The sequence below is a fragment of the Pyrus communis genome, chromosome 1 (genome assembly GCF_041283825.1).
Source record: "Pyrus communis isolate YQ-2024b chromosome 1, ASM4128382v1, whole genome shotgun sequence".
Lineage (NCBI taxonomy): Eukaryota > Viridiplantae > Streptophyta > Magnoliopsida > Rosales > Rosaceae > Pyrus > Pyrus communis.
Window position 1 is genome coordinate 22862515 of NC_142565.1, and position 62506 is coordinate 22925020.

The 62506-nt window shown below is 39.7% G+C and overlaps 1 long non-coding RNA gene and 2 pseudogenes across 2 annotated transcripts; all 3 read right to left on the reverse strand.

Moving 5' to 3' along the window:
• Window positions 1-21338: 21338 nt before the first annotated feature.
• LOC148699376 (uncharacterized) lies at window positions 21339-24234 on the reverse strand. 2 transcript variants are annotated; one of them, XR_015966423.1, is made up of 3 exons: window positions 23869-24227; window positions 23288-23739; window positions 21339-21586 (listed from the first exon to the last, which is right to left on the reverse strand). It is a non-coding gene; the product is annotated as an uncharacterized LOC148699376 (long non-coding RNA). The 2 variants fall into 2 exon arrangements; XR_015966422.1 differs by lacking the exon at window positions 21339-21586 and having other exon boundaries at window positions 23147-23739; window positions 23869-24234.
• Window positions 24235-45983: 21749 nt separating this feature from the next.
• Window positions 45984-46784, reverse strand: LOC148699377 (uncharacterized; annotated as a pseudogene).
• Window positions 46785-50628: 3844 nt separating this feature from the next.
• LOC148699378 (uncharacterized) lies at window positions 50629-51293 on the reverse strand (annotated as a pseudogene).
• Between the last annotated feature and the right edge of the window lie 11213 nt (window positions 51294-62506).

Genomic DNA, 62506 nt, shown 5'->3' on the forward strand with positions numbered 1-62506 from the left:
AAGAAGTGAAAGTTAGGTGTGAGAGACAGAGAGAGTTTGAAAAGAAAGAGAGAGACGTCTGGGAAAATGGGAAGGAAAACACACTGGGGAATGGGGAGAGAGTAGGTTATGGGCCCCACTAGCTTACAAAGCAATGTAAAATATCTTTCAAAATGGAATTACTAATACGCCATTTACGATCATAGTTCCGTAAAATATTAATCATAGCTCCGATTTAGATTTCGCTTGCACCCACACATTCATATTGTCGAGTAGTACAAGGATACGCTGAAATAACATTTTATACATCTCACTATAAGTTGGTCAACGAAAGTCAATACCCTCACCTCTAGGGGCATTTTCATCAATTCACTCTTTTAAAATTAATAAAATTGTAAAAGTAGGGATGGGTTGTCACATTTATGGTGTTTTTTAGGCTTTGGGAAATTAGGCCTCTACCTCTAAAATTCCTAGACATGAGAGTTATGGAACTTCATTAAACACCATGGAATTAGAGCTCTTTTAAAATCTTTCAAAATCTGAATTTAAACACTCATAAATTAGTTTGGTTTGGTTTTATTTTAGGTTTGACTGGTTTAGATTCATTAACATATAATTTAGAATTTCTATGCAAAAAAAAAAAAAAAAAAAAAAAAAAAATCTAAATTTTGTAACCTAAAATTTTTAGGCTTAAATTTTATGTAAATAGTTGTTATTTCTAAATTCCATGAGTGAGAGTTTAAATTTAATGTAAATAGTGCCCATCACTACCACTCCCACTCCACTTAGGGTCTTTACCGCCACCACAACCCCCCACCATCACCTCTGCCACCAATATACTTAACACCATATATCTTATATATTAAAAAAAATGCTAAATAGACAAAATAGTCCTGCTCTCGTAAGGTTCTCATTTGGAGGACTTGTGAGGTCCAAATTCATATTAGCCACAGAATTATATTAATTTAGATCCCAAGGTTTCAAATATTTGATAACTTAATAAATCAAAACCAATTGCCACTTAGTAATACGATCTACTGGTATTCCTCTTCACTTGTAAGTGAAAGGTCTTAGGTTTGATTCTCGCCAAAGGTGAATTTGAACCACATTATTACTAGCCCATTGTGAGGCTAAGCCCACCCCCACCCCTTATTGTAGATAGTATCGTTTATTCAAAAAAAACAAAACAAAATCAAAACCAACTTAAAATCCATGAATTAAACTCATTTTCTTGTTTTACTTTATTTAGTTGTCAAATATTTTAAGCATTTGATCTAAATTAATATATGGCTAATATGAATTTAGACCTCACAAGTCTTCAAATAAGGAGCTTAGGAGAGCAAGACTTAGAGGCCAACTATGTAGTCTGCTTACATTTTGTGTTTATATAAATTGACATTTTTGAATTACGGCGTGTGACACTCTACTTACACGTTTTAAATGTATTTATATGCGTGAACTGCTTTCATAATTTTTTTTATGACAAAAAGAAAGTCAAATATTTGAAATAAATGAATAATATTAGACCATGCTAGAAGAAACCTCTCATAAACCAATCAAAGCAGCTGATTCCACATAATAAAACCAGTCTTTCAATTTCCATCTACATTCTATTGAATTTATATTAAGATTAGAGAAAATAATATTTAATACACAATTGATTGAATCAGATTATTGATAGCCTATTGTGAGGCTAAGCCCACCCCCTCTTGACATACCCTGACCGAAATCAAGGCGTGCTGGTCGTCATGTGAGGGTGACGTAGCCATGTGCACAGTGCGGAAGCAATAATAATATAAGAAATGCAAATAAATAAAAACCAAACTAACTAGAGTACTAAATAAAAATAAGTGTAAGACGAACTAAGTGTGAATTCACAACCAGAGCATAAGTAGTCTAAGTGCAGTCCAGTAGGCTGAATACTAATTATACAACACCCAAAGTTGACCATACAATGGTGATAATTTGTCAGAGCTGCTATGGATTCCTTGAACCCACCAAAAAGCACTCCTAACTAGAACTTGGAGGGGTACACAGCAGAAAGTGTGAGTGGGCAAAAACAAAGCTTTTCAAAACCATTTCAATTATCAAATATTGTAATCCCTCGCCGTAAAACCTGTATAATTTCCCAAAAAATATAATACATATCTATACCACAACCATGCTCAAAATAGCAAAATTCATAAATATGCCATGTCGAATATCTCGGCATAAAAATATGTAAGCCAGGTGATATAAATCAATGCAAATGATATGTCAATCGGAGTCACCTAACGTGACCTGTACGGCTAAATCTAGAGCTCATCCATCTAGTCGGAGTCACCTAACGTGACCTGTACGGCTCAAATCCACATCTCAACAAATATAACTATACATGAGTCGGAACCACCTAAAGTGGTATGTACGACAAGACTGGGTGTAAATAAATACGCTCAAGTGCTACGATCACGTGAAGATTGTGCGAATAATCGCGGGTCACCTATGAGTCAGAACCACCTATAGTGGTCTGTACGACAGGACTGTGCAGTTAACTTGGATCCAAGGTGAGCGTATGGTGAGGAGGTGAACATCACGTGAAGGACTGTTCCCTAACTCTAGGCGAGAGCACTAACACCGAGGTGCAGGTTTATGAGCTTTCAACACATTTCACATAATCATCAATTCACATAAACAGTCTACAATTTACCTGGTACTTACCTGAGTGTCCACCACATCAAATCACAATATGCACATATCATACAAATTCATAGTCTAAGCATAAATCAATAGACATGGCATTTCAAACATAATTTCATTTAAATCGATTTTCTGGGAAAAATCTCAAGTATATAGGTATATACGGAAAACCAAAAGCCTACTCACTGGTATGTGGAAGGGTTGTACCCCCCAAGCCTCGATTGACTGCGTTCGTCCTGAAGATAGGTCTCACCTATATGTGAAACAACTATATAAACATTAATTTAAAGCACACAAACATCCCCATATTTTTAGAAAAATTTTCCCATATTTTTTAAACAATTTGATCTACTTAACACCACAAACATCCCCATATTTTTTAGAAAAATTTTCCGACCACACACGCGCCGGCCAAGGCATAGCCAGACGCGACCCTACGCGCGGCCAACCCTAACAAAACAGTTAACGGTAGGTAGGAATATTCTGTTAAAACCTTAATAGAAGTTAAAGGCATTACCTGACGCCATTAGAATATTCCGTCAACTCTGACGGAATATTCCTCTCCTTCTCCGATGAGCCTCGCCGGTCGCCTCCGTCAGCACCGCTGTCTGAAACTCTAATTTTTGTCGGTTTCTGGAAAAACTTTAAAACTTCATATCTTTCTCATTTCTTAACCAAAATCCATGAAATTTGTCTCAAAATGAAGCTTAGAGTGAGTAGAACACAACTTACCACTTTTAGGATTGAAATCCAACGGGATCTCATCGGAAAAACCTTGAACACTCCGGCAGCCTATGTAACTAGATGAACTCGAGCTTCCCGACGTCCAAAACACTTCAAAATTACTCCCCGAGCTTCGTGAAGATGTCCTAAAGCTTCCTAGAACCTTAAAACTCACTGAAATTTCCACGATCACAATCACATGAACAGTGCTCAAAATTTGGTATTTCTGGTTCTTGAGTAAATGAAATCTTCACGTTGAACTAACTATATGGATGAGCTTTTGGGCTCACAAGGAACGCAAAAACAACCTCCTCGACGTCGATCCGTGCATGCAGTGGTTAGCTTGAGAGTTGTCCGTACAGTTGTAAGGAAATGGAAGAAAATCCGAGAGGGGAAGGAGAGAGAGTCAACAGGAAAGTGGTATGGATGTGTGTGTGTGTGGTCCAGATGGTAGCCAACCAAAACAAAAGAAAATAAAACCTAAGTCCTAATTGGTTCCAAAAACTAAGGAAAACATGAATTGGGCTACAACCAAAACATATCACCCACAACACCAACTAACGTCTAAGGGCAATTTAGTCATTTCACGCCATCGAGGATAAAATAATATACACATTCGGGACGGGCTGTCACACCTCTTCATTAGTGTAAAGAACATCGATTGTTCGAAAAAAAAAATGATCATCGAAGCGCTAGGTGCGACTTACACTTTTTAGATGTATTTATATGCGTGAATTCCTTCAATATGTTTTTTTATTTCATTATTTTCTTTTTTATCACCGACGCTACACACCACTTAATGTGACGACCCGTCCCAAATTATTATATATATCTTCTTCCCTAGTGTGTAAAGTGACGATATTGCCCTCATTGGCTTAATGATGTGGATGTACATATGTAGTTTTGTTGACCCTAAAAACTACCAAGCCTACGTGGCATGTAGGCCGAGTAATCAATAGGCTAACGACGTCCTTCGGTTGTGTGCGGGGCGTGCCAACTCGTCTGCCGAGCTCGGCTGGGGAGTAAAATATTTTGATGTCGCGTTGGGCATGCTGCTAACTTCTTGATCTTGCGACTATGGCTGAGGAAGGAACACGTCTCGGCCTTCGGGTTCTAGAGCCTGAAGACAAGGCTGCTAGTTTTGCGAAGTTCAATATCAAATTCAGCTTTCAATGTGCCGAATGTAGTAACCTATAACACCTCACTTCGTGGAGAAGGCTAATAAGATAACCTCTGCCAATAATGATTCAAAAATCGTTCTCGACTGAGACTTGGATAGATAACTAGTCAGCCTCAACGCAGTGCTATTTATCCAAACTGAAGGTGCTCCGCGGTCGGCTGATTCTACGACAACAATGTTGTCTATTAAAACTGAAGATGTGCTGGTGGAAAAAGAAAATAAAAATCTCAAGGATGTTGAGAGGTTTCGTGTAGAGCGAGAGTTTGCACAGGGAAATTTGTGTGTTGAATTGGAAAGGGCTAAAATATTGCAGTGTCTTATATTTATAAGGACGAGTATACAGTCAATAAGATCTGAAGTTCCACCATGCTACTAAAACTCTTCCACCATTCAAGCTTCGATCAAATCCTAATCTCTTTAGTGTAATCCACATACATCTTTATCATGTGCCCATGTGAAGGCAAACAATATTTCATGATGAGGCCACGTGCTTGATGAGATGTATTTCCATCTCAAATGGGACTCTAGGTTGATAACAAGGAGCCACGTGGGCTTGTCTCTGCCTCAGATGTCGCATAAGCACTCACTGTTTATTAGAATGTAGACCCTTGACCAAAATGTCTTTCATCCCAATCACTTCACTCCATGCATATCATTTAATTTCACATTTATCTCACTTGCTGACTATTATAAACCTTATTCAACACCTGAATGCATGGCATAATCTTCAAATTATAAGGAATCACGATCAGGATAATTCCAACCATTTAATTACGATAGTTTATCGTAACTATAATAATGTAGAGTAATTGAAAATCACCTTAATATTCTCATCCAACAGCTTAGAACCTTGTTCATATAACGGCCTCGATTGCTCGGACCGATGGTGCAAAATTGGGTCTAAACATTGCCCCCCTCCAGTCTCCTTATGCTTCAATTCGTAAGTCGAACGGTTAAGGAAATTGATTGTTCATCCTTGATATCCTCAAATTTCTTGGCCTGAGTGTGAAAGGCCGAAAAAATATCGCCAAACCAACCACCAAATTATTCTTTCTTGATAGTCCATCTAACAAAATCACTTCACATCACATGCGCAGAGACACTTTTCTTTTGAAATGAAAACAAACTCCAGCATGTGAACAGGGAGAATGATGAGTCCATATTATACTATATATTTTACCCTAATCAAACGGATGAATTTTGGAGTGATTCCAATTGAAGGATGTTTGTGTGCCTTTCAAGATGATTGTATCACAATTCTAGATTTTTCTACCAGACTGTTGACCGTGGTGATGGAATTAAGGCCCAGTGCGCAACTTTCCCGGATTGACATTTTTAGACGTTTTGGGTATTTTGGAGGTCAAGATGGTGTATTTTGAGGAAGATTCCTACCTTTTGGGACCAAATCGGAGTTGATTTGGTCGGTTAAAAGACTAATTTTCTGAGAATTCCGAATTCTAGTTCAAATAGGAAACCTTTTATTTTCTGTTTTATCATTTAATTATGTTTCGTAATTTTATTCTAAGACCTTTTACTAGGAGGATTTTAATTAGAGTAGTATAAATAAGGGGTTTTAACCATTAGGTTACAAGAGGAGGGAGAGGAGAACGCACGCACTACTCTAGAGGGTTTTTGAAGTTCATTTTCTAGGTGTTTTCTATCCTTTTTCTATTTCAATAAAATTCCTTGTGTTTTATGATTGTTTGTAACTAATTTTCGTTTGCTAGGGTGATGCCTTGAGACTTAGCATGAATATGTAGTTTTTATTTAATTGCTTATGAAATTATGCATGCATACTTTGAATTATTAATCACTGTGCTTTAAACTGTCTCTATATCTTAATGCTTAGCTACCATTAGGATGTTTAGATAAGTAATTGGATGCAATACGGTCAGAATGCCACCATGGAATTGGGTATTGCTTCTTATGATTGATAGTTGTAATTTCACCTAGGGCGAATGCCACATCTTAGGGGTTGCATGGTTTTTCAAAAGGTTTTCACAAAGCGTAATGAGTCATGCATCTTTATATTTGATCTAAACGCCACAGATGGATTGCATGTTTGATATACGTTCTAGCTTGAATGCCACAAGTAGAATATGCATAAGGAAAACCTAACCTTCAAAGTTGCATGTGTAATTCATAAGTAATTGGTAATTCGTTTTTATTATTTTAGATCGTTATATCAACCTTTTCTAAACTTTGTTTTCAAATAGTTAATTAAGAATTAGTTTAAATACAAATTATTCATTCAATCCTTGCGGAAAACGACCTTACTTGAGCTGTTTATACTACAACTACCTTATTTTCTTACAAGTATTTTAACTGTTTTTTGATGCGAAAATTAACTTAACACACAAATTAACCCTCTTGTGACAATTGTAGCATATAAGTAAGTAGGGATCGTTCTTACACCGGGGATTAGGAGGGCTTGCTAAACACTCTAAACTGACTCAAATAACTAAAATTAACCTTTCAAACACTTAAACTCACGTAAAAAGACTCAACTACGTTCACAAGACTCAAAATAGGCTAAAAACACTCAAAACTGCCTTAAAAACACAATCTGGGCAGTTTTGAACCTAAACACAAACTTGGACGAAAATTGGTTCTAACTTGACTCAAAACTCTAAAAAACACAATCTAAACATACTAGGACCAATTAGACACTCTAGAATAAACGGGGATTTGGTTTTGGACGAAAATAAACAAAACAAAACAAATATGTAAACTAGGCAGATTTTGACGAAATTGGTGGAATTAAATGGATGGTGAGATGGCTAGGAGGTTTTTCTCCACACATGGCATACTTGCATACAAAATAATCTCCAGTTGCTTATTCGATGAATTTATGAACCTTAACACCCCAAGTTAATTAGGTACGCTTAAATTAACTCTCAGGTTTCCCTTAGGTCATTGAATTGAATGGAATTAGCGCATTGCAATCAAATTATTCCTTAAAAGTTTTCTATATGAAAGCGCATGATAGAAAGACAATCAAAGATCATTATTAACTTAACACACAAATTAACCCTCTTGTGACAATTGTAGCATATAAGTAAGTAGGGATCGTTCTTACACCGGGGATTAGGAGGGCTTGCTAAACACTCTAAACTGACTCAAATAACTAAAATTAACCTTTCAAACACTTAAACTCACGTAAAAAGACTCAACTACGTTCACAAGACTCAAAATAGGCTAAAAACACTCAAAACTGCCTTAAAAACACAATCTGGGCAGTTTTGAACCTAAACACAAACTTGGACGAAAATTGGTTCTAACTTGACTCAAAACTCTAAAAAACACAATCTAAACATACTAGGACCAATTAGACACTCTAGAATAAACGGGGATTTGGTTTTGGACGAAAATAAACAAAACAAAACAAATATGTAAACTAGGCAGATTTTGACGAAATTGGTGGAATTAAATGGATGGTGAGATGGCTAGGAGGTTTTTCTCCACACATGGCATACTTGCATACAAAATAATCTCCAGTTGCTTATTCGATGAATTTATGAACCTCAACACCCCAAGTTAATTAGGTACGCTTAAATTAACTCTCAGGTTTCCCTTAGGTCATTGAATTGAATGGAATTAGCGCATTGCAATCAAATTATTCCTTAAAAGTTTTCTATATGAAAGCGCATGATAGAAAGACAATCAAAGATCATTAGGTTCTATGGAAATCATAGGTGTTGACAAGGCATTCGTAACTATGAAAGCGCATGATACTTATGCCAAGAATCCACTTATCATAATTGTGACCAACAATCTTAACTACTCATGAATATAAGTTCCCAACGATTAGGTGAAGTTCCCTCATACCCTAGCATCATGTTTATGCATGCAAATTAAGCGTGCACTCTCAATTCATATACATAAGCAAGTTTTAATTAAAACAGATAAGCAAATTGAATTCATCATTCATGAAATCACAACTAAAAGTAATCAAATCATCATGCAAATATAACCATGGTTTCGAAATTCCCCCCTAGCCAAAGGGGGGATTAGTTCCTCATGCTTGCACAACAAAAAGTATTGAATTTAAACATTGAAATCATAAGAAAGAATACACCTAAATGCTCAGCAATTCGAAGATGGATTCGATGCACAGATTGGCTCCTCTTCCTCCTCCTTGCTGCGGCACAAAGTGTGGGTGCTGGAATTGGTGGTTTTGGATGGTGTTTTCTTGTTTGGAGGGATGGAGGATGGTTGATTATGGTGGTGAAGGGTGCGGCAGAGATGTATGGATGTGTAGGGAGGTCTATGGAGGCTTAGAGTGGAGAATGGAGGTGTGGCACAAGGATTTTCTGTCTAGCATAAGGGGTGTACGAATTTTTGGCTGAAAGTATGCTTATATAGTCCTAGGGTTAGGCTTAACAGATTTGGTGGATTAGGGCCCTAGAATTCGGCCATGGGTTGTCAAATCCACTTAGGAAGAGGTTTTTGGCCCACATAGTTTTATAAACTGATTTGTATACCCAAATCCACAAGGATTAGGCCTTGGAATTCAGAATCCCAAAGGAATTGGGCCTAGGAACGTGCGGCTGATTTAGGGGAAGGGTTTCTTGGCTTGCAAGGCAAGGTAAAACCTTCTAGAAAGGTTTGGGCGCCACTTTTCTAGGGTTTCTAGAAAAAATAGGTTTCGTGGCAGATTTGGGCCTTCTAGACTAGGGTGCTTCTAGAACTAGGTTCTAGAATGATCCATTTAGGTCCCCATGCAATTAGGAGTAAGACATGATAAGGTTTGGATAGGATAATATGAGATAAGGTTTGAATAATGTTTTGGATAAATGGATAATGTTGGATAAGGTTGGATAATGTTTTGTATAATGTTTCCTCTTTTCTTGCACTTTCCTTATCCACTTTGTCCTTAGCTTAGTTCTTTCCTCTTCTTATCACATTTCCACCTTCTTGAAGTCCAAATTCGTCCATCCATGTTAGCCCACATGCAAGCTCACCACCTAGTGTCCAAAATAGCTCCAAAATGCACCAAAATGCACTTTCTTGATACTTTAACCCATAAGACCTACAAACACACGAAATTGAGTTGTAATACGACATTAACTAAGAAATAATAGCACAAATGCACAAGAATAAGCTAGTTAAGTCGCCTAAATATGCTCCTATCAAATTCCCCCACACTTATCTTTTGCTAGTCCTCGAGCAAAACAAATAAACAAAAGAAACAAAACATAACTCTAAACCTTCCAACATTGCCTCAGGGATTTTCAATGAAACATAACATGTTAAAGATCACTACTCACATAGATTTCAGCAATCCTTACCCTCGAGCATACTTAATCAGTCACCATTCACTAGCTCGCATTTAATCAATTAAAACAACATTTTGAATGTAGTAACATACCTTAGAGAATTCCCTCAATTCCTTACTAGGTGTACTCTCAATTTTCACACAGATTTTCTAACTACACTCCCTACACTAGGTATATGTGAGAAGATTGATGTAAACATGTAGACGAACACTCACATATGTTATAACAAGGAAAGCATTTTCTGGAATTATTAATATGTATATATATGATCTCATGAATGGAATGCCACTACTTAGACGTGAGAACCAGGGATACCATATGCTCAAACCCACTTTAAACTCCACATCTTGAAACACATAACAATCAAGATAGAAGTCAAAGGATTGTAACGGGGCTAGGGTATTGGCTAACAACGGAAAGTAAAGGATAAACAAACATTCTTAAAGCAATAGTGAGCAAAGTATTGAATTAGACACTTAGAATTCCCTTTAGAATGCAAAAATCAACTTTGAACACCCACGGGGAAGTCACACAAAACTTAGGGCCATATTCAAACTTTTTGGACCCTTTCTTCAACAATCACACTTATGAGTTCATTCTCACTTATTTTCACTCCTTTTCTTTCTTTTCTTCTTCTTTTTCACACTTGTTTTTTTTTTTTTTTTTTTTTTCTTTTTATCGTGCCTCTTTTAAGACTTTGGCACACACACACACTCACAAAATCCCTTCCCCCACACTCGTTTTCTGCACAATTGTCACCCAAAATGAATTCCTTCTAAGTTATGCTCCACTATACTTTAAGAACAAAGGTATGGAAAGTCCTATTCTAGGCTAGGTAAGGATGATATGGTTAACAAGAAAATAGGTTATATAAGGCTCAAAGGGGTTTAATCCTACAATACAAATGACAATGGTGGATTCAGCTATTTGGCTATGGTGGTGACTACTACACAACTTCATCTTGTTATTTGTTATGCTAATCAATTTCATGCTTTGAATGAAACGGGTATGAGTTCTAGTATTTGGAACTATAGTGATGAAACGCATTCTAAGTAGCAACCAAGCAAAGAATAATGAGATCATGTCACGACTTTAGAAAACAAGAATGCACAGATTAATAACTCTTCAAATAAACGTTTAGGCTCAAGTCTCTCAGGGATGTAGCGTTTGTTTGAGTTCCTTCCTTCAAGCATGTTACAAAAACTGATTTTATCCTTTGTGATTACATGTGAATTCGTAAACTATAACTACAACCAAGCATAAACCAAGGAGCAAATCAAACTTTCATCATTGTTTGTAACTCTCTTTAACAGTCATGCATTAAAAACCAAATCCTCATCATCGTGTTGGAAGGTACCCTAAGACACAAACAAACACACAAAAACAACTATTTTTGGCTTTTTCAAAACACTTTTTTTCGATTTTTTTTCAAATTTTCGGATTTTTACTTCAACACACACCAAAACAGCTAAAAACGCACTAAAAACACTTAAAAATAGTGAGAAACAACATTGGAAGTGATAGGTGATAGAATCCCACGAATTTTTGCATAAAAACACATGTTTACCCCTCCACACTTAAATCAAACATTGTCCTCAATGTTTCACACAAAGACTCACATAAAAGCAAACAAATAATAAGCAACTAAGCATGATAAAATAAACAGCAAGGAGAAGGGTTTAGAAACGCAAATCTGGGTTTGGAATGGAAGTTCCATCTTCTCCTTGTCGAATACATGGGTTGCCTCCCAAGAAGCGCTTGCTTTAACGTCTTCTAGCCGGACGAATACGCCATGCTAGGCTTCACTAGTAGTACCCACGGCATGGAGGGGTACATCATCCACCACATGTTCCTCGAAGTTCTCGTAGTAAGGCTTTAATCGATGGCCATTCACCTTGAACTCTTGTCCTGTTTTCAAGCTTTGAACTTGGACTGCACCATAAGGAAAGACATTAGTAATAACAAACGGGCCAACCCACTTAGAACGCAACTTACCAGGAAACAAGCGAAGGCGGGAATTAAAGAGTAGCACTTTCTGCCCAATGGAGAATGATTTGCCTCGAATCATCTTATCATGGAAAGCCTTGGTCTTCTCCTTGTAAATTCGAGTGTTTTCATACGCCTCGTTCCTAATCTCTTCTAATTCATTCAATTGGAGCTTCCTGTGAATTCCAGCGGCATCAATGTCCATGTTGAATGTCTTAATGGCCCAATGCGCCTTGTGCTCCAATTCCACGGGAAGATGGCATGGTTTGTCATAAATGAGCCGAAATGGGGACATGCCCAGGGGGGTCTTGTATGCCGTGCGATATGCCCACAACGCATCCTCCAATCGTACACTCCAATCCTTCCTTGTAGGGCCCACGGTTTTTTCTAGAATTTGCTTAATCTCCCTATTGGAAACCTCGGCTTGCCCATTGGTCTGAGGATGATAAGGTGTTGAAACCTTATGCGTGACGTTGTACTTCTTGAGCAAAGCCTCAATGGTTCGATTGCAAAAGTGAGATCCTCCATCACTTATGATCACCCGTGGCATTCCAAACCTTGCAAATAGGTTAGTTCTAATGAAATCTGCAACCACTCGAGAATCATTAGTTCGGGTGGCCTTTGCTTCCACCCATTTCGACACATAATCCACAGCAAGTAAGATATACAAGAAACCATGTGAGGAAGGAAAAGGACCCATAAAATCAATACCCCAAACATCAAAAATTTCAACAGGGAGTATAACATTTTGCGGCATTTGATCCTTTGCACTAATGTTGCCCATTCTTTGGCAAATATCACAAGACATACAAAAGGTTCTAGCATCCTTAAATAAAGTTGGCCAATAGAATCCACATTCTAAAACCTTAAGAGCTGTGCGTTGTGTCCCAAAGTGTCCCCCACATGCATAAGTGTGACAAAATGTTAAAATAGAAGTGAATTCCATGTCGTGCACACACTTACGTATAATCTGATCCGAGCAATATTTCCACAAATATGGATCATCCCAAACATAAAACCTTGCATCTTTTTTCAATTTATCACGTTGGTGTCTATTTAAAGTGTTAGGAACTTGTTTAGTCACCAAATAATTTACCAAATCCGCATACCAAGGCTCACTTACCTTAATGGATAACAATTGCTCGTCGGGAAAGGTTTCTACAATAGGGTACGGCTCCTCCTCATGTATCATGCGGCTTAGGTGGTCAACCACCACATTTTCACTTCCCTTTTTGTCCTTGATTTCGATGTCAAACTCTTGAAGAAGTAGCATCCATCGAATTAGCCGTGGTTTGGCTTCCTTCTTCGTGAACAAGTACTTTAAAGCTGCTTGATCAGTGAAAATAATAACCTTAGTACCAAGTAAATATGATCGAAATTTATCTAAAGCAAAGACAATGGCAAAAAGTTCTTTTTCAGTAGTTGAATAGTTCAATTGAGCGTCATTCAACGTCCGAGATGCGTAGTAGATGACATGCGGCTTCTTGTCCTTCCTTTGGCCCAAAACAGCTCCTAACGCGTAGTCAGATGCATCACACATTAGCTCGAAAGGAAGGCTCCAATCCGGTGGCACAATGATGGGTGCCGTGGTTAGCATGTCCTTAAGGAGTTGGAAGGCTGCCGTGCATTCCTTGGTGAAGTTGAAAGGTGCATCTTTTTGTAGGAGGCGGCATAAAGGTTGGGAGACCTTCGAGAAATCCTTGATGAACCTCCTATAAAAACCTGCATGTCCAAGGAACGAACGAACCTCTCTAACCGAAGTAGGAGAGGGTAAGTGACGCACAATATCTATTTTTGATTTATCTACCTCAATACCTTTTTCAGAAATAATATGACCTAGAACTATGCCTTGTTTCACCATGAAATGACATTTCTCCCAATTTAACACAAGGTTAGTTTCAATGCATCGTTTTAAAATCAAACCAAGATTATTCAAACAACCATCAAATGAATCACCAAAAACGCTGAAATCATCCATAAAAACTTCAATAATTTTCTCAACATAATCTGAAAATATGCTCATCATGCATCTTTGAAATGTGGCAGGTGCATTACATAAACCAAATGGCATACGACGATAAGCAAATGTACCAAAAGGGCATGTGAAAGTGGTTTTTTCTTGATCTTCCGGAGCTATCACAATTTGATTAGAACCTGAATAACCATCAAGAAAACAATAAAAAGCATAACCCGCTAACCTTTCAAGCATTTGATCAATGAATGGCAAGGGAAAATGATCTTTCCTTGTCGTGGCATTAAGCTTCCTATAGTCAATACAAACCCTCCAACCTGTTTGGATTCGCGTAGGAATAAGCTCATTTTTGGCATTTGTCACCACAGTTACTCCGGATTTCTTTGAAACACATTGCACCGGAGACACCCACCGACTGTCTGAAATTGGATAGATCACTCCACAATCCAAGAGCTTGATTATCTCCTTCTTCACAACTTCCATCATTGGAGGGTTGAGTCGGCGTTGAGCCTCTCGAGACGCTTTGGACCCCTCCTCCAAAAGTATACGATGCATGCACGTAGTCGGGTTTATTCCCTTAATGTCGGCCAACGTCCAACCAATTGCAGTTTTGTACTCCTTTAACACCCTCACTAACTTACCTTCTTCTTGTGCCGTGAGTGAGGAGGATATGATGACGGGCAAGGTCTTTTGGTCTCCCAAGAAAACATACTTCAAATGGCTTGGCAATGGTTTAAGTTCAAGGGAAGGTGGCTGCACAACTGAAGGAATGGGCTTATTAGTCGAAATTGGAATTGAAATTGGGTCCGAAGACTTACCAGATTGTAGTGGCAATGACTCAAGGGCAGCCACTACCTCAACCATGTCATTACTAGGGGGCACGACATGGTGCTCACCGTGCATGCCGTGGGTATGCACTTGCCCTACTTCCTTGTCTTTGAGTTCCATTCCTTTTGTGATGACCAATTCAAGTGCATCTTCGTTCAATTGTTCAAAATGGTCCTGCGCCAACGAATCAATTACATCAATAGCAAAATATGAATGATCATCAAGAGGGTACTTAATAGATTCAGAAAGATTGAAATTAATCACTTCCCCATCAAATTCCATTGTCAAAGTCCCATTAAACACATCAATCTTTGTGCAGGCGGTTTTCATAAAGGGCCGGCCAAGAAGAATCGGCAATGACGGGGCATGGTTTGATCCTTCCATTTCCAATACATAGAAGTCCGCCGGAAAGATTAGATGATTAACCTGCACTAACACATCTTCCAAAACACCCTTTGGATATGCATTAGATCTATCGGCCAATTGAATAATCACACCATCATTTTTTAACTCACCCAGGTTCATAGATGCATAAATTGAGTAAGGCATAACATTAATAGATGCACCTAAGTCTAGCATGGCATGTTCAAACCGATTATTGCCAATAACACAAGGAATTATAAAACTACCCGGATCTTTGAATTTAGGGGGCAATTTACGTTGTAAGATGGCTGAGACATTTTCACTTACCTTTACAACCTCTTTGTTCGAAATTCTCTTCCTAGTGGTGCAAAGTTCTTTTAAAAACTTAGCATACCTTGGAACTTGCTTAATTGCATCCAAAAGTGGTATATTGACTTGTACTTTTCTAAATGTCTCTAAAATGTCCTTTTCAACTTCCTCCTTCTTTGTTTGCATGAATCTGCGAGGAAAGGGTACGTTTGGAGGAATAGCATTAGAAATAATCGAATTTAGAACATTCTTACCCTTGGAAGCCGAATGGTGTAGGTTAGGTGGCTGCGGCATGGTACTTTCTACCCTTGCCGTGGCTTTTTCTTGCTCCCCCTCCTCAAATTGCAACTTTTCGTCCTCCGTTGGGGCGGTTTTAGAGGGTTGTGAACCCATTCCAACTTGTTTCCCACTTTGCAACATGATTGCTTTGGCAGATTTGAATCCTCCTTTCGGGTTGACAACGGTTGAACTAGGCAACTTGCCTTGCTCTCTAAATTGGCCCATGAACTCAGCCATTTTTCCCACTTGTCTCTTCAATTCAGTCACCTCTCGAGCTTGATTTTGCACTTCATTGGCGTAATTGTGCATGTCCTTTGCTTGTTTTTCTTGCCCCTGCGCCAATGTAGTTAGTAATTGAATAACTTGATAATTATCAAAAGACGAACCTAAGTTGTTTTGGGACAATGGTTGTTGGTTGGATTGGTATGGCTGTGGGAACCCAGGGGGGTTTTGTTGAAATCCCCTTTGTGGTGCAGATTGTTGGGACTCTCTCCACTTGAAATTAGGGTGATCTCTCCATCCGGGGTTGTAGTTGTTGGAGTACGGATCATATTTGGGTTGGTTTTGGCCTTGGAAACCAATGGCATTAGCAGATTCCCATCCTCCATTCTCTATCAATTGAGGGCATGTTTCGGATGGATGCCCTTGCATTGAGCATACGCCACACACTTGGTTTTCTTGTGGTTTTGACCCCATGACAACCTGAGACACAAGAGAAGTAAGATTAGCCAATTGTGATTGAATGTCAGAAATTGCACTTACCTCATTTACACTTTGTTGCTGTCGTGGCATGTCTCTTTGGCCAACTCCTTCGTATTGTTGAGCATTCAAAGCTCGGTTGGCAATGAGAGTCTTGGCAGCCATGGGTGTTTTGTCCACTAAAGCTCCACCCGCTGAGACATCTAGCATTTGACGTTCAATTGGGAGAAGCCCTTCGTAGAAATATTGGAGAAGAAGCTCCTCCTTCATCTGGTGTTGTGGACATGAAGCAACAAGGGTTTTAAAACGTTCATAATAAATTGGAAATGATTCACCTTGATCTTGCTGAATGCCACTAATTCTTTTACGTAAAAGAATGACTCGAGAAGTTGGGAAAAACTTCTCCAAAAACGCCCTTTTCATACTCTCCCATGATGTGACAGTTCCGGGAGCTAGTTCATACAACCAATCTTTAGCATTTTCCAAAAGAGAAAAGGGAAAAGCCTTCATCTTCAAAATGCTCCCATCAACATTCACCGGGGTCATACTTGAGCAAACAACCTCGAACTCCTTCAAGTGTTTATTAGGATCTTCCATAGACAACCCATGGAACTTAGGAATATGATGCAATAAACTGGACTTGAGTTCGAACTCGTCAGTCTTGTCGGGGGCTGCCCTTGGATATTGAATGCATAGAGGCATGGCATTAACCAATCCCGAAGCGGAAAACTCCTTGATTGTTCGGTTGTCGGCTGCCATAACTTGTTCTTCCTCAACACCCCTTGCCGTGGCCTCCTCCTCCACTTGTATTTCGTCCTCTTCAAGGTCTGGTGCAGGTGGAGATGGTTAAGGCTCTTGTTGATTCTTCTTTCTTCTCAAGGCTTGCTCAAAATCGTCGTCAAAGTCTAAGATATGCGCATGAACCGATTAAGAACTCCGAGTCATAAACTAGTGCTTAAAACAAGGAAACAAATAGGTCAGAAACTAAAAATAAATAACAACTAATAACACACGAAAATAACTAAAAAGAAATAACAAGGGATTAGCAAAGTTGCTAATCCCCGGCAACGGCGCCAAAATTTGATGCGAAAATTAACTTAACACACAAATTAACCCTCTTGTGACAATTGTAACATATAAGTAAGTAGGGATCGTTCTTACACTGGGGATTAGGAGGGCTTGCTAAACACTCTAAACTGACTCAAATAACTAAAATTAACCTTTCAAACACTTAAACTCACGTAAAAAGACTCAACTACGTTCACAAGACTCAAAATAGGCTAAAAACACTCAAAACTGCCTTAAAAACACAATCTGGGCAGTTTTGAACCTAAACACAAACTTGGACGAAAATTGGTTCTAACTTGACTCAAAACTCTAAAAAACACAATCTAAACATATTTGGACCAATTAGACACTCTAGAATAAACGGGAATTTGGTTTTGGACGAAAATAAACAAAACAAAACAAATATGTAAACTAGGCAAATTTTGACGAAATTGGTGGAATTAAATGGATGGTGAGATGGCTAGGAGGTTTTTCTCCACACATGGCATACTTGCATACAAAATAATCTCCAGTTGCTTATTCGATGAATTTATGAACCTCAACACCCCAAGTTAATTAGGTACGCTTAAATTAACTCTCAGGTTTCCCTTAGGTCATTGAATTGAATGGAATTAGCGCATTGCAATCAAATTATTCCTTAAAAGTTTTCTATATGAAAGCGCATGATAGAAAGACAATCAGAAATCATTAGGTTCTATGGAAATCATAGGTGTTGATGAGGCATTCGTAAATATGAAAGGGCATGATACTTATGCCAAGAATTCACTTATTATAATTGCGACCAACAATCTTAACTACTCATGAATATAAGTTCCCAACGATTAGGTGAAGTTCCCTCATACCCTAGCATCATGTTTATGCATGCAAATTAAGCGTGCACTCTCAATTCATATACATAAGCAAGTTTTAATTAAAACAGATAAGCAAATTGAATTCATCATTCATGAAATCACAACTAAAAGTAATCAAATCATCATGCAAATATAACCATGGTTTCGAAATTCCCCCCTAGCCAAAGGGGGGATTAGTTCCTCATGCTTGCACAACAAAAAGTATTGAATTTAAACATTGAAATCATAAGAAAGAATACACCTAAATTGTGACATCCCGTCCCGAAAATATCAAAATGCACGTGTGAATTGTCAACTTTACCCCTAGTTCGTTTCTTTGACATTATTGGTTGTTTTGTGTGTTGTGGCATGTGCTGGGCCACACACACACACATTCACACTCACTGTCTCTCTCTGCCCTTTCTCTGTCTCTGTCTCTCATCTCCCTCTCCCTTCCCGTTCACCTTAATACGTACGGACACACACACAACTCCTCAAACCTTTGCGGATCGAGGAAACCAAGGGCACAGTTGAACTCGTGAAGCTCATGCGAGTGCAACTATACCATTTTCAGGTGAGAAATACATCGTTTTCACGTCGATTCGACAATGGCAGTTTTGTGTACTGTTCATGCAAACCTTAATCTAGCTTGTTTTTGGGATTTTGAAGCTCGTAGTTGTCTTAGTGAGGTCCCAAGGAGCATCGGAGTACTTCGTTGGACGAATTTGGACGTCGGGATAGCTTGGTTCGAAGTTGGCCGGTTTTTGGATTGTGTGGACAGGTATGATTGCGTGGTTTTTAGCCCTCAAAACTTGTTTGGTTGTGTTCTACTAGTCTAGGGCTTCATTTTGGTTTAAAAATCACGAAAAACGGCTGAGAAACGAGCGAGAAAACTTGAGTTGCAGGTTTCCCAGTTTTCCGGCACCGGCGACGGCACCGGAGATTGAACGGAGAAGGTGACGAAATATTCCGTCAAGTCTGACGAAATATTCCTAACGCCGTTAACGGAATCCGTTAGAACTAACGGAATATTCCTAACGGCGTCAGTTGACGCCGTCCGTGTGCACCGCACGTGCCTGCGCGTGGCCGGCGCGTGGGGGCGCGTGCAGCGGAGGAAAATTTTTCTAAAAATATGGTTGTGATCCTGAGGTTGTGTAGAGCACGTTGGTATATTCAATTGTCCAATTTGAGCAATGTATGAGAAGTTATTACGAAAGTTAGGTTATGTGCTTTAAAGTTAACGTTTTTATAGCTATTTCGCATATAGGTGACACGTACCCCGAGGACGAGCGTGCACACGCGAGGCAGGGGGGCTACGACCCTTCTACATACCAGTGAGTGGGCTTTTGGTTTTCCGTATATACCTATATACTATATTTTCCCAGAAATTGAATAAATGTTTATTAGTTTATGCCATGCATTACATTATCGTTATTCGTGCATCGTTGACTACGTTATTGTTGCATACATATATACATATGAATATTGGGTGTTGTGGACGCACAGGTAAGTGTCAGGTAAGTGGTATTCATGTTTACATTCAGTAGTGAATTGAAATAGTTAGAGAGCTCATAACCTGCACCCCCGGTGTTAGTGCTCCCGCCCAGAGTAGGGCACAGTCCTTCACGTGATGTTCACCTCCCGCACCACACGCTCAGCTTGGATCCAAGTTAGGTGCACAGTCCTGTCGTACAGACCACTTTAGGTGGTTCCGACTCGTAGGTGACCCGCGATTATTCGCACAACCTTCACGTGATCGTAGCACTAGAGCGTACATATGTATTACACCCAGGCCTGTCGTACAGACCACTTTAGGTGGTTCCGACTCGTGGACAGGTTCAGATATTGAGATTGAGATTTGAGCTCTATATGGAGCCGTACAGGTCACGTTAGGTGACTCCGGCTGCCAGATTGTATGATATTGATATGATTGTACCTGGGCACTTGCATATCATTTTGATATCTCGGCATGGCATATTATTGAGTACATGGCATATATTTGAGCATGTTTAGCACATGTATTATGCGTATATATATTTTCTGGGAAGTATACAGGTTTTACGACGAGGGGTTAGGAAGTATTTTATAAATGGTTTTTGAAAGCTTTGTTTTTGCCCACTCACGCTTTTATTTTGCGCCCCTCCAGGTTCTAGTTGAGTAGCAGTTCCGGTGGTTTCCCAGAGGGCTTTTCCGGCACTTCTGACAGACACCCATCTTAGTAGGGTCACCTTCGGGTGTACTATTGTAGCATATTTTCTTTTGGACTGCTGTAGACTTGCTCTGAATTTGTGACTCACACGATAGCACTTGTATTAGTACATTGTATGCTAGTTGGTTTTTATTTATTCGTACTTTATATTACTATCTTATTAGCTTCCGCACGTGCACATGGCTACGTCACCTTCGTGTGATGGCCAGCACGCCCTGACCTCGGTCGGGGTGTGTCATAAATGCTCAGCAATTCCAAGATGGATTCGATGCACAGATTGGCTCTTCTTCCTCCTCCTTGCTGCGGCACAAAGTGTGGGTGCTGGAATTGGTGGTTTTGGATGGTGTTTTCTTGTTTGGAGGGATGGAGGATGGTTGATTATGGTGGTGAAGGGTGCGGCAGAGATGTATGGATGTGTAGGGAGGTCTATGGAGGCTTAGAGTGGAGAATGGAGGTGCGGCACAAGGGTTTTCTGTCTAGCATAAGGGGTGTACGAATTTTTGGCTGAAAGTATGCTTATATAGTCCTAGGGTTAAGTAGATTAGGGTTAGGCTTAACAGATTTGGTGGATTAGGGCCCTAGAATTCGGCCATGGGTTGTCAAATCCACTTAGGAAGAGGTTTTTGACCCACATAGTTTTATAAACTGATTTGTATACCCAAATCCACAAGGATTAGGCCTTGGAATTCAAAATCCCAAAGGAATTGGGCCTAGGAAGGTGCGGCTGATTTAGGGGAAGGGTTTCTTGGCTTGCAAGGCAAGGTAAAGCCTTCTAGAAAGGTTTGGGCGCCACTTTTCTAGGGTTTCTAGAAAAAATAGGTTTCGTGGCAGATTTGGGCCTTCTAGACTAGGGTGCTTCTAGAACTAGGTTCTAGAATGATCCATTTAGGTCCCCATGCAATTAGGAGTAAGACATGATAATGTTTGGATAAGATAACATGAGATAAGGTTTGGATAATGTTTTGGATAAATGGATAATGTTGGATAAGGTTGGATAATGTTTTGTATAATGTTTCCTCTTTTCTTACACTTTCCTTATCCACTTTGTCCTTAGCTTAGTTCTTTCCTCTTCTTATCACATTTCCACCTTCTTGAAGTCCAAATTCGTCCATCCATGTTAGCCCACATGCAAGCTCACCACCTAGTGTCCAAAATAGCTCCAAAATGCACCAAAATGCACCTTCTTGATACTTTAACCCATAGGACCTACAAACACACGAAATTGAGTTGTAATACGACATTAACTAAGAAATAATAGCACAAATGCACAAGAATAAGCTATGGACAAAGCTGGGTTTTGACTTTGTGAACAGCGATAGGATGGCTTTACTCATACATGAAGTTGCCGAATCCATGAGAGAGTCATTAGCTGCAAGGGATTGGTTTGGATTCTCACAAGAAAACACCTTGTTACAATCTGTTGATTATAGGAGTAATTCAACGATGGGTTAGGAACCACCACTACCAGGAAGACCACCTTTATAGGTTTCATTTGCAAAGCAGGGTTTTTATGGATTTAAACCTACAGTTTGTGCCCCTTGTTGTTCAAACACCCATGAAATTTTGCAATGTCCTGAAAAGAAATAGTTTCCAGACTATGTGAGGGAGCATATTAATATGAGGAACTATTCACTTTGGCGTTGGAACGATCCCACTTTTGATTACTATGCTCCAGATTTGAAAAAACATCCTAGTTTTAGATGGGCAAGTACTTAACAGCGTTTTAAGCAGCCTAATATGCCACAATGTTCAGAGGAATGCGACATAATTCAACCATCCCAATGTGTGAATAGCTATAACAAGCTGGGAGATATTGAAATTAAAAGGCCACTTACCAATGACCCATGCCCAATGGAGGAAACAACCCCTGATTATACTGAAATTTCTCAAAAATTCGTTCTTACTCAAGGCCATACACCACACATACCATCTCAAAATGCTGAAAAGAAATCAACCAAGCTGCAAGTGTGTTTTGAAATTGATGGATTGGATGGGAACGTTCACACCAATTTAGAATCTGGGAAATCACATGGCCAACTCTTAGACACTACAACTTTGCATATAGGGCAGGCTGTTGATTTAAATGTTTTTTCTGGTGGAACAGACAACACGGCTTCACAGCCCATCAAACTTGAGGAAATTCATGAATCCTGCAAGTAGGCTGCATTCTACAATGGGAAGAAGAAAAGGGTTTGTAACAGCCCAATTCTTTGTCAAGAAATTCGGCCAATGCAGAAATTGTGGGTGTTAAATACAAGGTTTAAGTTAATTCGGCAGATACTCAAGTCTCGCTGGAGGGGATTCTATTTTATTACAAAGATTCATTGACAAAGAAGGCCAAATATGAAGGATTCAACCACTCCCCTGAAACACATAATTGACAAACAACATCTCATTCTGTACCTAATATTGCCTTGTGATGCTGTTATGGAGTGGATGATTCTAAGAGAACAAGTGACGTGATCATTAATTCATTCCTCTACGTCTAGCTATAGACGTTAACTAAAGCGCTAATTGGGAGGCAACCTAGTTTTTCTAAACTCTTCTCTTTTTATTTTCGTTCATTTTATTTTATTTTTTTCTTCCTTTTAGTCTTTATCACAAAAAGAAAAAAGAAAAAAAAAAGTAAATTTAAAAACACAAAAACAACAATTGTTTTTAATTAGTATCTTAATTTTGGTTTTATTCTAATTAGATTTTTAATGTGTGTTCTTGGCCGGTTGAATTCAGAATCAATGGGCCCTAAATATCCAGTACGCGCACACATTGACTGAATCATGCATTCAACAGCAAGCATTCATTTCCCTCAGCACATTTATCAGTCATCAATTCACCAACATTTATCTGAGCATTCATCATCTACACGAATGCAGAAAAAAGCATGGGCAGAGTTCCAGACATACTCACAGTGGGGATTGGAAGCCCCTTGCATTGCTTGGCATCTCCTCTCACTCAATCACTCCCTCGCATTTTATTTAAAATATCACTACATGCAAGTTTGGGGGTGGGATCCAAGTAACTCAGAGGGGAGCACATTCATCAAGCCAATACGCAGATTGACCTCATGCACGGATTTTTGGGCTCATGCGTTCATCAATGGAGACATGTAATATACAGAACGCATTCATGAGCTTACAGATAGTAGACTAAAACCATTGATGCACGAACGCTCTGAAATCAGAAAGCACTACTTTACACAGATTTATGCGACATAACCTAATTCATGTTTTAGGCATGCACAAGCAACACATTTACAGATCTGGCAAGTTCAGGCTCAAATAATTGCAGTGATGAATTTTACCTTCGAGGGCGTAAGGATCTATGAATTTTTAGGTCTCTGCATCACTTCTTGGTTGAACCTGCAAGCATAGCACACACAGGTATCAGATCAGAGAATTTCGTCATATCCATGAGCCGATACATCAAGATCAGAATGGAGTTCATATGACTTCTGGTGATGAAATCTATAAGAAAAAGGGAGGTATTACCTTGGTGTGCGATAAGACATTGATTCGACGGATTGGAGCTTCGATTTGGGAATAAATGACAGAAATCTAGCTATGGTGGCACGATTGGTATTTTTTTTTGAGTTCGACAAATCCAGGACCATAGGAAGATTTTGGAATGGCTAGAGAGCAACAGTTTTGGGTTAGGGTTTGAAATGATGAAAAAGTGCACTCATGGTGTTGGGCTCGAGGTCAGAAAAAGTTTATAGATGGAAACGGCAGCTAGGATTGGAAATGAAGAATGAAGCTGTTAAGTCGGCTTATAAGCTCCAGGTGTTAGGGTTTTCACACGAGTTTTTCCGGCACGTGCAAGGCTCAGCACCCCACCTTGTTCCTCCAAGTCACAGGTTCAAATCCAGCCTGCAACACTTTTGGGTTTTTATTTTTCAGCGCCTTTTGTAGCTTCCACCAGGTCACCATTTCGACCCCTGGTGTGTCCATTCCCTTTTCTTTTCTCTTATTTTCTGTTTTATTTGTTTTATTTTATATTTTCTTTTATTGTTTTCTATTTCTATTTTCTTTTTCTTTTTCTTTTTATTTTTCTCTTAGGTTATTTTCTTTATCTTTGATAGTCGTTTTACATTTTCTAGGACTTAGTAGTTTTGTTATATGTCTTTTATTCGTTTTCCACACCTTGAGGACAATGTGTGATTTAAGTTTGGGGGTGGGAAATAAGAAATTTTTAATTTTTGAGTCAAATAAAAAATTTCAGATTTTAAGTTAATATTCATAGATTATTTAAAACGTTAGAACAAATAGACATGGTGAAGGTTAATCCCATAGTAGAGTCTTTTCTATTTATCGTTGCTTAGACACTAATTCATGAGTTATACTTTGAAAATTTGCACATTCACATCAACATGGTTTGTGGGGATTGGGATTGAAATACTTACTTTTAGTCTAAGTTTAATTTTAATTTTTGTTCTAAGTAAAGTTAGTTATTGTTATGAATAAAGTAATAATTGTTCCACCCGAGGGTTTGTCTAGTAACCGGGCCAGTCCTGTCTGATCAACAGTGATTCTCGCGTCAAACGGTAGAGTCTTGGCATGGGGCAGGGTGGTTAGTTTGTTTCGTAGCCTTTTCAGTTCGAGTTAATAAGTCCTTAGGGGTGTTCTACACCTAGTGCCCTAAATAAAGCCTTTGTGGTTTGGGAGTCATTGACCTAAAGCTCGCTACATGGGTTGGATCGAAAGTTTAAGTGAATTGACATTGCACAACCATTACTGCTACTGAAAAAAAGAAAAAAAAAAAGGGGGAGAGAGAGAGAGAGAGAGAGAGAGAGAAATCGAAAAGAAGATAAAAAAAAAAATAGTTATCTTTAAAGTTAATGTGAGTGAAATAAAGAAGGACGAGGTAAGGGTTTTAGTCGAGTCTCCTTAGCCATGTTGGTTCACTTTACACCAAAAGAAGTCATGAATTCTTTTCTAATTGATTCTAAATGGCTTAGACTCTGTAGTGGGATTAGTTGGAACTTTTGAAAAAATGTTTTGATTTTTAACGTTTTCTATGGATTGCAACTTGAAGGTGAAATTTTTGTCAATTAGTTTTAATTAAGTTTTTAGTTAGTTTTTTATTTGTTTTTGAGTTTTTTTTTTGCTTGAGGACAAGCAAAAAGCTAAGTTTGGAGGTATTTGATGAGTCCATATTATACTATATATTGTACCCTAATCTTAGTTATAATTTATTAGTTATTTTGGTAGAATTTTGATACTTTTGATTATATTTTCAATGTAGGACATTCGACTTTCTCTGAAGCAAAAAGTGAACAAACAGATAAATTTTGGAGTGATTCCAATTGAAGGATGTTTGTGTGCCTTTCAAGATGATTGTATCAAAATTCCAGATTTTTCTACCAGGCCGCTTGACCGTGGCGATGAAATTAAGGCCCAGCGTGCAACTTTCCAGGATTGACGTTTCTATACGTTTTTGGTATTTTAGAGATCAAGATGGTGTATTTTGAGGAAGATTCCTTCTGAGAATATGTAGGGGACGTCTTCAGCTTTCAAAAAAGACCTTTTGGAACCAAATCGGAATTGATTTAGTCTGTCAAAGGACTAATTTTCTGAGAATTCCGAATTCTAGTTCAAGTAGGAAACCTTTTGTTTTCTGTTTTATCATTTAATTATGTTTCCTAGTTTTATTCTAAGACCTTTTACTAGGAGGATTTTAATTAGAGTAGTATAAATAAGGGTTTTTAGCCATTAGGTTACAAGAGGAGGGAGAGGAGAACGCACACACTACTCTAGAGGGTTTTTGAAGTTTATTTTCTAGGTGTTTTCTATCCTTTTTCTATTTCAATAAAATTCCTTGTGTTTTATGATTGTTTGTAACTAATTTTCGTTTGCTAGGGCAATGCCTTGAGCCTTAGCATGAATATGTTGTTTTTATTTAATTGCTTACGAAATTATGCATACATACTTTGAATTATTAATCACTGTGCTTTAAACTGTCTCTATATTTTAATGCTTAGCTACCATTAGTATGTTTAGATAAATGATCGGATGCAATTCGGTCGAAATGCCACTGGGGAATTGGGTATTGCTTCTTGTGATTGATAGTTGTAATTTCACCTAGGGCAAATGCCACGTCTTAGGGGTTGCATGGTTTTTCAAAGGGTTTTCACAAAGTGTAATGAGTCATGCATCTTTATATTTGATTTGAATACCACAAACGGATTGCATGTTTGATATACGTTCTAACTTGAATGCCACAAGTAGAATATGCATAAGGAAAACCTAACATTCAAAGTTGCATGTATAATTCATAAGTAATTGGTAAATCTACATATGATTGTTAAGGGGATGGCGGAACCCTAGGCTTTTACAATTTGGTTTTTTTTTCCCCTTGTTTTCTTTACTTTGCTAATTTATTTATTCATTTTAATTAAATTCATTTTTATTATTTTAGATCATTAAATCAATCTTTTCTAAACTTTGTTTTCAAATAGTTAATTAAGAATTAGTTTAAATACAAATTATTCATTCAATCGCAGTGGAAAACGACCTTACTTGAGCCGTTTATACTACAACTACTTTGTTCTCTTGCAAGTATTTTAAGTGTTTTTATCCCTACTTTTGCAGGTGGTAAAAATACCTATCAGAGAATGCCGTGCATCCAGCATGCGAATAGGGAGAATGCCATGCATTCCAATAAAGCACATGGTATCTCATGTTCTGGATGACGGCAAGCTCCACCGTATGAACTGGAGTAATGCTAATCCACATGCATATGTCTATCACATTTTCATTCTTTTCTAACTTGATATATATTTTTCACATATGATTGGGCAAACAAGTCAGCATGCTCCCACATTTCTCTTCCTTTAGCGCAAACATCATCGAATGTAATACGGTTTGACCTATTGAAAAGTTCCATGGCAGCACTTATGAACGTGAAAGACGAACAGAACTTGGGATTTAACTGAGTTCGGTCAAAAACTTCTGCAATTCCATTTTCATGGTTATCAACCAACCTTGTCAAGAAGCCTCGAACACTACTATTTTTTATAACCGATCAACAACTGACGCTGTTTGTACCATACTTGACCAATCTTGAAACTACTAAGCACCGGTCAACAGCATACCGTCAAGGACTCACAAGACTTTTTCTCCAACCAGGAGGCCAATCACAACACGACACATGTCGGTATCAGAAGCCAATCACAGCGCGACACGTGTCGATATCAGAGGCCAATCACAATACGACACGTGTCAATGTAAGAACAAAGCTAGAAACTTTCTTCTATAAAAGGGATCATTGTCCCACAATAATCCCTAATGTCATTGGTACTAAACTATTCACTAGAACTCACTAAAAGAGAGCTTGAACTTATGTATTTGTGTAAACCTTCACAACTAATGAGAACTCCTCTACTCCGTGGACGTAGCCAATCTGGGTGAACCACATGCATCTTTTGTTGTTTGCTTACCTATCTCTATTCATTTACATACTTATCCACATAATGACCAGAGCAACCTAGCGAAGGTCATAAACCTCACACTTTCTGTTGTACCAAAGTCCTCGCCGATTTTGTGCATCAACATTTGGCGCCGTCTGTGGGAATCGCATTTATTCCTACTCTCTCCAGCTTTGTCAAGCTGGTTTCCACCATTCGCACACTTTCCTTCGACCAGGCACCCCTCTCCAACATGGGGAGTGAAGGGAGCCACATCACGCAGAACGACACCCCCCTCACACTTAGTGCAAAGTAAAGAAAGAAGGAACGAAAGAAGGAACGAAAGAGGTTTGCTCTTCAGGCTAAAGTTGATGAGCTAGAGGCTCAGAACAACAAGATAGCGATAAAGAATGAGATCCTCCAGGAGCAGTATGAGAAGGTCTTCGGAATGCTCCATGAAGCTAGGCATACTCAAACACATGAACTTATCGCCCCTGGGGAAGTCAACCACCACCTTGGTGCCCCCCAACACGGGGGATCACTTGCCTTCAACATGGATATCCTTAATGGGGAGCGAGTTACTCATCAAGGTGTTGATCAATATGAGACCTCTCTCGACCCAGCTGCTTCAACTCGAAGCAGGAGAAGTGGAGGAAGGCACATTCTTGCAGAAGGAGTAGAAGGATCAAAAGTCGTTTATCGCGATTGTCGGGACTTCTTGAGGCAACATCGAGAGAACCCCATCCACATAAGCTCGAAGGTCAATGATCCAACGGTTTCTGAAAGGTTTGGCCCTCTTCCATGCCCCAAGCCAATTGCCAATCTAGGGAATGAGTGACATGTCCTAGAGGAATATGAAGGTACGGGGGACTCGGAGGCGTTTCGACAGACTCGCCCTGGAAGTCAGTACGGTGAGTCCAAAGAAAAATCTCATGCCCTTGACCAAGCTTTCCTACTTCCAAGAGGAGATGGAGACTTACGGAAGAAGGATCCAGCAGTACCTGACTCCACTCAGGACCTCCTTGTCCTACAACTCCTTGAGGAAGTAAACAAGTTGAAGGCCAAACGTCAGGCCGAAATACCTGACTAGAACCAACCTAGGCATGGCCCTCTTACAAAGAGAATCCTCGACACCCCCCTCCAAGCAAAGACAAAGCAGAAGCTTGGCTTACAACTCTACACTGGAAGGGAATACCCGATTGAACACCTTAACCTCTTTGAGTCCACCATGGCATACCGGATGCACACTGACGAAGAACGATGTCTTCTCTTCCCCTTTACCCTCTCTAGCGGAGCTCTGAATTGGTATTGTCATCTTCCACCTGAGACAGTAGACTCATTTGAGGAACTGAAGAAACTATTTGTCTCTCAACACATCTTCCAGACAGATCGCTTGCATTTCGCAGATGACTTGTACACTATTCGCCAAAAGCCAGATGAGTCACTACGAAAGTATGCCGGCCGCTTCAGCCATGAGCATTCTCGCTGCGCTGAGGCAGATGACAAGACTGCCCTTAAAGCCTTCACGGCAGGCCTACGCGATTGTTTCTTCAAGTACATGATCAATGCTATGTTGGAAATGTGCCCTAAAACCAATCATATGATGATACTTTATGGACATTTCACATGTTAAACTAATCTAGTTTAATATTAAGGGCAAACATTATTGTTTGAGCCGTCTCGTATAAATGTTATATGCTTAAACGATAAGTCCAAGGAATATGTGATTGGAAGAATGCGATCTAAAGAAGTTAGATTCATGAGACCATTCTTTCGTTGACACATCCTAAACGTTCCTGATCATAGGATTGTCAATTGGGCATTGACAGTCAGTTAAGATCAGTACGTGCTATGTCTTCTCTCAGGGAGAGTGACTAGTCTCGAGTCATTGGTGTGTGTGACATCAAGACAAGCATGTAGGTGCTCAATAGAGAATGAGTTCACTGAACACGATCAACGAAGAGTTCTCATATTCATGTCACATGAGAACTCATGGTTGGGATAATGCAAATTAGTCTTTTGACCTGAGGCATCACAGTTGTCTTGTGGTTAGGTCCTTAATCTTTGATTATGTCAAAGTCACTCCATCAGGAGGGTGTCCACGGCATCGTTGGGGTTAAGCCACTTAGCCATGGAGGCAAGTGAATGCGCAACAAGGGATCTCTAACCTTCAAACTGTTTGAGGGAGAATACTCTATGATATGATTTAGAATCTCTGGCCAGAGTATGAATGAGATGTTGGAATGCGTTCCAAATCACATTCAAGGTAATCATATAAGCACAAGACTCACATTGGATAGTAGACATGAATAAACTATCAAACCAAATAATGTGGTCAAGAGTATTGTATTAGAGAAAGACCGTATTGCATTTGTAATCCTAAACTGAATAGGTTCTCCACCTCTTCTGATTAGCTTGGGTAACCATGACATGCTGCTAGGCGTCAACCATGGTTTGTGGAAGCCCTAAAAGTGTATTATCACTAACGGGAGAATTGAAAGTAAGTTTCAATTCACAATCGATTAGAAAAAGTTTTAATCGCCCACTGCCTCGCTAAAAGGAACCTAATGGATCGTTCACCGAGTAAGGTAGAGTTTGAAGAAACAACAGAGATGAGTAAGAATAATTAAATGGTTTAATTATTTATCTAAGGCTAGGATTAATTAATATGTTAATTAATCAAACGAATAAGTTCGTTAAAGACCTCGGGTTAGTTTTGGGCCGCAAGGCCCAATGGGATTTGAATGTCAAGTCCATTAACTCAAGTTGTATGACAACTTGAATAAACAAAGGGCTTGAAAGCCCAATAAACCCTATAGGCTTGCCATGTTAGAAGAATAGGGCTTTTGGTCCATTAGGTCACTTATTTGAAGGGACTATATAAAGGACTTTATAGCCTAAAATTCATTAAGGGTTATTTTTGGGGAAAGGATGAGAACACAAGCTCTCCTTTCTCTCTAAAATTTCGGCCACCTTGGAGGGATCATCTAGCAATCAAACTCCTCCAAGGTCACTCATTTCTTCTTCATTATGCCTTAGTGATGAATCATTAGAGGTTCTCAATTTTGGGAACTTGGAGAAACCTTTTCATCCATCCAAATCCATGGATCTAAGATGCAAGGAATGAAGGCCCTCTCTTTGGGTGATTAGCCTTTGCTTATGCAAAGAGGAATCTACAAAGGTATTGATTTCTCAACTCACTTTGTTTTGAGTTGAGTCTTGGTTCACCTATCTACTAGGCTTTGAAGTTCATGGGTTAAGTTTTGTTTTTGAGTGCATATAAACATGATTCCGCCTTTTAATTGTTAATTGCATGTTGTTGATGTTGCTCAAATGAACTTGTTTTTCACAAATTTTCCTTCATGCTAACACTTGGAAGACTTACTATGAGGTAATGGCATAGGCTTATAACCATGCCACCGCCGAGGCAAGGACATATCAAAGGAAACCCCCTACAACCATCCCTTATCAGCAAATGGGGAGTGGAAGCCAAATCCAACCGAATGAGAAGACCTCAACCTTCCAAACAGCAGCGACGCTTCCCCCTGCCCTACCTAATACCTCGCCAAGTCAACAGGCGTATCATTCTCAGGGCAAGAGGAAAGACTTCCATCCTCACCAGTCTCACTTTAATAAAAAGAGTAAGGGGCACTATCGCGATAACCAAAGGTATCACCACGATAATACCCGCCCCTAGGCGGTCAATGCAGTGGGCCAAACACGTGTCAAGACTGGTCTTACCCCGAGGTATGAGACATACACACCTTTGAATGCCACATGCACGGCCATTTACCCCAGGATAGCTCACTTGATACCAAAGCCAAGGCCAATGGAGCCAGATTTCAAGTCCACGAAGAACACAGGCATGTTTTGTGGTTACCACGAGTATAATGGCCATGACGGCGAGAAATGTATCACCTTCCATGATTATATTGAAGTTTTGGCACGTGAAGGAAAAATTGACCAGTTCCTCTTTCACCCTCCAAGGGATAACCGCAACCAACGCCAAGTGAATGTGATATATTCCATAAGCGGTGGCACACCCATATCTGAATCTTCCAACAGGGCCATGAAAAACAATGAACGAACGTTGAAGCCTGGCCACCAAGTGTTTCACGTGGAAGACATCAGGGGAGGCAAGTATCAAAAGCCTAACTGGGATCCAATATGTTTCTACCCTGAGGAAGAAAGAGGTATCATCTATCCTCATAACGACCCACTAATTGTGGAGGCTCACATAGCCAACTTTGATGTACGACGAATCCTGGTAGACACGGGGGCGTCGGTCAATACCATGTTTGCTGAAGCTTTCAAAACACTTATTGTAGCTGAACACTTGCTCGATCACTCGGTTTCTCCTCTGATAAGCTTTTCTGGTGACGTCGTGCAACCTTTAGGGAGCGTACATTTACCCTTCACCATCGGTACAGGCTCGTACACAGCCACCATCACCACTAACTTCTTGGTGGTCGACTGCCCAACGGCATACAATGTCATCTTTGGGCGCACAGGCATTAATGATCTCAAAGCCATAGTATCCACGCATATGTTATTGATGAAATTTCTAACCCCCTATGGCAATGGTTACATCAGAGGAGATCAACTGAGTGCACGATCATGTTACAACACTTCAGTCAAGCAACAACACTTGTATGTACCCAAAGAAACACTTTCTATACATGATCAAGTCATCAAGACCAGCTCGGACAAAGCCAACTTGAATATTCACGGTGGTAACAATCAACCCGACGATCCTCAAGATGACTCTTTCACCTAGCAAGCACAACCTGCTGAAGAGTTGGAGAAGGTCTCTATCTCAAAAGATTATCCAGATCGCATAGTGAAGATTGGCACCACTTTGTCACCACCCATTCGGTTGGCATTGATCTCTTTTTTGCAAGAGAACACTGAAGTCTTCGCCTGGTCATACGAGGGCATGCTAGGCATCTCTCTCGATATCATCTGTCATCGCTTGAGTATTGATCCTAAGACCAAGTCGATGAGACAGAAGCAAATATCTTATGATGCTGAACGATATGAAGCAATGAAGGCAGAAGTTGAAAAGCTTAAAAGCATAGGCTTCATCCGTGAAGTCAATTATCCAACATGGGTAGTGATAGGAGCATATTTATGCGACTTAAATGGCTTGTTCTCGTACATTTACGTTATGTTTCTTTAGTTATTTTAGTACTTTAAGCTATTTTCGTGTGTTTGTAGGTCCAAAGGGCTAAAGGAGCAAAAAGATGCATTTTGGAGACTTTTTGGAGCACTTTTGGGCTAAGGACGGATAGCTTATGCTTGAAGCCAAAGTGTTGGACGAAATTGAAGACCTAATTGGAGCCAAAGTGTTGGAACCTTGTTCTCTTTAGTTTTAGGACATTTAAACCTTTCCTAATCCCAATCATGCCATGCATAACACACATCCATTCTAACACATTGTCATTGCACATGCATTTCCTTCATTAGTTAACCCACATGCACTTATCACTTATCATCACCACATATCATATCACTTAATCACTTATCACTTAACATCACCACTTAACCACTTATCATATCATAACCACATATCATATCACTTATCACTTATCACTTAACATATCATCCACCTACTTCACCTACAACATCCACCTACTTCACCTACAACATCCACCTACTTCACCTACAACATCCACTTCACCTACAACATCCACCTACTTCACCTACAACATCCACCTACTTCACCTACAAATGACATAGCCTTATGTTCCCTCCACTACTCCTATAAATACCCTTGCATTCATTCATTCAGGGACATCTCATTTCATACACAACACACCACAAACACATCCCTTTCTCTCTTAGCCGTGAGTCTCCCTTAGAATCCAAACTCCATCTCTCCATTTCACACACCACAACTAACACAAACACTTCCCCTTAGAATCCAAAACCGTGAGTCCCCATTCCACCATTCCTCATCCATTTCCATAATTCCCCAAACCTCACCTTAGACCTTGTGCTACAACAACGAGGAAGATAAGAGGGCCTAAACGTTCATACAATTCACGTTTGAGTTGTTGGAATGTTTACGCGTTTCTTTGATTTCAATGTTTAAATTCAATTCTCTTTGTTTTGTAATATGAGGAATGGAAGAGAAGAGTGCCTAAACGTTCATACAATTCAAGTTTGAGTTGTTGGAATGTTTAGGTGTTTCTTTGATTTCAAAGTTATGAGGAACTAAACCCTTTTTGGCTAGGGGTGATTTCAATACCATGATTATTTATGTGATATGAATTGATGAATTCCGGTTATGAACTCTTGATTCGTGAATGCAATTGGCTTAACTATTTGATGATTAACTTATTTGTGTTTGTTGATTGAGGGTCGACACTTAATTAGCATGCATGAATATGTGGCTAAAGTTTAAGGAGGTTTCACATAATCGTTACTAACTTATACTTGAAAGTAGTAAAGGTCGCTTGTCACGATCGCGTTAAGTTTAATTCTTAGCATGAGTAACATGATGTCATAGTTGCAAATGCTTTGTCAATGCTTATGGTTTTCATTATTCTTAATGATCTTCGATTGTATCTCTATTATGATGACATGTAGGGAACTTTTGAGAATGTTTTGGGTTGTCGAATGATGCCATCCAATCCAATAATATAAGGAAAATCTGAGGGTTAACTAGTGATGTCACGGTTAATTTGGGGCATTGTCGTTCATAATTCAATGAAGGAATAACTGGAAATTGATTCATATGCATAAATATCATGTGTGGAGAAAGAACCTCTAGCTAATTCACCAACCATCTTGTTTCACAACACTTGTTTACAATCTGTCCATTTTTGCATTTTGTTTGTTTATTTCAACTTCGTCAAAACTAAAACCCCCTTTTTTTTTTAATGTTCATTTTAGTTAGAATTCAATTTAGTTTGTGTTTTTAAAGCATTTTGAGTTTTTGGTTTGTCTTAGTGTTTTAAACTTTAATTTTGCATTCTTTGAGTCTAGTTTAGTGTTTTAAACTTTATTTTACGTTTTTGAGTCAGTTTCCAAGTGATTAACAATCCCTCCTAATCCCCGGTCCAGAACGATCCCTACTTATATCATTACTACAATTGTCAAAAAGAGGGTTTAATTTGTGTGCGTATAAATCACGCATCAAATTTTGGCGCCGTTGCCGGGGATTAGCAACTTTGCTAATCCCTTGGTTCTTTTCTTTTTTTTGGTTTAGTTGTTTTCGTTTTAGTTTCTAACTTAGTGTTGTTTTCTTTGTTTGTTGTTACTTTTGATATTTGATTTAGTTCTCTTTCTTTGATTTTAGGTACTAGAGAAGTAAGATATGGATTTTGCTAGCATTCAAGCTCAATTGGCAAATCTTACTTCTAAATTGTCGCCGTATGCCGAAAGGACCACAATGCAGAGTGTCCCTACATTTGGTGCTTCATATAGGCAAGGATTTCAAGCCAATCAATGTCCACAAAGAGATTGGAGGGATCATTCAAACTCTATATGGTGGGAAGATCAACAAGTTCAACGTGAAGCATATTGGCAACCATATGAGGAGTTCTATTCAAGACCTATGCAGCCACCACAACTTCATATGCAATATGCTCAATTAAATTCAAGTTCGCCAATAGATTATATTCAAATTCTTAATGAAATAAATTCTTTGGCGCAGGGGTCACAAAATCAAGCCAAGGAGGCTCAGCAAGAAGCATATTGGCAACCATATGAGGAGTTCAATACAACACCTATGCAGCCACCACAACCTCCCCCACAACAATTCCAATCAAGTTCAAGTATGTCCATGGATAATGATAAAAATTTTCAATTACTAACCTCTTTGACGCAGGACGAACAAAATCAAGACAAGAAGTTGGGTAAATTGGACGAGCAATTTGGGCAGATTATGGAGTTCATGAAACAAATTCAAGAGCAAAGTGAACTTTCCAACTCAACTATTGAAAACTCGAAGGAAGATTTTGAAATCCATAATGCTATCACTTTGGGAAGTGCTATGGAGGTTGGAGCTGACCTAAAAATGTCCAAACATAGCCTAGAAGTGGATGAAGAGCTGTTAATTGAGGAGGAGGAAGAAGACATGCACACGGCAAGGGTAGAACAACCCTTGCCGCAGCCCCCTAAGCCCTCTAAACCACCCACCACCAGTAAGGACGTCCCAATTCCATGTTATTCTGATGTTATTCTACCCAATGTCCCTTTTCCTAGCAGGTTTTTGATTTCCAACCAAGAAGAGAGTAAAAAGGACATCGTGGAAGCCTTCCCAAAGGTGCAAAATGCTATTCAAATTCTTGGTGCAACACAGCAAGTTTTAGATGGTGTTGAATTCTTCAAAGGACTTTGTACACCAAGAAGAATGATTCAAGAGAAGGTAGTGGCTGGAGAAGATGTAGAAGGCATCAAAGAGGACATATTTGAAACCACAATTCCCAAGGAAGTTGGATTTTATGACACGGGACAAGTCATAACTTTCGACGGGGTGTTTATTCTGGAGTTCATTTTGGAGCACACAGGTAAGCCGCCTCCCCGAATTTCAATTTTCTTTTATACTAACATGTGGTTAATGATTCAGGCACCCAATCTGGAATTTAAACTATCACCGGATCATTTCAAGTATCACCGCCCATTCAAAGATAAATTCCATGCCGTTTGAGAATTGATGAAAAAAAAAAAAAAAAAAAAAAAAAAAAAAAAAAAAATCTTTTGAAAAACCCAAAAATATGTGTTTTTAGAGTCATTAGAGTCATTTTGGTGTTTGTTTGTGTCTTAGCGCTACTTGGGAGGCAACCCATGCATTCAACAAAGGAAGACTTAGAAAGCACTCCAATTCCAGATTCCTAAAAACTCTTCTCTTTGTTGCTATTTCGTTTCTGCCTTATTAGGTTGTTTAGTTGTTATTGTTTGTTTGTTTATTAATTGTGTGAGTCTATGATTGTAACATTGAGAAAATGTTTGGTTTATTGATAGGCACTGCTAAACAAGGAAAGATGGAGCCTTCACAAAGGGCGTTTACTTGAAGCCCCACTACTGGGCAAAATTCTAGAAGCAGGAGGCGTCGAAGCGGAAGGCATAGATGCGGGAGGCATAGAAGCGGGAGGCATCGGAGCAGGAGGCATCGGAGCTAGAGCATTCCAGGCCCCAATACTTGGCCAAACGCTGGACGAGCCAGGAAAAATATGCCTCTGGAAGTAAGCCGAAAGCCTTTGACGGTCAGTTTGACGGTCACTTTGCATCCGACCATTGGATTCTTGTAGCTCATCAAGCTTCCTCTTCATACCCGTCGAATAGTTGTTAGCAAGCACGTGCAAACTTCTATTCTCGTACTTAAGCAGTTTGATCTCCTGCTTGAGACTTTCCACCTCTGCCATCAATGATTCCACCTGACGGGAGCGGGCAAGCAGGCGTTGGCCCATGTTGGACACAGAACTCGCACACTGAACACTAAGTGCGAGGGACTCTTGAACGGCCAACTCATCGGACTGTCCTGACAGCAGCCTACTATCTTTTGGTGTGAGGAGGTTCCTAGCTACTATTGTAGCTGTTGTGGCGTCCTGCATCACAGAGTCTTCACCTGAAAGAGGACCGTTAGAAGAAAAAAAAGAAGGGCGCCATACATTACCTTGACGGGGCGCAACCAGATCGCTGCTGAGACTCAAATCTAAGCTAAGGTTCGATGAGTTTGCCATTTTTTTCAAAAGTGTTCAAAGAGAATGGGTGGATGGAGTTAAATTTCGAAGGGTCGGAGACGATTTTCAAGAATGGGAAATCTTCAGAGTGTGTTTGTGGCGGTGATCGATACCTCAATAAGAAGCCAAGGCGACGCGTCCACCGATTCAAAAAGCCGGAATTTCCGGCGTAAGTTAGGCGACGCTCCCTCGGCTTTTCAGAAAACGCGTTCAACTTTGTCAAAAGATTTCTGACAAAGCTGAAAACACGTGGACGCCATCATCGCAACTACACATCTTTAGCCGACAAGCGCAAAGTTCAGCGACACTTTCTCTGCTTTTCAGAAGACGCGTGCAGCTTTGTCAAAAGGAGCCGCATCTGCACTCCCACGTGTCGTTCAGAAATCGAAGGGGCGCCTGCTCAGAAATCGAAGGGGCGCCTGCTCAGAAATCGAAGGGGCGCCTGCTCAGAAATCGAAGAGGCGTATTCAAAGATCGAAGAGGCGCCACTATTTCAAAAAGCCGGAGTTGCGGGATCAAAACGTTTGTCGACAAAGGTAAAAAGTACCACCACTTGCTATTATCTCTATATATGTCGACCTTCGTATTTTATGGCAGGGCAAACCTGAAGAAAATGCCCAACTTTTCCTCACCTCTGAGGGCGCACTCCCAGCGAAGCCTCTTGAAATACTCAATTTTTTCTCCCCCAAAGAAGATACCAGAAACCTGGAGTACAAATGAGGCAGAAGGAAACGGTCGATCGAAGCATGTGGAGACAACCACAACAAATACATGTGCTGCTTCATTCGCCGTTTCTTCAAAAGCAAAGGTATCTCATATCATCAAGGTCTAAAGCAAAAGTATCTCATATCATGCTCTTTCCCTGTCCTTTTCTTTGTCCTTGTTCTTACTCGCATGGCAAAGTGAAAGAAGCAATCAGCCGGCACTTGGAGTCAGTCTTCCGATCTGGAGCCAACTGCCTGGAATCTATTCCTGATTGCTTACCTAGTGTTGCTCTCGAGTAGTCATCTTCAACGGTTGATACACTTCCAGAGAAGGGACCACTTCTGCAAAAGGGAGCGAGTAAGGCAAGTGAAAATGATACATTGAAGCATGTGGAGACAAACTTAGGCTGAGTTATCCTCCAACCCTTTTCAATACGAATTGGAAAGATTGAACAAAGAAACAGACCAAAGGAGTAAGCTCAGACCTTCGGGGAAGACCAAAAGAATCCTGCTGCCCAGATCAAGAGTAGCACAAAGGAAAATCAACGATGGGCGGCAACCAGTTCGAGAGTAAGCCTATGGAATCATCCAGATCAAGCCTCAATGCAATCAACAAAGAGAAGACGGAATTTACACTCCATAACCAGATTTGCGTCCCTATACTCTTCTCTTTGTTAATTACATTCTGCCATGTTTAGTATGTTTAAGTTCTTTTTGTGTGTTTACTTATGTTTTGTGTGAATCTATGCTTAGAACATTGAGGACAATGTTTGATTTAAGTGTGGGGGGGTAACTAATGTTGTTAATGCAAATTCGTGGGATTTTATCACCCATTACTTCAAATGTTGTTCTTTGCTGTTTTAAGGTGTTTTTAAGTTGTTTTAAGTTGTTTTAGTATGTTTTGTTTTTATAACTCCGAAAATCACATAAAAATTTGAAAAATATGTTTTGAAAAGCCTAAAAAGCGTTTTTGTGTGTTTGTGTCTTAGGGTACCTTCCAACACAATGATAAGGATTTGGTTTGTAAATTGCATGACTGTTAAAAAGAGTTATTAACATAGAGAAAAGTTTGATTTACTCTTGGTATATGCTTGGTTATGGTTATAATATATGACTTCACATGCAATCATAAAAGAAAAATTCGTTTTTGTAACATGCTTGAAGGAAGGAACTCAAACAAACGCTACAACCCTGTGAGACTCGAGCCATTACCTTCTTTGGAGAGTTATTTTCTGTGATTTCTTGTTTTCTAAAGTCGTTGCATGATCTCATTATTCTTGCTTGGTTGCTAATTAGAAGGCGTTTCATCACTTAGTTCCAAATGCTAGAACTTGCATCCATTCCATTCAAAGCATGATTGCATAATATATATCAAGATGAAGTGTGTAGTGAAGCCATCAACCAAATAGCCAACCCATGCACTATATATTGTAGGTCATAATCCCCATTGAGCCATTGTTAGCCTTTGTTATTTGTTTATCCATATCATCCCTACCTAGCCTAGATTAGGACCACCCATACCCTTGTTCTTGAAGCATAGTAAGCATGATTTAGAGGGAATCCTTTCGATTTTGCAAAACAACAAGTGTGGGGGAATTTGTGTGTGTGTGTTGATATGCCAAAAAAAAAAAAAAAAAAAAAAAAAAAAAAAAAGAAAAAAAAAAAAAAGAAATAAGGCATGAGTGAGAATAAAAAGAAAAAAAATATTTCGTGGAAAAAGAAAAAGAAAAGAAAAATTTGTGAAAAGAAAGAAAAAGAGTATGAAATAAGTGAAAATAAGCTCACATGTTTGTGGTAGTTGAAGAAAGGGTCCAAAACGTTGAATATGGCCCTAAGAGTTGTGTGAATTTTCCCCTTGTGTGTCTAAGTGAGTTTCTGCAATCACGAGTGATTCTAAGTGTCAAATTTCATTACTTTGCTTGTTATTGCCTAAAGAACGTTTGTTATCCTTACCTTTCATTGTTAGCCAATCACCCTTAACCCGTTACAACCCTTATGCTTCATTCTTGATCATTATGTTTTCAATAATGTGGAGTTTGGAATTGATGTAAGCATATGGTGTCCCTGGTTCTCGCATCTAATTAGTAGCATTCCTTTCATGAGATCATATTCATATACATTCCAGAAAATGCTTTCTTTGATATAACATATGTGAGTGTTAGAATTCATATTTACATCAATCTTCTCACATATAACTAGTGTAGGGAGTGTAGTCAGAAAATCTGTGTGAAAAACGAGTACATCTAGTAAGAAATTGAGGGAATTCTCTAAGGCATGTTACTACATTTGAAATGTGTTTTAATTGCTTAATTGTGAACTAGTATGTGGTGACTATGATTAAGAATGTACTTAAGTGTAAAGATTGCTCAAATCTGTGAGAATAATGATTTTTAACTTGTCATGTGCATTGGAAGTCCCTGATACGATTGTTGGAAGGTGTAGGTTGTGTTTTGTTCTTTTTGTTTTGTTTTTCTGTTTTGCTCGAGGACTAGCAAAAGCTAAGTGTGGGGGTATTTGATAGGAGCATATTTATGCGACTTAAATGGCTTGTTCTCGTACATTTACGTTATGTTTCTTTAGTTATTTTAGTACTTTAAGCTATTTTCGTGTGTTTGTAGGTCCAAAGGGCTAAAGGAGCAAAAAGATGCATTTTGGAGACTTTTTGGAGCACTTTTGGGCTAAGGACGGATAGCTTATGCTTGAAGCCAAAGTGTTGGACGAAATTGAAGACCTAATTGGAGCCAAAGTGTTGGAACCTTGTTCTCTTTAGTTTTAGGACATTTAAACCTTTCCTAATCCCAATCATGCCATGCATAACACACATCCATTCTAACACATTGTCATTGCACATGCATTTCCTTCATTAGTTAACCCACATGCACTTATCACTTATCATCACCACATATCATATCACTTAATCACTTATCACTTAACATCACCACTTAACCACTTATCATATCATAACCACATATCATATCACTTATCACTTATCACTTAACATATCATCCACCTACTTCACCTACAACATCCACCTACTTCACCTACAACATCCACCTACTTCACCTACAACATCCACTTCACCTACAACATCCACCTACTTCACCTACAACATCCACCTACTTCACCTACAAATGACATAGCCTTATGTTCCCTCCACTACTCCTATAAATACCCTTGCATTCATTCATTCAGGGACATCTCATTTCATACACAACACACCACAAACACATCCCTTTCTCTCTTAGCCGTGAGTCTCCCTTAGAATCCAAACTCCATCTCTCCATTTCACACACCACAACTAACACAAACACTTCCCCTTAGAATCCAAAACCGTGAGTCCCCATTCCACCATTCCTCATCCATTTCCATAATTCCCCAAACCTCACCTTAGACCTTGTGCTACAACAACGAGGAAGATAAGAGGGCCTAAACGTTCATACAATTCACGTTTGAGTTGTTGGAATGTTTACGCGTTTCTTTGATTTCAATGTTTAAATTCAATTCTCTTTGTTTTGTAATATGAGGAATGGAAGAGAAGAGTGCCTAAACGTTCATACAATTCAAGTTTGAGTTGTTGGAATGTTTAGGTGTTTCTTTGATTTCAAAGTTATGAGGAACTAAACCCTTTTTGGCTAGGGGTGATTTCAATACCATGATTATTTATGTGATATGAATTGATGAATTCCGGTTATGAACTCTTGATTCGTGAATGCAATTGGCTTAACTATTTGATGATTAACTTATTTGTGTTTGTTGATTGAGGGTCGACACTTAATTAGCATGCATGAATATGTGGCTAAAGTTTAAGGAGGTTTCACATAATCGTTACTAACTTATACTTGAAAGTAGTAAAGGTCGCTTGTCACGATCGCGTTAAGTTTAATTCTTAGCATGAGTAACATGATGTCATAGTTGCAAATGCTTTGTCAATGCTTATGGTTTTCATTATTCTTAATGATCTTCGATTGTATCTCTATTATGATGACATGTAGGGAACTTTTGAGAATGTTTTGGGTTGTCGAATGATGCCATCCAATCCAATAATATAAGGAAAATCTGAGGGTTAACTAGTGATGTCACGGTTAATTTGGGGCATTGTCGTTCATAATTCAATGAAGGAATAACTGGAAATTGATTCATATGCATAAATATCATGTGTGGAGAAAGAACCTCTAGCTAATTCACCAACCATCTTGTTTCACAACACTTGTTTACAATCTGTCCATTTTTGCATTTTGTTTGTTTATTTCAACTTCGTCAAAACTAAAACCCCCTTTTTTTTTTAATGTTCATTTTAGTTAGAATTCAATTTAGTTTGTGTTTTTAAAGCATTTTGAGTTTTTGGTTTGTCTTAGTGTTTTAAACTTTAATTTTGCATTCTTTGAGTCTAGTTTAGTGTTTTAAACTTTATTTTACGTTTTTGAGTCAGTTTCTAAGTGATTAACAATCCCTCCTAATCCCCGGTCCAGAACGATCCCTACTTATATCATTACTACAATTGTCAAAAAGAGGGTTTAATTTGTGTGCGTATAAATCACGCATCAGGTAGCAAATGTGGCCCTTGTTAAGAAAAATCTGACCAAGGAAAGTCTCTTGCTTCAAAAGATCTTGTGGAGAATGTGTGTCGACTACACCGACTTAAACAAAGGATGCCCGAAGGATAGCTTTCCCCTTCCTCTCATTGATAGACTTGTAGACTCTACAGCAAGGTGTGAACTCTTAAGCTTCATGGATGCTTACTCAGGGTACAATCAAATCCTCATGAACCCTTCGGACCAAGAACACATGGCCTTCACTACTGATAGAGGATTATATTGCTATAAAGTCATGTCATTCGGCCTAAAAAATGCAGGGGCGACTTATCAAAGATTAGTTAATTCAATGTTCGCTGAACAAATTGGAAAAAGCATGGAAGTTTATGTTGCTAACATAAGTAAACATGCTGACCAACACATTGCCAACTTATCTGAAACCTTCTCCATCTTGAAGAAGTATCGAATGAGGTTGAACCCCAACAAATGCGCTTTCGGTGTGGGCTCTAGAAAATTCTTGGGCTTCATGATTAGCTAACGAGGCATTAAAGCTAACCCCGAGAAGATCAAAGCAATCATGGACATGAAAGAACTAGTAACCTCAAAAGACATCCAGAGCCTTACTGGCAAGGTGGCAGCCTTGACCAGGTTCATCTCTAAGGCCACAGACAAATGCACTCCTTTTTTCAAAGCACTTAAGGGAAGTAAAAAGTACATTACGTGGACCGATGAATGTGCCGAAGCATTTAAGAACCTGAAGGAGTACATGAGTAAAGCCCATTTGCTTTCCAAACTTGAAGTTGGCGACACCCTAATTATCTATCTATCTGTCTCAGCTTCAGCAGTTAGTTCAGTCCTCATTCGTAGGGATGGTAGTATCGAACGACCTGTCTACTACGCTAGCAAAGCTCTACAAGATGCGGAGACACAATACTCCAACATTGAGAAATTAGCTCTAGCATTAGTCATGTCTGCTCGGAAACTTCGCATCTACTTCCAAGCACACTCCATCATCGTGCTTACCAATCACCCCCTTCGACAAATACTTCAGAGTCCTGACACTTCGGGGCGAATGATCAAATGGGCCATAGCACTGGGAGAGTTTGACATCTCCTACAACCTAAAGTCAGCTGAAAAGGGCCAAGCAGTTGCAGATTTCATTGCCGAATTCACTTATCCCGTTGACATTTCTCCTACACCTAAGGCAGCGGCTTCATCACTCCTGAAAACCCGGAAGGTAGAACCAACACTACCAGTATGGACTCTATATGTTGATGGCTCATCCAACCAACAGGGTTGTGGAACAGGACTAGTCCTGACTACCCTCGACAAAGTGGCAATGAAGTATGCTCTCCACTTCAAATTCAAGGCGTCAAACAATGAAGCCGAGTATGAGGCCCTTTTAGCAGGCTTACGTTTGGCCAAACACCTTGAAGTTAAACAAATTAATATCTTCAGTGACTCCCAATTGGTGGTTAACCAGGTCACAAACAACTTTGATGCTAAGGATAACTCCATGGCAGCGTATCTTGCGCAAACGCAGCTTTTGCTCAAACACTTCCACTACCAGATCACCCAAGTCCCTTGAGCGGCAAACAGTCATGCAGATGCTTTGGCTTGCCTCGCCTCAGCAGTGGAAGACAAGTTTGGGAGAAAAATTCATGTCGAATTGTTGGCAACACCAAGCACCATGGTCACAGAAGTGTGCAACTTGCAACAGGGGGATAGCTGGATCACCCCAATTTACAAATTCCTTGTTCATGACACTCTCCCAAATGATAAAGCCCAAGCTAAACAGATTCGATACAAGTCTACCCGCTAACTGATCATTAATGACCAACTCTACAAGCGAGGTTTCAACCTACCATACTTACGGTGCTTCACACCTGCGGAAGCGGAAATTGTCCTTCGAGAAATACATGAAGGAGTCTGCGGAGATCATGCTGGATCTCGATCCCTAGCACACAAGGCTTTTCACCAAGGATATTACTGGCCAACACTCCAGCAAGATGCCATCAGAATATCCCGCTCATGTGATAAGTGTCAACGCTACACAACTATTCATCACTCCCCTCCCGAGCCTCTTACTCCTATGATCAACCTTTGGCCCTTCGCCCAATGGGGACTTGATTTGATCGGCCCAATGCCTGCAGGAAAGGGCAAGGTCCGCTATGCAATCGTTGCAATTGACTATTTCACAAAATGGGCCGAAGTAGAACCCTTGGGAACCATTACTGAGGCAAAAATAGAAGACTTCGTATGGAAGAACATCCTTTGCAGATTTGGCATTCCTAATGCGATAATCACTGATAATGGGCGACAGTTCGACAACAAGAAGTTCAGGATGTTCTGTTCTAAGTTCAACATCAACTTATGTTTTGCCTCCCCAGCTCATCCCCAGTCTAACGGACAAGTTAAAGCCATCAACAAAATAATTAAGCGCACTTTAAAAACCAGCTTGGACAAGGCTAAAGGTTGTTGGCCAGAATTTATACCTTAAGTTCTTTGGTCATACCGCACTTTATATCGGACTTCAACAGGAGAAACTCCATTCTCACTTGCCTTTGGTACAGAGGCTGTTATCCCAGTTAAGCTTGAGCAAGCAACGTTTCGAGTCCAGAACTACATGCAAAGTGAAAATGACAAACAACTCACCCTTAACTTGGATCTAGTCGAGGAACACAGAAACCAGGCTCACTTGAGGAATGTCGCCTACAAGCAGCGCATCTCTAACTACTATGACTCAAGAGTCAAACCACGCTCTTTCAAAGTGGGGGACTGGGTATTGAAGAAAAGACTACTCTGCGATAGAGTCCCGAGTGAAGGCACGCTTAACGGAAATTGGGATGGTCCGTTTGAAGTTATTGGCATCAGTCGCCCTGGTTCCTACAAGCTGAGGAGCTCCGATGGCAAGACCCTTGGCCATCCATGGAATGCTGATCACTTGAAGTACTATTACAAGTAGACTCACACTGTACAAGCGTTGAGCTACGGCCATTCTACATCCTATGTAATGAAGGCCATTTGGCATCAATTCAATAAAGAGGTGATTTAGACAACCTGGTCCTAACTCCCTTACATCCCTATCACTGAAACGCTCAGGTTTGAAGCTTCAACACGAATGCTTACAACATGAAATAAAGTCTATATATATGTCAACATGACTTATATCCAAACAAGGGATCTATTCAAACATAACCAAACATTCATCAACGATAGTACAAATACTTGGCAAATAACATCAAAGCGCACAATACAAGGTTGCAAACATACATAAACAAAAAACCCTTAGCCTTATAACATGGCACATGCCAGACAAACAATAAACTAGTACATCCAGAGTACATGGCACATGCCACACAAACAACAAACTAGTACATTCAAAATACATGTAGAAAAAAAAGGGCACTATGAGTCATCCTCATCTGAGGCCTAACCCCTGACAATATCACTCTGCGTTTCAACCGCATTGCCATCGCCACCATCCTCGGTATCTCCAGAACCATCCTCACTTTCCTGAGACTGCTCACCGACACTAGCCTCATTATCAGAGTCATCCTCACTACTAGGATCAATTACGAGGACAAAGGCTTCACCTCTTTGTCGGTACTCATCCATCTCATCACGGTACTTTTGGATAATGCTTCCATTATCATAACGCTCAAGGACGGCCATCCATTTCCTTTTCTGAAAATTAGCCGCCCGGATGCAGTGAGGTTTAAAAGCATCTTGAAAGGCCTGGGAACCTAAGAACTCCTGCACGGCAGCATCCCTCTCAGTTGGAATACTCCTCTTTAACTCAGAAACTTCAACCAAGGCACTATCCAACTCCCCTTTCACCTTGGAAACTTCGAGGATAGTAGTCTCCAACTATTTCTTAGTCCCCTCCAGTTGTTTCTTGAGCCTCACATTCTTACCATTTCGCCTCTTCAAACTCTCAAAGTGTTGATCTTTGAGGCGAATGGCCTCAGCCAAAGCTTTGCTCATTTTTCTAGCATCATTCACAAGCTGGTTATTCTCTTTAAACTTTGCCTTGTATCGCTCGACCTCTCGTAATCTGTCGTCGTACTCAGTCATGATATACATGACAAGATGATCGTCACTACCAAGAAAAAGAGGGAAGAAAATAAAGAAATGACAGAATAACACTTACATAAGAAGATAGCCTCATCATCCGGTCACGATCTGATTCATTCTCATCGAGCAGCTCGCCAAGCTCGTCAACAGTGGATCGACGTCCTGCCAAGCAATTATTGACATACCTAAAACTACTTGGTTGCATGGCAACCTTCAAATCCTTCCAATGGATGCTGCTAACCTCTTCCTTATACTTCCTCTTACGACTGAAGCTAGGGTCACCTTCTTGGTCAGTGGACTTCATGGTTTGAGGAAAGATGGGCTCGATGGTAGGAAGAGGAGGCAACAGTCGTCTCTCCTCCCCTGCAACTATGGCAGCAGGACACCCGATAGCCTTAGCTTCAGCTCTTTTTGAGGCAGTGATCTTGAGGACCTCCTATTGCGACTTAGGTCTAAGGGCTGGCCTCACCCGGTGTTTACGAGCTCCCTTGTGAAACAAAATGTCATCTACAGGAACTAACATGGGTGCTTTCCCTTTATTGGTGCTAGTCCCTCATTTCTTGCTCACTTTCTCCACTGAACAAGAAAAATCAAAGTAAAGAATGCAACTTTGTAAAAGAAAGAGGGGGCGAAATGAAGGATACAACTTACTTGCTCGTCTCTGGCACTCCGATACTAGGGGTTGGAAACCGTACTTTCGAAACAAAGGTCGTAGCTTGCCCAAATATCTATCCTCCTTAGGCACCCTTAACACCTTCTCTACATCAGCCAATTCCCGTCCAGATAATTTGATGTTGCCTCGAGTTACTGCATGAAGGAAAATGTTAGACGCAAGAAGAAACTACAACAAATAGCAAACAATGCGAACAATGGATACATTACAACCTACAGTCTGGAAGTGAGTAAGAACACGTTGCTCAGGCGTGACACCCCTAACATGCTCCCAATCATCATAAAGAAAGCACCAACGATTTTTCCAAATGCAGTACGCCTTTTTCTTACCAAAGACAATACGCTCTCTCTCACTCCGACATGCAACTCGGCATATCTTGGGCATGCTTTCATTGGGCGCATCTTATAGCAGTAGCGCCACTGATGGAAGGAAGGCTCACCTAACCCACATTCCATCCAAATAATATAAAACCCGATCAAGGTATCCCAAAAACCAGGATTGAGTTGCCCAGGCGCATATCCAATGAAAGATAGCATCCGTTGCAACCAAGGGTGCAAAGGCAAGTTCACCCCTAAGGTCAATAATATTTGAGTATAGAACATGACATGACCCTTGGGCGGTTCAGAGGGCAATTCTTCATGATGTACCAAACGCATTCCTACACTGCGGGGGATACTACATGACTGCCTTAGAGCTTCAAGCTGCTTTTCGCTATCTAACAAGTTTTTCTCTAAAAGGTCCGCTGTGAACTCAGAGCGAAATATGGGTATGGCGTCAAAAACAACCTCCTCACCCATTGACATGAAGGAGGAAGAAGCAATATTGGCTAAAGTTTGACAATTGCGAAAATCATCCAACGTTTCTTTGGTACAAGACTCCAACAAAGGCCCTGAAGACTCCAACATTACAAGCTCAAACCTAGAGCTAGAGCTAGGGGAGCCCTCACCACTAGGACTTCCAGACTTTGACATCTACAACAAACAGAAACAAACTCCATCACTACATAAAAGATCGAAACATAAGGAAGTTCGTAGGGCATGAAAAAAAAAAAAAAAAAAAAAAAAAGAAGCTCAACCAGTTCATCATGTTCTTAAACAAATACATGAACACTTAAAATATTAAACTAGAATGAAAGCATGCGATCGAGTGGAGAAGATTATCAACCTGAAGATGATGCAAAGCAATGTCGGAATCCCTCTCAACTAGAGAACACTCTATCTTCCAAAATTACTACAAAATAAGCAAGTGAAGGCAAGTTCAAGAGTGAAGACTTATCCTTCTTAAATAAGTTCAACAAGACCAAACAAATTCAAAATTCAAATTCAAACCATGAGAAAGTCCCACATGGAAAGTCTTCAAACTTCCACAAGCTAGGGAATTTCAAACTTCATATTTTCTGTTCCCCCCATTCTCAAAAAAAAAAAAAAAAAAAAAAAAAATCGAAAATTCAAAAAAAGGGGAAACACAACAACTTCATCAATGGAAGACAACAACAATTCTCAAAAGCTTCACACACTCTTGATCAAGATAGTGTGAAGCAAAATAAATTTATGGTGCCAACAAAAGCTTCAACAAGTAGAAGACAACAACAATTCTCAAAAGCTTCACACACTCTTGATCAAAATAGTGTGAAGCAAAATAAATTTATGGTGCCAACAAAAGCTTCAACAAGTGAAGGGCAACAACAAATGTCAAAAGCCTCACACACTCTTGATCAAGATAGTGTGAAGCAAAATCAATTTATGGTGCCCAACAAAGCTTCAACACAAAAAACTTCACCTACAAAGTTTTAACATCAAATAAAGCTTTATCAATGGAGAGCAACTACAATTCTCAAAAGCTTCACACACTCTTGATCAAGATAGCGTGAAGTAAAATCAATTTATGGTGCCCAACAAAACTTCAACACAAAAGCTTCACCTACAAAGTTTCAACATCAAACAAAGCTTCATCAATGGAGAACAACTATAATTCTCAAAAGCTTCACACACTCTTGATCAAGATAGTGTGAAGCAAAATCAATTTATGGTGCCCAACAAAGCTTCAACACAAAAGCTTCACCTACAAAGTTTCAACACAAGAGCTTAACCTACAAAGCTTCAATACAAAAGCTTCAACTACAAAGCTTTAACTACAAAGCTTCAACACAAAAGCTTCAACACCAAAGTTTCACCTACAAAGGTTCAACTCTCAACTATAAAGCTTCAACACCAAAGCTTCACAACAAAGGTTCAACTCTCAACTCTCAACTACAAAGCTTTAACACCAAAGCTTCACAACAAAGGTTCAACTCTCAACTACAAAGCTTCAACACCAAAGTTTCACCTACAAAGGTTCAACTCTCAACTACAAAGCTTCAACACAAAAGCTTCAACACCAAAGTTTCAACTCTCAACTACAAAGCTTCTACACAAAAGCTTCAAAACAAAGCTTCAACACAAAAGCTTCACCTATAAAGCTTCAACACAAAAGTTTCAACACCAAAGCTTCAACACAAAAGCTTCACCTACAAAAGCTTCAACACAAAAGCTTCACCTACAAAACTTCAACATCAAAACTTCACCCATTAAAATAAATAAATAAATAAATAATAATAATAATAATAAATAAATAAATAAATTCGAAAATTCAAAAAAAAAATAAATAAAAATAAAAATTTCCAAAATTCAAAAAAAAAAAAAAAAAAAAGCCTAGGCCTTCCCTTCTTTGGGCCTAACAACTTTCATACCAAATATATATGAATGAGGAGTTCTAGGCAACCACCTAGAAAGGAAAATGGTGAAGTTTTGTTTGGAAAATTGCCTACTAGCAAGACACCTCCCTCGTCAACTCCCTCGACCGGAGACTTGGGGGACTCCTAACATATACCACTACACCTTGGTACTCAGAAATTTCATGACTACTCAGTACCTCGGATTTTTCAAGTCCCCAACCGAGAAGTTTTCCTCACTCAAGAAATTAAGGGAGCACTACTTCAATCTACAAGGTCCACCCACGAAGTTTCAACATGCAAACTACAACAAAATAACAAATTCAAAGAACTTAGTGAAGGATACCTTAGTGTGTTTAACACAACACGTTGAATGAAGTAAAGCTTATTTATTGATATTTTCGATAAATTACAAATATGTGCATACACATGAATCAAAACAAACAAACAGGAGGGCGCCTTCACAAAGGCTACTCAGGAGAAGTCTCAACACTCGGCAAAGCCCCAGAAATAGAAGGCACTGGAGGGTGATTATTTGGAGCCTCAGTACTGGGCAGAACCCCAGAAAGAGGAGGCACCAGAGGTTGATCATTTGGAGCTTCAGTATGTGGTACAGCCCCAAAGGACGAAGGCAATAAATGCCTTTCGAACAAACTCACAAACCTCTGATGATCATTTAAAATCTGACCCTCGGATTCCTGTAATGGTCAAGCTTTCTCTTCATGGTTGTAGCATAGTTATGTGGGAGCATGTGCAACTGTCTATTCTCGTGCTTAAGCCCTCTGATCTCCTGTTTGAGACTTATCACTTCAGCCGCCAATGATTCAACTTGGCGAGTTCGAGCAAATAGGCGTTGTGCCATATTAGACACAGAACCTGCACACTGAACATTGAAAGTCAGAGAATCCTTAACAACCAACTCATCGGATCGTTTGGAAAGTAGTCTGGTGTCTTTGGGAGTATTGGCCACCACCGCAGCGGTCATATCATTCTTCATCACAAAGTCCCCAATAGTAAGGGGACCAGTAGGAGATAAGAAGGATGGGCGCCATATGTTATCTTCAAGAGACATGGCTACCTCTTCTACAACATTCAAGTCCAAACGACGGTCGGAGGGGCCAGACATTCTCAGAAAAGATGAAGAAAAAAATGAAGTACAGTAAGTCTCAGAAGTACGAAGATAAGAAAAAAATTCCTACAAGCAATAACTTTCAGAACGGACTCCTTGAACTTAATTGGTGCTCCAATAAAAAAAAGAGCCAGATTTTCAATAGGGCTGCTTGTTCAAAAATCGAAGAGGCACCACTCTCCAAATTTCGAGAAGCGGATTTCCTTGGTTAAAATTTATTAGCAATCTCCACACGCGACATCAGTTCCTCAGATACCAAGGACAACTTTGCCAAAGAACTCTGACAAAGTTAAGACAGGTAAATGTTGAAGGCCCAATTACCCTACTATTATCCACAAGGATAAAGGAACAGCACCACTGCTTGATTATTGGAAAATCCTTATGTGTGTCAAACTCTATGCTCCATGGCAAAGCAAACTTGCAAAAATGCCCTACCTTTCTTCACATCTGAGAAAACACTCCCAACAAGATTGCTTGCCCAGAAATCGAAGAGGCACCGCTCTCCGAATCTCGAGAACCATATCCCCAACAAGATTGCCTGCTCAGAAATCGAAGAGACACCACTCCCCGAACTTCGAGAAGTCGGATTTCATTGGATAAAATTTGTCCACAATCCTCACATGCAACATCAGCTTTCTGGATACCATAGACCACTTTTTCAAAGTGCTCTGACAAAGTTAAAACACGTGAACCTTGCAGCGACCACTACATTGCTTTGACCGAGAAGGGTAAAGCAACAGCATTACCACTTGCTGTTGGGACAATTCCTATATATGTCGACCTCCATCCTTCACAGCCAGGCAGACCTACCAAATAAAAAAAAAATGCTCAACCCTTCCTCACATCCGAAATGGCACTCCCAATCTAGCCTCTCGAAATACTCTGTTTTTTTTCCTTCGATAATACCCATGCCAACCAGCTACATCAGAGCAAGAATATCTCATATCATCAGGGTTGAAAGCAAGAGTATCCCATATCATGCTTTTTCCCTGTCTTTTCCTTTGCCTTTTCTGTTACCTGCAGGACAAGGAGAAAGAATGAAATCAGTCGGAACCTAAAATCAAACTTCCGATCTAAAACTGATTGCCTGGAACCTTTGCCTGGTCGTTTGCCTAGCATTGCTCTCGAGTACTCATCCTCAACTGTTGTCAAGGTCATGAATTCCATCGGCAAATACCTCAGAACAGTTGGTACGATATTGGCTCTTTACACTGAAGCTGCCAAGCATGGATGAGTCATTGAGAAGTCGTGCTCTGAAGCACCATTTAAATGCAAAGGTTGTGCACTATTTATGTTATACAAAAGATTGAAGCAGAAGGTTCAATGGCTAGCTAGAACAGATCACTACAGCACGACGCCCTTCTTGTGGAACTGCACAATCCAGACGGAAGAGTCTAAATCAAATCCAAGCTCGGCATCATTGCTCTAATTGAAGAGATCGAGAAGCCTTAACAGCCTTTTGTTAGCATCGTCGTCGAAGAACAAAGCTTCACCATACCATACCTACTACTTTGTCAAACAGCTAAAGTATCCCATATCATCAGGATCGAACATACTCCAGGTTTGACAGACTTGTTTTGACCCTCAAATTCTAGAGTCGGCTCGCTCATTTGGAGGAAACCAGAAAACCCTCCAGCCCAGTTCAAGAATACACTTGTGGAAAGTCAAGTACAACAAAGTACGAGCCGATTCGTTCATCTTCTCCAAAAACAAGAGTACCTCATATCATCTCTTCTCCCTGTTTCTTCTCTTTATCCTTATTGCTGAATGAGAGACAGGGAGAAAGAGTACAAGCAGCCGGAACCCAAGATCAACCTACCGATCTGAGACTGATTGCTTGGAACCTTGATTGCTTACCTTGTCTGTCACCTCCTTCAGCAGATTTCCTCGCTTAGAGACTTGGGGGACTCGTACTATATGGTTTGTATCGCACTTGACCAAATCCGAAACTACAAGTAAGCTTCAAATGAAAATGATACATTACCTTGTGCGTCAACGCCAACAAAAGATACCACTCCTGGATGAAGGAAAAGTACTTCCAAGAGAAGATGCCACATCTACTTACAGGATAAAGAAGGCAAGTGAAGGCGACACCACACTTCGGTACTTGGAAGTTTCGTGATTACTCAATGGCTTGGATCTTGCAAGTCCCCAACCGAGGAGCTTCCCTCACTCGGGAACTTAGGGGAGCACTGTTTGTACCATACTTGACCAATCCTGAAACTACTAAGCACCAGTCAACAGCATACCGTCAAGGACCCACAAGACTTTTCCTCCAACCAGGAGGCCAATCATAACACGACACATGTCAATGTCAGAACAAAGCTAGAAACTCTCTTCTATAAAAGGGGATCATTGTCCCACAATAATCCCTAATGTCATTGGTACTAAACTATTCACTAGAACTCACTAAAAGAAAGCTTGAACCTATGTATTTGTGTAAACCCTTCACAACTAATGAGAACTCCTCTACTCTGTGGACGTAGCCAATCTGGGTGAACCACGTACATCTTGTGTTGTTGCTTCCCTATCTCTATTCATTTACATACTTATCCACACTAATGACCAAAGCAACCTAGCGAAGGTCATAAACCTCACACTTTCTATTGTACCAAAGTCCTCGCCGATTTTGTGCATCAACAGACGCCATCTCTGCCTCGCAGCAAAACCATTTTTGCCAAGAACCCAAAAACTTAGTACTAACCAATGTCAAATTGAACATGGTGTCGGTTGAATACTTCGTAAGACTGCAAAATCACCGAATTACTTCCTGAAATCACCGAGCACATCTCTTTTCTTTGTTGTCGTCTTTCACCGAGCAACAAGAGAGACTTATTTTTTGCTGCACCGAGTATCAGGCCTCTATCATGACTCTCGAGTATGACTCTTGAGGAAGTTTTCAGTGCACCTGAGGCCAGAGATGAAGCACGAGACCAACTTGAAATGATGTTGTCGGTCATGCATATCCCCCGTCAAAGTCGTCAATGTCGGCCTGTTTCTTGTGGAAAAACTAAACTTCCATGGCCGACCGAAGGGAAAGAAAATCAACCGAATTAGATGGGTAGGTGTAGAGCATGCTACAAATATTCTTTTTAACCACCGTGGATACCCAATCTTAACAGTCGTTCAAGTTGTGGGTTTCGACCGAAAGTAGTCTACCAAAGACCATCAATAATCAATAATCAAATAAACACATGATTCAGAAGATGTGAAAATCGGCCGAGCCATATGGTCGAGGACTACAGAGAAACCACAGCCGAATAAAAATGTATTCGGCATTAAAATTACATTCCTTCGACCAAAATTGTCTTGGCTCGGCTAAAGAACAACTTTTAAAATTGGCATTCATTCCTTCGACCAAAATTGTCTCGGCTTGGCTAAAGAACAACTTTTTAAATCGAGCACGCCATAGTTTAGACCAAAACTTTGCCAAGCACACCATCTTGTTGCCCCCATTATTTTCTCAAGTATCGGCCCATAAAGTCGAATAGTCGAGAAAATAATTTATTCATATATATATATATATTTTAGCAAACGAAAATAAAAGTGACCAAACTTCAACAAGGAGGTGGCCAACAATGCTTTATTCTAAGCCGAGATTTTTTACATCAAAAGTCTCAATTTGATTTCGCTCTAGGCTGAATAAAAAATCGTCTCCAAATATGCTTGGCTTGAATCAGGAATTTTTACCATCGACCGCTGAATGTGTTGGACAATTATTATGCCCCCCAGGCATAATTGATGCGAGAATTATACGCACACAAATTAAACCCTCTTTTTATCAATTGTAGTAAGTATGTAAGTAGGGATCGTTTTGGACCGGGGATTAGGAGGGATTGTTAATCACTTGGATTTGACTCAAAAACGTAAAAACACAATATAAAACACTATACTAGACTCAAAGAATGCAAAACTAAACTTTAAAACACTAAGACAAACCAAAAGACTCAAAACAACACAAACACACTCAAATCTGCCTAAAAACCACTTTCTGGGCAGTTTTGAGCACAAACACAAATTTGGACGAAATTAAGTTGTAACTTGACTCAAGACTCTTAAAAACACAAACTAAATGTATTTCTAACTAATCTAACACTTTAAAATAAATGGGGGATTGGTTTTGACGAATTTAAAATTAAAACAGAAACTTGGAAACAAAACAGATTCTAAAACCGATTTTGATGAAATAGAATGATGAGAAACTAGTTAGAGGGTTCCTTATCCACACATGAACATATGCATATAATTTGAGTCCCAGTTATGACTTCAACAAACGATGAATGACAAAGCTCCAAGTTAATTAGGTCCGCTTAAATTAACTTTTAGATTTCCCTAGATTCATTGGATTGAATGGGATACGCATTACAACCAAATTATTCCTAATCAAAGTCCCTAACTATGGAATACGCATGATAGAGACATTCAACAAAGATCATTAAGTTCAACGGAAATCATAAACATCGACTAGGCATTCATAACTATGGAATACGCATGTTAATCCAGCCTAGGGTTTACTAAACACAATCGTGACTAGCGATTTTTACTACTCATGAATATAAGTTCATAACGATTAGGTGAAATTCCCTTATATCCTAGCATCAAGTTTAGGCATGCAAATTAAGTGTCGACCCTCAACCCACATACATAAATAAGTTCTTAATCAAAACAGAAAAGTAAACCACATCTAAAGTTCATGAATTCATAACTGGAGTAAATCAAATCATAACCAACTTATGTCCATGGCTTCAAACTTTCCCCTAACTAATTAGGGGTTTAGCCACTCATGATTACAAAACAAAGAGAATTGAAATTAAACATTGAAATCAAAGGAAAAGAAACACCTAAACATTCCAACAACTCAAACTTGAATTGTATGAACGTTTAGGCCCTCTTCTCTTCATCTTTGTTGCTGCACAAGGTCTAAGGTGAGTTTTGGGGATTATGGATGATGTAGAATGATAGGTTTTGTGTATGAATGGATGGGGAATGGATGAATTTCTGAATGGATTTATGGGGAAGGCACGGCACAAGGGGGATGTTTTTGATGGTGTTTGGATTAGTAGGGAACTCACGGCAAAGGGAAGTGTTGTGGTGTGTTTCTGAATATGGAAGAGTGAATTTTGTGGCTGCAATGGATGCTTATTTATAGGTGGATGAATGATGAAAAGAGGGAATATGACAACTAGGAGGGAATGATTAAAGAGGGAATGGTGGCTGCAATAATGAAATGGAATGCTGGAAATCTGGAGTGAGAGTGCACGACAATGGGTTATTCTAGGTGATGGGTGCATGTGAGTGAATGATTAAAGAGTAAATGGTTAATGAATGGTTCTTTGTTGATGGTGGAAAACTGAAATGATGAAGTGGGATGCACGGCAATGGGAGGAATTTCTGGAATGATGGCAGGTTGTGTATGTGAGTGATTAGGGTGAATGTGCATGTGCTTTGACAGCTAGGTTGAATTAATTAAAGGGAGTGCATGTGGCTTGGCTGGAATGAATGGAATGCAATCTGAAATGGGAGAGCATGTGGGTAAAATAATGAAGGAAATGCATGTGGCTGCAAGGTGTGAATGATTATGAGTGCATGTGGGTGAATTAAAGGATGGAATGCATGTGAATTAGGTTGGAAAGTGGTGGGTTATGCACGGCAAGGTGTGGATGATTGAATGTGCATGTAGGGTTGATATGTGTGTGAAAGTGGCTGAATGAATATGTAAATGAAAAAAATGAAACAATGAAAAGGCCCTTGGGTTAGAAAATAGGTGTGGCTGAGATGGTTTGATGAATGAGTGGATGGGGAATGGGAGTGAGGAATGTGGTTTTAAGTAGTTAGAAATAGGAAACAAAGCCCTTCCTTGCACGGCAAGGAAGGGAAACATAAGGGGACACATGGCATGGCTTAAGATTGCAAGTTTTGCGACCTAGAATAGGTAGGATCCTTTGATATTAGGTCTTCAATTTCGTCCAACACTTTGGCTCCAAGCATAAGCTATCCATCCTTAGCCCAAAAGTGCTCCAAAAGGCTCCAAAATGCATCTTTTTGCTTCCTTAGCCATATGAACCTAAAAACACACGAAAATGGCTTAAACTACTAAAATTACTAAGTACTAGCAATATAAATGCAAGAAAACAAGCAAACTAAGGCGCATAAATATGCTCCTATCAATAATTACTTTGTTAATTTCGGCTTTTAACTCAAATAACTAAGCCGAACGGGATTGCTCCATATCGACTTTATCGCCAATAACCATATCGACTGTCATGGTTTCAGCATCTAAAACCATGTCTTGGCCCGTTTGTCTTGGAGTACTCCTTTAACAAATCATTTTCTAAGTTGATTTGTGGCTCAAAAACTTGAACTTTTTCTTCTAGGCCTACCACACTTTCAATCTTGACCGAAAAAACAGGTGGCCTAGGTTTTTCTTCGGCCATCTTGACAATTTTCTTAGGCCGAATTTTGATTGTGGCCGGAGCGAAAAATTACCCCCTGGCCTCTAGCCTTTTTTCAAGAACTCTACACCACTTCTCAAGGAATTTTTGTTGCTTCTCGACATTTTCCTTGCATAAGCACCAAATCTCACCCTCATTGAGATCTTGATATATCATGTGAACTTCATAGTTTTAGCACTGCATCCCACTGGGCGTGTCAAAATGTTGACCCTAAAAACTACCAAGCCTACGTGGCACACAGGCCGAGTAATCAATAAGCTAACTACGTCATTTAGCTGTGTGCAGGGCGTGCCAACTCGTTGGCCGAGCTTGGCTGGGGTGTAAAATGTGTTGATGTCGCATTGGATGCGCTGCTGACTTCTTGATCTTACGACTGCAGCCAAGGAAGAAACACGTCTCGACCTTCGGGTTCTAGAGCCTGAAGACAAGGCTGCTAGTTCTGCGAAGTTCAATATCAAATTCGGCTTTCAATGTGCCAAATGTAGTAACCTGTAACACCTCACTTCACCGAGAAGGCTAATGAGATGACCTCTGCCAATAAAGATTCGAAAATCCTTCTCGACCGAGACTTGGATAGATAACCAGTCGGCCTCTATGCAGTGTTGTTTATCCAAACTGAAGGTGTTCCGCGGTCAGCTGATTCTACGGCAATAGTGCTGCTTATCCAAACTGAAGATGTCACCGGTTGACTTCACAGTGCTGTTTATCCAAACTGAAAATGTGTTGGCGGAAAAAGAAAATAAAAATCTCAAGGTTGTTGAGAGGTTTGGCATAGAGCAAGAGTTTGCGTAAGGTAGTTTGTATGTTGAATTGGAGAGATGAACAAATATTGCACGGTGTCTTATATTTATAGGGCAGTTTGTATACATCGTTTGGTTGTGTGTGGGGCATGCCAACTCGTTGGCCGAGCTTGGCTGGGGAGTAAAATGTGTTGATGTCGCATTGGGTACGCTGCTGACTTCTTGATCTTGCGACTGCGGCCAAGGAAGAAACACGTCTTGACCTTCGGGTTCTAGAGCCTGAAGACAAGGTTGCTAGTTCTGCGAAGTTCAATATTAAATTCGGCTTTCAATGTGCCAAATGTAGTAACCTGTAACACCTCACTTCACCGAGAAGGCTAATGAGATGACCTCTGCTAATAAGGATTCGAAAATCCTTCTCGACCAAGACTTGGATAGATAACCAGTCGGCCTCCACGTAGTGCTGTTTATCCAAACTGAAGGTGTTCCACGGTCGGCTAATTCTACGACAATAGTGTTGTTTATCCAAACTGAAGATGTCACCGGTTGACTTCACAATGCTGTTTATCCAAACTGAAAATGTGTTGGCGGAAAAAGAAAATAAAAATCTCAAGGTTGTTGAGAGGTTTGGCATAGAGCGAGAGTTTGTGTAAGGCAGTTTGTATGTTGAATTGGAGAGATGAACAAATATTGCACAGTGTCTTATATTTATAGGGACGAGTATACAGTTGATAAGTTCCTGAAGTTCCACCATGCTACTAAAACTTTTCCGCCATTCAAGCTTCGATCAAATCCCAATCTCTTTAGTGTAATCCGTATACATCATTATCATGTGCCCATGCGAAGGCAAACAGTATTTCATGATGAGACCACGTGCTTGATGAGATGTATTTCCACTTCAATGGGACTCTAGGTTGATAACAAGGAGCCACGTGGGCTTGTCTCTGCCTCAGATGTCGCATGCATGCTTATCACTTGCAGCCTTGTACCTAAGTAAGATAAGCACCCATTGTTTATCAAAACGTAGACCTTTGACCAAAATGTCTTTCATCCCAATCACTTCACTTCCATGCATATCATTTAATTTCACCTTTATCTCACTTGCTGACTATTATAACCCTTATTCAACACCTGAATGGACGACATAATCTTCAAATTATAAGGAATCATGATGAGGATAATTCCAACTATTTAATTACCATGGTTTATCATAACCATAATAATGTAAAGTAATTGAAAATCACCTTAATATTCACATCCAACGACTTAGAACCTTGTTCATTTAACGGCCTCGATTGATCGGACCAATGGTGCAAAATTGGGTCCAAACAAGTTTTAAATTATTTTTCTCCCTATCGTAATTAAATCTTACTCGACATCACGAACGCGTTGAGGCAAGTTAAGGCTGACTCGGATTCGTAACGAAAATGTTACGATTATTTGAATACGTAAATGGGTAGAAATATTTTAAGGCTGAGTACACCTATCACATGTTCACCAATCACAATAGTTCCAATGTTCTTGAGCCACTCAAATTTTTGGGTTTCTTCCTTTGGGCCACTTGGGAATCCTATTTCTCCCTCCCTCTTTCTCAGGGTAGCCCAATCAGAAAATGATATTTTTTTATGCTGCTCAATCAGACATACACACATGTGCACCCTCTCCCATTTCTCCTTTATCATTCTCTTTCCTTCTTCTTTTTGCAAAGTGACACCCACATACACCATCATCATCAAACTCTCCACAGATCAAGTCTTTGGAAACCACCATCATTCTCCTCTCAACCTCACGAACTCAGCCATACCCTTAGCTCATCTAACGGATGACAGGAACCTGAGAACGCAGAAGCTTTGATGAGGAGCTAGGTTGCTCTGACGTGATCGTGGACATTTCACAAGTTTTAAGACTTGAGTGAGCTTCCAAGAAACTTGTCTAGGACCCTAGAGTAGCTTTGGAGTGAAGATGACATCGGAATAGGCGCGTTTGAGGGATTACAATGTTGGTTTTAGGACTTTTAATAGCTACGAATTTGTTCTACTCTTCAAGACCTTCGAATCCATATAAATTTCATGGATTTTGGTTGAGAAATGAAGTAGATATTAAGCTTTGAAAACTTCCCAGAAACCGGCGAGTGCAAACGGCGGCGGACAGCAGAGTCTGGCGGAGTAACCGGAGAAGAAGGGGAATATTCCATTAACTTTAACGAAATATTCTAACGACATCAAGTACTGTCATTTACATTTAACCAAATATTCCATCAAACTAACGAAATATTCCTAATGGCGTCAGCCACACGGACGGCACGTGCTTGTGCGTGAGGGCGCATCCAGCATCCAAAAAATTTTCTAAAAATATGGGGGTGGTTGTGTTGTTCAGTAGATCATGCTGGTATATTCAAACATCCCATTTGAGCAACATATGAGGAATTAATCCTAAGTTTTTTTTTATGTGCTATCGAATTAACGTTAAAATAGTTGTATCGCATATAGGTGAGACGTACCCTGACGACGAGCGTGGAGAAGTGAGGCTAAGGGGCTACGATCCTGCTACTTATCAGTGAATGGGCATTTGTTTTATATATATACACGCTTTAAGATTTCCAGGAAAACGTTTTTAAATGAATTTATGCCTTGCATGCCATGTCTATATTGCTTATTACTATATTGTTGCATTAGTATGAATTGTGAATTGTACTATTTGATGCTTCAGAGGCTCTGGTAAGTTTCAGGTAAGTTAGCATGTGGTTGGTCTTGTTGCATTACATATTGCTATGCATTTATGCATTTAGAGCTTATTATGTTGCACCCCGATGTTAGTGCTCTTGCCCGAGGCTAGGGCACAACTTTCACGTGATTGTTCACCTCCCACACCGCATGATCACCTTGGATCTAAGTTTTGGTGCAATCCTATCGTACAGACCACAATAGGTGGTTCCGACTCATAGGTAACCCACGATCTACCGCACAGCTTTCATGTAATCGTAGCACTTAAGCGTACTTAGTTACACCTAGCCTGTTGTACAGGTCACATTAGGTGACTCCGACTTATGTGTAGACATATGTTGATGAGCTATGAGTCCAGTCGTACAGGTCACGTTAGGTGACTCCGGCTATCATGCTAATTTATATCGATTTTTCACCTGGCTTGCATATTTTAGTGCTAAATGTTATGACATGGTATAATTCTATTTTCATTGCTCTTGAGCATTGTTTTTATATACGTGCGCATTACTACTTTCTGGAAATTATACAGGTTTTACGGAGATAGGTTATTATGTTCATAAAGATAAATGTGTTTTCAAACGCTTTGTTTTTGCCCACTCACCCTTCTGGTTTGCACCCTTCCAGGTTCTAGGTAGTTGTTCATCATTGGTGGCTCATGAGGACTACATGGTGGTTCTGACATTTCCATAAATAAAAGTAGGGACCTTCTCCCTATTTGTATAATTAGTACTTACTTAGTTCGATTGCACTTTTGTTTTACCTATGCTATGATATGCATGTATCTTAAATTTGATCACTTTCACACATTTACATATTATCTCTAGTTAAATAAGTTTAGTTTTGGTTTTTAATTATTCACATTTCTTTTATTAGTACCACTTCTGTTGTGCACTTGGCTATGTCATTCTCACGTGACGTCCAACACATCTCTAGTCTGGTCGGGGTGTGTCAGCTTGGTATCAGAGCAAGGTTGGGCAGTCCTGTATTTGTACTTAAGTCCTAATCATTTTGATCTCTTATGTCAGAACCATGTCGCCTCGTAGAGAGCTACGTACTTCTACTGAGTTTGAATTCCTAGATATTGGACAACTTGGTGAAGTTATTGCTAGTGCTATTTAGTCCTCACTCTGTCCTCCCTAGAGGACCACCTTGGAGACTGTATATAACTTGAAGCTAAATGATTTCTTTGGTAATAAAGAGTATGGGGGAGCTGAGCGTTGGCTCAACCATGTTGAGAAAACTTTTCGGGTGATGCAGCGACAGGAAAATATTTCAGAAGACAGATAAGTCGAGAC